Raw genomic sequence first — 72,089 nt, 5'->3', positions numbered from 1 at the left:
AGGTGGTCTCATGTGGGGCTCTCAATCTCTTCTGTTGAAGCTGTTTCACTTTGTATAAATGGGCCAGAGAGAGTGTGTCTCTATAGCCCAGTGGTTAGGATACACACCTGGGAGACACACGGTCCAGTTCTCCTATTCCTATGACTATTTATCCCAAATGGAATAGCTGGAACTGAAAAGATTTAGGGATACCCTAGTGGCTAGAACAGTCTCATGAGAGATGGGAGACCCCTGTTCAAATCCACTCTGCCTATCGGGCAAAGCAGAGAATTGAATCTGGGTCTCCCAACCTGAGAGTGCAATCTACCCCCTGGTCTACACGTTATAAGGCACCACCTCTTCCAGCTGGATTCTGAATGGGGCCTGATCCATGCCCCGCAGGCAAGATAGGTGATTTCCTGGCTATCTTCCCCTGGCTTGAAGATTGTACTGGGGCTTGTACTGAGAAACAGAAACTTAGGCATCTAGGGAACTTCTGCAGTGAAAATTTAGATGCTGAGTTAGTTTAGGCATCTACAGGTTTAGCTGGTAGCCAGCAGAGTTTTGTGGATCACAGTGGTGCCTAAAACTCAAGTACAGGCAACTAAATCCCATTGTGGATCCAGGCCTGAGTGCTAAATGTAGTCATTAAGATTTACACAGTTATCTGCAGTCTGTATAATAGATTACTGTTTGCATCCCTTAGATTTGTTCTGTCTTGAGAGAGAGAGTACACGCACTACAGGAAAGTTTTTCCAGAAGTTTGAGTCTTCCAATGTATTCTGAAAATAGGTTGTTCTTTCATCTAAAAGATCTTAACATGCCATGCAAATATTAATTGAACCACCCAGCACCACACTAGGTAGATGAGTTACAAGATTCCCATTTTACAGAGCTTACACCTGAGGCATAAAGATATAAGTGACTTTCCCCAATGTCTTGCAGTGAATCAGTGGCAGAGGCACTATTCCTGACTCCCTGTCCACTACTCTCTAAACTACTCAATACCCATTACAATTTATGTTATCAATTTTTATTATCATCATATGTATACAGTTCAGAAAACATTAAACCAAGTATTGCCTTCTTCAATATTTTCTTTATTCTATTGGTCGGCTTTTCCATGGGGCCAGCAGGAAAGGAAATAGCATAAGAGTTCAGAAAAGGTTTGTCAATTCAGTTTATTGATGATTGTGGTGTCAACTGGATAGAGTGCTATCTTTTACTTCCTCACCCAGAGAGTTGTGCAATTGCTGTGCAATTGTCAACAGCTGGTGTGTTCCATCTAACAGGTGGTTACTCTCCAGTGGGGGCTGAATTTTCGTAAGTAAAGTATTCTGATATAGCACCTTTCAATTTAAAGGATATGTTATTACATATAAGTGGTCCATGCAAATTTATTGTGTAAGGTGGTGGCATGGCAGACCAATGGCTGCTACTGATAAAATGCTTCCCTCAGTCATGGACCACAAATTGGTCACATGTTTAGTCCAGTCCTGCATTTACATGACAACAGTTGTCACTAATCCCATGTTAGTATTATCACTCTCTAATATTCACAAACACTCAAATTCTCTGAAAATAAAATAAAACAAAACATATCAATTTATCTTCCACGGCTAAAGTAATTTGAAGCATTTTAGTGAGCAGTTTCCCCAGTGACTGTTATTGCTTATAATAGTGACTATAATAGATTAAACCTAAATGGGAGTTTTGAGTAATTTTTTATAATCAATATCAATTACATAACTCTCAAAACATCTTGTACATTTAAATCTTAGACAGGTCAGAGAGAGTACGAGCTAACCAACAATTCCAATTCCTAGAAATATGCCAGCATAATATATGATCTGTTCTGTTGGATAGAATATGATAGAATAGTTTTTCCTAACACTTCTATTTCTGAGGGTATAACAATCAATGACAAACATGAAAAAAATGACAATGAAGGTGTATTTGACAGTGTCTCTTTAATTTGTGATGTACCAAACTATTAAGACACCCTAATACAGTCTATTTCCACAATATATCACTTGAGCTGTAAGTGCATCTAATCTCACAAGCTAAACAGGAACTGGTCTGGTCTTGACATGAAATAAAATACCTCAAAGAGAAACACAGGGTATTACAGGGAGTGAAGCTATTAGTTCCATAGATGATACTTTTCACCTTGAGATAATGATGATTGAGCATATTCAAGGGTATGATGTTTTTGAAGGATGATGTAATGGTCTCTACTCAGGGTCTGGTTAAGCATGGCCTAGTGGTCATGGCCACAACCTCAGACTGCCAAGTGGGTTGTGTGGCAGGGAGCCCGGGTCATCCCACTACACCGGGCTCCAATCCAGGGCCCTTTTAGCTACCAGTAACCCAGCAACCAAGATTACTTAAGGCTGTCCTCCCTGGGCCTCTTCCTCTTGTCTCCCGCCCTGGGGTCACCTCAGTCCAAGGCCTTCACCTGATGGGAAAATCCAAATCCTAAGGAAGCAAGAGGGAGTTGCCACTGTCCAGAGCCACAGGATACTTCTCTCTCTGCTTGCCTCTGTGGAGGTCCTCCCTTTCCTCATGGAGGGCCCCTTTGGGCAGCTGCATTAGAGCCTTTAGGTTTCACTCTACTCTGCTGGAGCTATGGGCTGCAGGTCTGCGCACCTTCAGCACTGCTCACCAACTGAGCTAATTCACTGCCTTTTAATTCCTCCAAAAGATGGAGCATTTGCTGCAGGTGTGGTGGGGCGGGGCTGACTGAGCCCAAAATGAGCCCTTAAGCCCTTGTTGCTCAGTGAGAACAGCTACAAAGAGCGATTTTATGGCTGGGTGTCCATAAAAGGAAGCTACCCCCCCCCTTTCATTTATCACAAGGCCAAATTCATTACTCTTTCCACATTTGCACCTCCACTGTCTTTAAATTAGGTCCTCCATGATACTTTTGCAACCCCAATGAATTTAGCAATGGGATTGTATAAGTGTCACCAATTGCAATTTGGTACACAATGCCTTGATGCACACTAAGGGCTGGTCCACACTAAGCCCCCAGTTCGAACTAAGATACGCAACTTCAGCTACGTGAATAACGTAGCTGAAGTCGAAGTATCTTAGTTCGAACTTAAAGGTACTTACCGCGGGTCCACACGCGGCAGGCAGGCTCCCCCGTCGACTCCACCTACTCCTCTCGCGGAGCAGGATTACCGGCATCGACGGCGAGCACTTCCGGGATCGATTGCTTGCCGCCGAACCAGCGGGTAAGTATAGACGTACCCTTAGAAACAGAATCTTATTCACTTCAGCGGAGCTGTTGGTTCTGCAGGATTAACTGGAGTAAAATAAGTTACATCTTTGCATCACTGAAATCAGCAATTATGCACAAGAAAACAGACCTGTTGAGTAAGAAGGTGCCATTTTCACATAGCCATTTTTCAGAGTCAAACTGTGTTTTAGCTTCTATTTCCAAACTTTTGAGTTTTATTATTTTTTTTGCCTTTACTGTCCATGTTACTTTACCTGCTTGCCCTGTAATTTCTCAGTTTTGTCAATAACTTCAATGCCTGTATTTTCCAAAGCTGAACCTTGATCTCATCTAGTATATCCAGTTCATCTTAAAACCCCCATCATCAAACATGATCATGTTCCTTTTGCAGAAGGGAACAGAATGTCTTTCATCATATATATAGTGGAAGCTTCAAAGACATCAAAAGAAAAACAAACAAACAAAAGCAATCATAAGCTTGAACAATTAACTACTCAATATGTAAAATGTTCTGTTGTGGGTAGCTATTGCTTGACTCTGTTTGACAACCTTTTGTTCTTCCTTCTTCAAATAGATGGCCAAATTCTCTGCAGCATAAGTCCATTGACTAATTTGGTCTATAATAGTTAACTTTTATTTTTAAAAAAACAAAACAAAAGAACAACAACAATTTTTTATATTTTTAGTCAGCTAGGCTAGACTGAAGGTCCACTGGGGAAAACAGTTTGTTCAGACCACTTTATCATCCTTTTTTTTTTAAATAAGTAAAGTGGTTACAACATTTGCTTCTCATAACTTCTATTGTTCTGAGAAAAAACATAAAAATAGTATGTTTGCTTCCATATGTTTCTGTAAGAAGACATTCTATAGCATAAGTTGCTATAGTAACTTTGTGGTATTATTTTTAACTAAGAAAATAAGATCATAAAACATCTAAAATATAAGCATATGCATTTTCCCAAAGGTGTTGTTTATATGATGTTTCTTAAAAATATTTTCTCTGGTTATCACATTATATTCAGGACAGTTACTTGTTTTATTGAGTGAACTTGTATTATTCTAGCCCCATAGACAATAGGTTCTTTAAAAGCATATGTAAGGTGGCAGAGGCATGTGCATTATAACCTATTGCACAATTCTAATTTGCAATAGAACATAAATGCTAATTGGTATATTCTGCAGCTGGCACAATAAGAGAAGCTTAATTTTTCATTAGTTCCAAATGGAAACAAACCAAATCCTTATATATCCAGAATCATTATACCAAGTTTTAGTTGAAGATGACTGATCTGTCTAAACTTGATTGTAGGTTATAATCAAGGGAATGGGCTAAAATGATCTGCATCTTCTATTTATTTTGCCAGATTGTGCCTTCAGCCCACAGCTCCAAATTGGGCATGATACACAAAGTACAGCCAGAGACCTCATGACTTCTCCTGAGGGGCAATGAACCCTAAAGGTTCAGAAAGGACATGAGGCCATAGCTCTGTTTATTGATTCAGCAGAGATGACTGGCTGTCAAGAGGAACACACCTTCTCTAGCATGCAGGAGGGACACTGCACACCCACCAACACTTTGCGATTCCTTCCAGTCAGCCACCTCTGCTGGCTAGTGTAGAATAAAAAATTATGTTGCCCCACCTTCTGCTTGTCCTCGGTGTTGTTGTTTGCTCCTCATGCAACATCATGGGGTCTGCAGCTGTGCCTAGCTCCTCCTTGCACTTTCCAAATAGAAGGGGAAACTTTTTGTGCCCCCTCCCAACTCCAGTTCACACTTGCCTTTGAGGTCAGGTAAAAGTCTTTCCTACTATGATGAAGGTCCATGATCTTACTCAATGGAGGAAGTGTTTTATTTTCTGTTGTATTTTGAATTGGTTTCTACCAGCACAATTGTAATTAAGTGCATCACAACAAATAATTTATACCACCTCTCTCCTGCTGGGGCCTTTTGTTCTATTAATGAGTGAGGTGATCAGGTATTCCTTTGAATAAATTGATCTACAGCCCATTGATGAGCCACTAAGAACATAAGAACGGCCATAGTGGGTCAGACCAAAGGTCCATCCAGCCCAGTATCCCGTCTACCAACAGTGGCCAATGCCAGGTGCCCCAGAGGGAGTGAACCTAACAGGTAATGATCAAGTGATCTCTCTTCTGGCATCCATCTCCACCCTCTGACAAACAGAGGCTAGGGACAACATTCCTTACCCATCCTGGCTAATCGCCATTAATGGACTTAATCTCCATGAATTTATCTAGTTCTCTTTTAAACCCTGTTATAGTCCTAGCCTTCACAATCTCCTCAGGCAAGGAGTTCCACAGGTTGACTGTGCGCTGTGTGAAGAAGAACTTCCTTCTGTTTGTTTTAAACCTGCTGCCCATTAATTTCATTTGGTGGCCCCTAGTTCTTATATTATGGGAACAAGTAAATAACTTTTCCTTATTCACTTTCTCCACACCACTCATGATTTTATATACCTCTATCATATCCCCCCCTTAGTCTCCTCTTTTCCAAGCTGAAAAAAGTCCTAGCCTCTTTAATCTCTCCTCATATGGGATCCATTCCAAACCCCTAATCATTTTAGTTGCCCTTCCCTGAACTTTTTCTAATGCCAGTATATTTTTTGAGATGAGGAGACCACATCTGTACACAATATTCAAGATGTGGGCATACCATGGATTTATATAAGGGCAATAAGATATTTTCCATCTTATTCTCTATCCCTTTTTTAATGATTCCTAACATCCTGTTTGCTTTTTTGACTGCTGCCGCACACTGCGTGGACATCTTCGGAGAACTATCCACAATGACTCCAAGATCTCTTTCCTGATTAGTTGTAGCTAAATTAGCCCCCATCATACTGTATGTATAGTTGGGGTTATTTTTTCCAATGTGCATTACTTTACATTTATCCACATTACATTTCATTTACCATTTTGTTGCCCAATCACTTAGTTTTGTGAGATCTTTTTGAAGTTCTTCACAGTCTGCTTTGGTCTTAACTATTTTGAGCAGTTTAGTATCGTCTGCAAACTTTGCCACCTCACTGTTTACCCCTTTCTCCAGATCATTTATGAATAAGTTGAATAGGATTGGTCCTAAGACTGACCCTTGGGGGAACACCACTAGTTACCCCTCTCCATTCTGAAGATTTACAATTTATTCTTACCCTTTGTTCCCTGTCTTTTAACCAGTTCTCAATCCATGAAAGGATCTTCCCTCTTATCCCATGACAACTTGACATGACACTAGTGCTGATCAACCTATTTATTGCAAATTCATTCCTTTTCTTGGTGCGCAAACAATTTGGAAGCTGTTCCCAGTTTGTGTGCCTGTATTAATGATTCAAACATCTGCCAAATATCATTAAGCTGAATAATTTTCAGCCATTTTGTTTGCAATTTCTTCTCTTTGAATCTCCAGTATTCATTGTTGGTTATTTGTGTTGTGCGATTGATCACCTAAGTCACAATGTACAGTTTCAACTTCCTGACTGGATTTCAATGTTTTAAATCAAGAGACAACATCAAGTGGTATACAAACTTCCATGATGAATTTTCAAACAAACCATTCATGCCAAAGTTTGAAACTTGGAATACATGAATGCAGCCACAAATAACCAATGAACACCTGAAGAGTTTCATAATTAACATGATCTCATGATTCATAATAAACCAAACCCTGTGTTTTCTCCCCCCACCCCAAAAAATACTTGTGAAAGTATTTAGCATTAAACCAGCTGTGCCAACTACATTCCCCTATTCTGCCTCTTGATCTCAGGGGAGTCAAGAAGATTCCTGACTTCAGTTGTCTATTTTTTGGGCTGGGATTTTTCAAACACGGTTGGGAATTGGGTGCCAGAATCCCATGGTAATTCAATGGAAATTGGGTGCCTGACTTCTTAAATTACTTAGAAAATCACAGGCTAGAACATGTAACATTTCTGAAATTTAAGGTACAACTTTTATTAATGAATTTTATATGCAGTAAGACATGAAACAAATATTATAATTTATTAGATTATAGATTATCATATTGTGACACACCATACCTCAAAGTAGCACCCTGTAACCCCCCCGTGTTCAGTCATATATGGTTATATTTCATACAAAGCATGCCATGTAAGATATAGGTAAGGTCATGATATTCTGAAACCCATTGTTCTGTCAAAATATGTATATCATTAGTGTATATGAAGTAATGAGATTTTGCTGTATGGTTATTGAAATACGTTGTAAATTTTGGAGTCATCCATTGCTAGTTCTCCAGTGACAACAAAGGAGGTGATCCACAGCCAGGCACGTGTTAAACCACCATTAATCAGCAGGAGAGTTGTAAATAAGGGATTTACAGTTCTGGAAGAGAAGCACCACACAATGGGGATTGCTCAACCCTGTGACTGAGAAAGGTCCACCAGGCATGCCTGGGCTAGTTTCTTTCCAGGGACGTGGACTAAGAGTATAAAATAAGGGACAGTGGCATCATAAGGACACTTTTCTCCTCCTCCACCTATGCTGGAAGCAACAAGAAGGCTGAGAGGACAAAGACTTGAACTGAGGAGACTTGTCCCAGACTTAAAGGGAAAGCCTGTGTATTAAGGACTGTATTCTACCTGCAACATCCAATTGGGTGAGAAACACTGCTTAATCCAAATACTGCTTAGTCTAAAAGGGTTCAAGATTTAAACTGCCTAGTTACCAAAGAAAATAAAAGGTAAGTATCTCTGACCTTTTGTGCCGATCACTTAAAATCTATCTTTCGGTAGTCAAACTTATTTTAGTGTTTTATCGTTACTAGTGAGTTTGTCTAAAGTGCTTGGTAAATCTGCTCAAGTTACCAAGGCTGGTGCATGTCCACTTTCCTTTGATGAAGTGGTGAGCTAATTAATAAACTTGCACTGCTCAAGAAAGGGTCTGGAGTGGTGCAAGACAGTATATTCCTGATATACAAGGCTGGGGGCTTGGAAGATTTGCTGATGCCTTTCTCTGTGTGATTTGGGAGTGGCTCAGGGAGCATTCATGCAATTTAACTGGGTGTGAGGCTCCACATGCGCTTGTGCTGAGTGATAACAGCACCCGGAGGGGCTTGGATGCTTGTCACCAGCAAAGCATTATGAGAGACCGCCAGCCTGGAGAGTTAAGTGGGCACAGCAGTATTCCAGTTCCAGGTTGTACCCCAGGGATAATACAGAGCTTGCACCTTGATTTAAAACATCTTAAAGCTTCAGGCTGTTGGGATCAGGGGTTTTGACTTAGCCCAATTCAGACACTTCCATTGTTGAGGGGTGTTCAGATTGGGGAGTTGGGTTTGGCACTGAGGGCAGGTCTTCACTACAGGGTAGGGTCGATTTAAGATACGCAAATTCAGCTACGCGAATAGCGTAGCTGAATTTGACGTATTGGAGCCGACTTACCCCCCTGTGAGGACGGCGGAAAAATTGACCTCCGCGGCTCCCAGTCGACGGCGCTTACTCCCACCTCCGCTGGTGGAGTAAGAGCGTCGATTCGGGGATCGATTGTCGCGTCCCGACGAGACGCGATAATTCGATCCCCGAGAGATCGATTTCTACCCGCCGATTCAGGCGGGTAGTGTAGACCTAGCCTCAGTCTCTCATGTACAGAGTGTGGGCTAAATTCATCTAGGAAAACAGAAGGGTAAAGACACTGTATCCAAACATGTCAGAATATATAAAAAACAAAACGCTTTGTTCTGAAAATTGGTTAAAGGTTTGGAGGAGGCTGACCACAAGGATGTTTCTAATTTTCTCCAAACTGGTTCATCCACCTCTACTTCTAAGTAGGTGGTTCTGAGACTTAAGTGCTAGCTACAATGGGATGTGAGAGGGTGCTCAACGCTTTCAGCATCAGGCCATTGTTACTTTATTCTCATGCCATGTTCTAAGACTCTGAGATCAAAGAGTAGAAACGATAAAAAATCAATCATTCCATTTATTTCTTGCTAATGTAGTTTTGAAGCAGCAAAATGATACTTCGTGAATCCTAGGCAAAACAATTCAATCCCTTGACTCCTCCACAGGTTGCATACCACACTGTTTTGATAATGTTTTCAATAATTAAGTTTCTCTAATAGCTGCAAGATTTTATAAAACATCTTGATTAGTTTAGTTGGGTGTGGAGATTTTTATGCAGCAACTTTTCTCAGAGTCAGTTACTTTTGTGGGTATTAATATGGATAGATTTATAGCGAATTAAGGTGTATTAGTTACAGCAAACTTGCAATTAGTTATGCCCAATTAGATTTATTTATATTGATGGAAGTAGGGAAAAATAAATGTAAACAAAATAAGTGGTTTTAGATAATTTTGATTTATTAAAAAAAGATTGACAAGACTCACCACTACCTCTCTCTTTTTCCACTGTTTCTAGCACCTTCTCCCACCTCTGAGAACTGGAATTCCTTTCCCCCTACTCCTTTCTAGGTCCCATCCACTCTGGTTCCACCTTCTCCACTCCACTGACACTATTTTCACTAAGGTGTCTGACAAATTTTTCCTGGTAAAAAACTCAGAGCCTGCACTGTCCTCATTCTCATGAGCTAAGAGCTGCTTCCAATCACGTGTCTTCCTGAATTATTGTCCTCTTTGATTTTCTTGACTAACTCCTAAACTGCTCTTTCATTGGGTTTTCCTCCTCCTAAATCCCACAGTCTGTGGCTCCATGTTGGGGCTATTCTTCTTCACCTTTTATATCCTCTCTCCTGTGGCTGATCTCATGCGTTCACACCTTTTCAGCTTCCATCTTCACATCAATGACTCATAAATTTACATTTCTTCTTCTGATATGCTTTGCTTCATCCAAACCTACATCTCCTTCTGGAAATTTTCTATCAACCTAAGGTTAACAAATCACATGATCTTCCCTCTGAAACCCCTAGCAACTCTATCTTTTCTCAGACCTGGTCTACACTAGGCGTTTATGTCAAATTTAGCGCCGTTAAATCGAATTAACCCTGCACCCGTCCACACCACGAGGCTATTTAGTTCGACATAGAGGGCTCTTAAATTCGACTTCTGTACTCCTCCCCAACGAGGGGAGTAGCGCTAAATTCGACATGGCCATATCGAATTAGGCTTGGTGTGGATGGAAATCGACGGTAATAGCTCCGGGAGCTATCCCACAGTGCACCACTCTGTTGACGCTCTGGACAGCAGTCCGAGCTCGGATGCTCTGACCAGCCACACAGGAAAAGCCCTGGGAAAATTTGAATTCCTTTTCCTGTCTGGGCAGTTTGAATCTCATTTCCTGTTTGGACATCGTGGCGAGCTCAGCAGCACTGGCAACGATGCAGAGCTCTCCAGCAGAGATGGCCGTGCAATCCCAGAATAGAAAGAGGGCCCCAGCATGGACTGATCGGGAAGTCTTGGATCTCATCGCTGTGTGGGGCGAGGAGTCCGTGCTTTCCGAGCTGCGCTCCAAAAGACGGAATGCAAAGATCTATGAGAAGATCTCTAAAGTCATGGCAGAGAGAGGATACAGCCGGGATGCAACGCAGTGCCGCGTGAAAATCAAGGAGCTGAGACAAGGCTACCAGAAGACCAAAGAGGCAAACGGACGCTCCGGATCCCAGCCCCACACATCCTGTTTCTACGAGGCACTGCATTCCATCCTTGGTGCGGCCGCCACCACTACCCCACCACTGACCGTGGATTCTGAGGATGGGATATTGTCCACGGCCGGTTCCTCGGACATGTTAGCGGACGGGGAAGATGAGGAAGGAGATGAGGAGGACGAGGCAGTCGACAGCGCTTACCAAGCTGATTTCCCCGACAGCCAGGAGCTCTTCATCACCCTTACAGAGATCCCCTACCAACCCTCCCCAGCATTAACCCGGACACAGATTCAGGGGAAGGATCAAGCGGTAAGTGCTTTAAACATATAAACCTTTATTTTTTACAAAACTTGAATATTAAGACTAAGAACAATCTGTGATTCATGATTTCTTCCCCCTGGGCGCTTAAGTAATCAGTAACAACTATTTAAAAAAAATCAAACAGTGTCCGGTTGTGCATGATTGTGCTGCCCAAGCTGCTCCACTCTTTAGTCCCTGCTACTGCAGCTATATGAAAATCCGGTCTATATGTCCGGGGATAGAGCAATAATCCTCCACGGACATCTCCACAAAGCTCTCCTGCAGGTAATGGGATAGCCTGTTCATCAGGTTCCTGGGGAGAGCGGCTTTACTTGGTCCTCCGAAGTACGAGACGTTCCCGCGCCAGGAGACAAGCAGGTACTCCGGTATCATTGCCTTGCATAGCATGGCGGCATAGGGCCCCGGTCTCTGCAGGCTTTCTCGAAGCCTCCGTTGGATCTCGGTGTCCGGGATCCTCAGGAGAGTAATGTCGCTCATGATGACCTGCTTTGAATTAGGTAGGGGACTGTTAGTATTGGGAATGCTTGCAACAAGTTCCTTTACAGAACTGTGACCGCTGGTTTACAGCCACGCGGTGGGGGTGGAAGAGGGGCAGCATACAGGGATCTTTCCCTGGCACATCCGCGAGGGGGTGGGACAGGGCCAGAGTTCCTGCTTGGCCGATTGCTGGCAGCACAGACTGGCAGTGCTTTCAATGTGAAACGAGGCCAGTGGTACTCCTAAAGTTTTAAGCAGCCACAAGTCTACGGCTTACCATCTTTGCCTGCTACAGAGAGTACCATGTCCTGCCCTGCTTCCCAGATCGGCAGTGCAAAAGCCCAGGCACTGAAGGCGAGGTTCGAAAATTCGACCTTGTCCTGAGTGCGCATGTGATAGGTGTGGTTCATGGTCTTGTTCACAGAGAAAGACTATGTTCTTGATTCACAACTACATTTATCTTTCGGAGGAATTCACTGCCTTTTCCTCATTCCCACAGCCACATCTGCAACTGTCTCCCAACCCAGCCTGGCTTCACACTCCCAGAGGCTAGCGCACATTAGGCGGAGGAAGAAGAAGACACGAGAGGACATGTTCTCAGAACTAATGGGCTGCTCCCGAGCCCAGGCAGCACAGCAGAACCAGTGGAGGGAGAATTTGTCCCAAATGCACCGGACACACATGGAACGTGAGGAGAGGTGGCGGCAGGAAGACCAGCAGGCGACTCAAACGCTGCTTGGACTTCTGAGGGAGCAAACGGACACGCTCCGGCGCCTTGTTGATGTTCTGCAGGAACGGAGGCAGGAGGACAGAGCCCCGCTGCAGTCTATCAGTAACCGCCCTCCCCCGCCACCAAGTCCCATACCCCCCTCGCCCAAAGTCCAAAGAAGGAGGGGCGGCAGAGTCCGTGAAAACTCTCACTCCACCCCTGCAGACTGCTCAAGCACCAGAAGGCTGTCATTCCCCAAAATTTGAAAAGTCCTTTCCTGCCCACCTCACCCAAGCCCCCGTCCAACTTTCACCCCCCAGTTTCCTGTCTGGTTGTTAATAAAAAATACGTTTCTGTTCATTACTGTTTCAGTCAGGCTCTTTTGAGGGAGAGTCTGTCTGAAGGGGGGGAAGGGGCTTGGTAATTGGACAGGACAGTCACCTTTAGCAGGCTACAGAGGCGGGGGCAGGTCCAGCAGCAGGGCACATACACAGTGCAGTGACTAGTTACCCTGGTCAGTCTGGGAGGTGGTTTTCATGTTCTGTGGGGGGCGGGGGGGGGTTGGTTGCTCTGTGACTTTGTGGCGGGGGAGGGCAGTTACAGATCTTATGCAGTGGTCCTTGTCCTGGATCACAGAGCCACGCAGCAGGGGATCTGTAACCCTCCTCCCCCTGCCATAAAGTCACATAGCCGCCACATACATGCAGTCCCACTCAGGAGGGCTGGCAGGCTCCGTTGAAACAACCAGTCCGCCACTGCGAATCCTGTCATTCCTGGAGTTTAGAAGGATCATTTGCATCAGTACACTACACCCGCTCCCCACCACAGTCTGCGTCCCAGGTTTCAAACATTCCCGCGAAAACAGTACTAAAGACAACGGTGTTCAATAACAAAATAAAACTGATTTTATTTTTTTGGAAGGGGGTGGAGGGGGTCTGTAACTGGAGAGGATAGTCATCCTTAACTGGGTAAAGAAACGGGGGCAGGTTCAGCTTCTCTGTACAGAAACTTAAAAGTCACTGGTTACCCTGCTCACTGTGGAACCTGGCTTTCAAAGCCTCCTGGATGCACAGCGCGTCCCGCTGGGCTCTTCTAATCGCCCGGCTGTCTGGCTGGGCATAATCAGATGCCAGGCTATTTGCCTCAACCTCCCACCCCGCCATAAAGGTCTCCCCCTTGCTCTCACACAGATTGTGGAGCACACAGCAAGCAGCTATAACAATGGGGATATTGGTTTCGCTGAGATCACAGTGAGTGAGTAAGCTTCTCCATCTCCCCTTGAGACGTCCAAAAGCACACTCCACCACCATTCTGCACTTGCTCAGCCGGTAGTTGAACAGTTCTTTTTCAGTGTCCAGGGCGCCAGTGTAGGGCTTCATGAGCCAGGGCATTAGCGGGTAGGCTGGGTCCCCAAGGATCACTGTAGGCATCTCCACATCCCCAAGAGTTATTTTGTGGTCCGGGAAGTAAATACCTTCCTGCAGCCGTCTAAACAGACCAGAGTTCCTGAAGACGCGAGCGTCATGAACCTTGCCTGGCCATCCGACGTTGATGTTGGTAAAACGTCCCCTGTGGTCCACCAGTGCTTGCAGCACCATTGAAAAGTAGCCCTTTCAGTTGATGTACTGGCTGGCCTGGTGGTCCGGTCCCAGGATAGGGATGTGAGTTCCATCTATAGCCCCACCGCAGTTTGGGAATCCCATCGCGGCGAAGCCATCTATGATGACCTCCACGTTTCCCAGGGTCACTACCTTTGAGAGCAGTACCTTGACGATTGCGTTGGCTACTTGCATCACAACAACCCCCACGGTAGATTTGCCCACGCCAAACTGGTTCGCGACAGACTGGTAGCTGTCCGGCGTTGCAAGCTTCCAGAGGGCTATGGCCACTCGCTTCTGGACAGTCAGGGCTGCTCGCATCCGGGTGTCATTGCGCTTCAGGGCAGGGGACAGCAACTCACAAAGTCCCATGAAAGTCCCCTTCCGCATGCGAAAGTTTCGCAGCCACTGGGATTCGTCCCAGACCTGCAGCACTATGCGGTCCCACCAGTCCGTGCTTGTTTCCCATGCCCAGAATCGCCGTTCCACAACATCCACATGACCCATTGTCACCGTGATGTCCTCGGAGCTGGGTCCCGTGCTTTCTGACAGGCCTGTGCTACTCTCAGACTTCAGGCCCTCACCGCGGTGCCGTAGCCTCCTCGCCTGGTTTATCTGCATCTGCCTCTGGGAAAGGTGGATGATAACCTGCGAGGCGTTGAGAACGGCCACAACTGCAGCGATGGTCGCAGCGGGATCCATGCTCGCAGTGCTGTGGCGTCCGCGCTGTCACTGACCCGAAAAGTGCGCAACTGATTTCCCGCCGGCGCTTTCAGGGAGGGAGGGAGGGCGGTAGTGACAGACGGATGACGACAATTACCCAAAAGCACCCTCGACCCTTTTTTTTTACCCAGAAGGCATTGGCGGCTCGACCCAGAATTCCAATGGGCAGCGGGGACTGCGGGAACTGTGGGATAGCTGCCCACAGTGCACCGCTTCCAATGTCGACGCTTTCCCCGTTAGTGTGGACTCACAAAGTCGAATTACTGTCCTTAGTGTGGACACACAAGTTCGACTTTGCAATATTGATTCCACATATTCGATTTAAGTGAAATCGAAATACCCTCGTAGTGTAGACATACCCTCAGTCATTGCTGGCACCCCCCACTCCTCCTTATCTGTCCCCATAATCTGGGGCAGGGACTTTGTCTTCTCTTATTCTGTTCATAAAGTATCTGCCGTAATGAGGCCTGGATCCTAAATGTATAAATAATAAATTAGTATAAAACAGTTCTCAGATATTTGAGTTAAACTAACCAGCCTATACTTCTTTTAGTACATTCAGGGCAATTTGTAGAAGGATTTCACAGATCTAATTATGTAAATTGATTATTTAAATGAGAAAGCAGTGGGGAAACCAGAACCATTTTACAAATAGTACCATGTACTACTTCTTGCAGTAAACAAGTATTATTTTTGTCCGTAAAAAGCATACAGATATCAGCTGCTATTAGTTTACGTACTTGGTTTCCCACAATCAACATTTGATAAAGAGAACAATATGTGAAATATTGAGGTTAGAAAACAAGGGTAATTACTAGCACCCTTAAGGTCTCATCAGTACAACACCCCTTTCCCCACCCACACACAGAGCTAATGTAACCCATGCCTGCTTTCTGTGGTGCTCTGTCCTCCTCTAGTTGCACCTAGACAGTCTAGCACTTCATGAGTCTGCTACAGCCTTGGCTACCAGCCATGTGGCTTTTAGCTGGTGCAGTAGAGGCTCATGCATTTAGCTCCCGAGGTTCCCAAGTTCAATCCTGTCCACTGACGACCATAGATTCATAGATTCTAGGACTGGAAGGGACCTCGAGAGGTCATCGAGTCCAGTCCCCTGCCCGCATGGCAGGACCAAATACTGTCTAGACCATCCCTGATAGACATTTATCTAACCTACTCTTAAATATCTCCAGAGATGGAGATTCCACAACCTCCCTAGGCAATTTATTCCAGTGTTTAACCACTCTGACAGTTAGGAACTTTTTCCTAATGTCCAACCTAGACCTCCCTTGCTGCAGTTTAAGCCCATTGCTTCTTGTTCTATCCTTAGAGGCTAAGGTGAACAAGTTTTCTCCCTCCTCCTTATGACACCCTTTTAGATACCTGAAAACTGCTATCATGTCCCCTCTCAGTCTTCTCTTTTCCAAACTAAACAACCCAATTCTTTCAGTCTTCCTTCATAGGTCATGTTCTCAAGACCTTTAATCATTCTTGTTGCTCTTCTCTGGACCCTTTCCAATTTCTCCACATCTTTCTTGAAATGCGGTGCCCAAAACTGGACACAATACTCCAGCTGAGGCCTAACCAGAGCAGAGTAGAGCGGAAGAATGACTTCTCGTGTCTTGCTCACAACACACCTGTTAATACATCCCAGAATCATGTTTGCTTTTTTTGCAACAGCATCACACTGTTGACTCATATTTAGCTTGTGGTCCACTATAACCCCTAGATCCCTTTCTGACGTACTCCTTCCTAGACAGTCTCTTCCCATTCTGTATGTGTGAAACTGATTTTTTCTTCCTAAGTGGAGCACTTTGCATTTGTCTTTGTTAAACTTCATCCTGTTTAACTCAGACCATTTCTCCAATTTGTCCAGATCATTTTGAATTATGACCCTGTCCTCCAAAGCAGTTGCAATCCCTCCCAGTTTGGTATCATCCGCAAACTTAATAAGCGTACTTTCTATGCCAATATCTAAGTCGTTAATGAAGATATTGAACAGAGCCGGTCCCAAAACAGACCCCTGCGGAACCCCACTCGTTATGCCTTTCCAGCAGGATTGGGAACCATTAATAACAACTCTCTGAGTACGGTTATCCAGCCAGTTATGCACCCACCTTATAGTAGCCCCATCTAAATTGTATTTGCCTAGTTTATCGATAAGAATATCATGCAAGACCGTATCAAATGCCTTACTAAAGTCTAGGTATACCACATCCACAGCTTCTCCCTTATCCACAAGACTCGTTATCCTATCGAAGAAAGCTATCAGATTGGTTTGACATGATTTGTTCTTTACAAATCCATGCTGGCTGTTCCCTATCACCTTACCACCTTCCAAGTGTTTGCAGATGATTTCCTTAATTACTTGCTCCATTATCTTCCCTGGCACAGAAGTTAAACTAACTGGTCTGCAGTTTCCTGGGTTGTTTTTATTTCCCTTTTTATAGATGGGCACTATATTTGCCCTTTTCCAGTCTTCTGGAATCTCTCCCGTCTCCCATGATTTTCCAAAGATAATAGCTAGAGGCTCAGATACCTCCTCTATTAGCTCCTTGAGTATTCTAGGATGCATTTCATCAGGCCCTGGTGACTTGCAGGCATCTAACTTTTCTAAGTGATTTTTAACTTGTTCTTTTTGTATTTTATCTGCTAAACCTACCCCCTTCCCATTAGCATTCACTATGTTAGGCATTCCTTCAGACTTCTCGGTGAAGACCGAAACAAAGAAGTCATTAAGCATCTCTGCCATTTCCAAGTTTCCTGTTACTGTTTCTCCCTCTTCACTAAGCAGTGGGCCTACCCTGTCTTTGGTCTTCCTCTTGCTTCTAATGTATTGATAAAAAGTCTTCTTGTTTCCCTTTATTCCCGTAGCTAGTTTGAGCTCATTTTGTGCCTTTGCCTTTCTAATCTTGCCCCTGCATTCCTGTGTTGTTTGCCTATATTCATCCTTTGTAATCTGTCCTAGTTTCCATTTTTTATATGACTCCTTTTTATTTTTTAGATCATGCAAGATCTCGTGGTTAAGCCAAGGTGGTCTTTTGCCACATTTTCTCTTTCCTAACCAGCGGAATAGCTTGCTTTTGGGCCCTTAATAGTGTCCCTTTGAAAAACTGCCAACTCTCCTCAGTTGTTTTTCCCCTCAGTCTTGATTCCCATGGGACCTTACCTATCAGCTCTCTGAGCTTACCAAAATCCGCCTTCCTGAAATCCATTGTCTCTATTTTGCTGTTCTCCCTTCTACCCTTCCTTAGAATAGCAAACTCTATGATTTCATGATCACTTTCACCCAAGCTGCCTTCTACTTTCAAATTCTCAACGAGTTCCTCCCTATTTGTTAAAATCAAGTCTAGAACAGCTTCCCCCCTAGTAGCTTTTTCAACCTTCTGAAATAAAAAGTTGTCTGCAATGCAGTCCAAGAATTTGTTGGATAGTCTGTGCCCCGCTGTGTTATTTTCCCAACATATATCCGGATAGTTGAAGTCCCCCATCACCACCAAATCCTGGGCTTTGGATGATTTTGTTAGTTGTTTAAAAAAAGCCTCATCCACCTCTTCCACCTGGTTAGGTGGCCTGTAGTAGACTCCTAGCATGACATCACCCTTGTTTTTTACCCCTTTTAGCCTAACCCAGAGACTCTCAACACTTCCATCTCCTATGTCCATCTCTACCTCAGTCCAAGTGTGTACATTTTTAATATATAAGGCAACACCTCCTCCCTTTTCCCCGTCTATCCTTCCTGAGCAAGCTGTACCCATCCACACCAACATTCCAATCATGTGTATTATCCCACCAAGTTTCAGTGATGCCAACAATGTCATAGTTGTATTTATTTATTAGCACTTCCAGTTCTTCCTGCTTATTACCCATACTTCTCGCATTTGTATATAGGCATCTAAGATACTGGTTTGATCTTTCCTCCCAGTTTTGTCCTGACCCTCCTTTCTCTCTGCCAATATAGCCCACACTCCCTCTCGTTTCCGACCCATCTCCCAGGTCTCCATGTTCCCCACTTACCTGCGGGCTTTGTTACCAGGATTTGTTGGCATTACAAATAGGGGGATCATGCAGGATACCAACCGGGAAATCTCTGAAGCTCAGGACGTGCTTCCTCAGCTACGGGAAGTATATAACCCATGCCTGCTTGGGTGCTCGGTCCTCCTCCAGTGGCACCTAGACTATATAGCGATTGAGGAGTCTGCTACAGCTTTGGCTACCAGCCATATGGCTGTTAGCTCATACACTAAGCTTCAGAAGTCCCAAGTTTGGTCCTGCTGATGGGGATCTGTTGGCATTAAATTAACATTACTACATAATTTGGATTACACTATAGTGTTTCATATATTTTTGCTTAGTCTGTCAAGTTATGCAAGAGAAGGAAGGGAGCAGACAGGGCAGAAAGCTGACTAACTTGGCTGGGATTTCAGTGCTGCACACAGAACTCACATCCCTGGGGCAGGGAGGGGAAAGGTGGCTTTAAACTACATTTTCCCCCTTCCAATTCCAAGGCCTTCACTGCAGGTGCTGCCTGAGTTACACAAACAGCTACCCTAAGCTGCAGCAGCATACACAGGCTCCCGCTGAGCAGTGGTGTTGCTGAGAATACCTGTAGTGCTACATGCTATGGTCCCATACCCAACTTTATGCCAAGGCTTGCAGAGTGCTGTGGGGCCTTGTACAGCAGCCATGGAATATTTTCTACAGTGTCTGCCCTGGGACATGTCTCCTCTGACCCAGCTCTGGGACTTTTGTATCCCTGGTACCTTACAGCAAAGTATGGGGGTTGTAGTAGGAGGGAGAATTCCTTCCCTTGATCACAGTGAAAAAGTATATTTTGCAGACATCAGACACCCAGGATACCATGGTTGGGGTGAATACAAGACTGTCTTTATTTCCTGGTTCCATGGGCACAGACCATTTTCCCTGGCCTTCATTCACAAAAATATATACTATACTGCTTATACCAGTTCAGAGAGCGCACCAAGTGTAAGATGGTGACAAGGAAAAAACATGGAGTTGGTTGTAGGAGAAATGAGCAGACCAGGGGTGAGGAAAATGGGCTAATTATGGTTTCCTTGGCCCATTTCTAAACAGTAGCAACAAATCTCTCCGTGTGAACCCTTTATTAGTTCAGGGAGGGCCTGTGATGCGTTAAAGGAAGTTTCAGGGAATTATCCCTACCAACTCTAATTGAGGACCAGCAAGTAATGCAATATTACTGTCTATGACCCAGATATGGAGATCCCTCTGTCTATCTGGAGCTCCACTGGCTTAAACAAGGCTTCACACATGCACTGCAATCCACCCTGAAGAATCTGATGCAGGATTGGTGTTCTAGTGACATGGGATTTATATTACTGACAGACATTTGGGGTTCTTGGTTTTTGTGCTCTCTTTCAAATCCATTTAGTAATTCTGATTAAAGTTAAACAAGTTTATTTTTGTTTACATACACAGTGGAAGATGTTCACTTTTACAGGGACGTCAGCACTGCCCTGTGGCGAATGCACTACATTATACAACTCTTCAGCATAGATTTTCAAAGGGATTGGGCACCTAACTGCCACTTTAAAACACTTAAGTCCCAAATATAGGTGCCACTGTGTGACGGGTTGGACCCCCCTCCTGGGGTGCCACCTGATGTGCTGGGGTCTCATTGAACCTGCCCTTTCCACCAGCCCGGGTTTCCTCACTCTGTTTTTGCTGTGTTAGGCTCTCAAGCCTTCTCCAGCGTGCACACAGGTAAGGCCACACCCATCTGAAATCAGTTCTGTGTGGGAAGACTTAGCTAGGAGAATGGCCAGCACTCATGTGCACACCTCCTTTGGGGCATAAACCCAAAATAACATTGTCTTGCGCAGTATAGAGATCTACACAGTGCAACTCATAAAAATTGCCTCCTCCCTCAAAGTGGAGAGAGATATGCACGGCTTTTTGCCCACCCGATATGAATTGCACGAACTGGGTTTTGAAATGAACAAGTTTATTAACTACAAAAGGTAAATCTTGCGTGATTATGAGGGATAGCAAACAGAACCAAGCAGATTACTGAGCAAATAAAAACAAAACACGCATATTAGGCTTAATACACCCAAGAAACAGGTTACAAAATGTAATTTCTCACCCTCAATGTTGCTTTAGGCAACTTGCAGAGTTTCTGTAGCTTAGCATTCCAGTTATTTCTCTTTACAGACTGGACCCCTGTCTCAGACTGGACCCCTGTCTCAGCCTGGACTCAACCCTCCCTTTCCCTCCAGGTGTTTTTAGCAGTCTTTCTTCCTGAGCAGGCAATGGAGGAGAGTCTTGATTGCCTTGCTTCCCAGCCTTAAATAGAATTTACATAAGACGGAAAGCCTTTGTTTCCAGTGGAAAAGTACCAGCAGTGTCCAAGGTGGTATTTGTACCAGATGACATTATCACATGACCTTGCAGTGTCAGTGCAACCATGAGACAAGGTTTATTTGCAAGGTCCTCAGGAAAGAAGTCCTGGGAAGATCCACCTCTTCGAAGTCTTATTGTCCTAATGGCCCATTAAGGCTGAATGCTTACTGTCTGGTGGGTGTTTCCCAAGCACATAGACAATAGTCCTAACTTTTGATACAGAAAGGATATATGTGTACAAATTGGACAATCACATTCTGCAAATCATAACCTTTCCAATGATATTTCACATGAACCATCTTGCGTAAAACAGTTATGTCACATTCATATCATAATATTTCTATGAAGATATGGGGTGTAACATCACACACTGATATTCACAAAACCCCCTCTCAGCTGCCACCAAAACCTGTAGATGTCTAAACTCACTCAAAGCCTAAGTTTTTTTCCCCAGTAAAAGTTCCCTAGGCACCCGTGTTTCTGCCTCTGAACATATGTACTGCAGCCTAACTTTAGACATCCAGATGCCTAATCCCAGTGCTATTCACAACCCAGTGGAAAATGGTGTCCCCCTGACTAAATTGCCGGTTTGCTTTGAGCCACAGCAAGCATGACAATGACTAGTCTGATAATTAGGGCACTCACCCATAATGTGGCAGACCCAAGATGCAGTGTCTCTGCTCCAGGGACTGACTATTGATCCAAAGTGCAACAGCTTCAACAAGAGAGATTGATGGAGATCCACATCAGATTATCCCATAGCCCAGTGGTTAGAGCACTCATCTGAGAGGTGGCAGATCCTTGTTCAGATCTCTTCTCCTCTTCAGAGGGAGGACTTGAACTGAGTGGTCTCCCCAGGTGAGTATCCTAACCAGTGGGCTAAAAATCATCGGCTTCCTTACCAGCTTCTTGCAAGAAATACCTTAGGCACCTAGCTAACAGAAGATTCATACGTGAGCATCCCAAGCAGAGATAGGTGCCAAACTCCCTGAGTGGGTGCGGCTTAGAATACACCACTCTCCTTGGCATCTTTCATTGGCTACTTTCGGTGAGCAGCTGCGTAGCAAGCTGGCTTTTGCGATTCCCGTTCTTTGGCACCTATCTCCCTCCACTCATTTTACTGGAAGCCTGAGTCCCTAACACAGGCTTTGTGAAACCCAGTGACTTCCAGGCACCTAAAAGTTAGGCACAGTGACACTCAGCATCACAACAGTGAAGTCTCTTTCTGAATGTAGCCATCATGTCATGTTACTAGGCTGAACAGAAATTTAGTTATAAAAATGTATTTATTAATGTGGGCGAGACTTTTAAAAACTTAGCCTCTTTTTTGCACCTGCAAAGTTACAGGTGTAAATTTGTAGCCACAGTTTTGCAAAAGCGGAGGTCTGATGAACACTGCGATGAAAATGTGATTCTTGATGTAAAGAACTTTGCAATGAATTTGCCCAAATACAGTAAATATGGGGAAAAGGTGCCTCCAATATACATATAACAGCAACAAATGGTACAGAAAACATATGCGTATGTGCTCTTTATTAAACTTTCTTTGGTGAGAGATACTAAACTTAGATAGGAGAATTTTGGTATATCATTTTATTTGATATGGAATGAGGATCTCATTGAATTCTGAGCTGCAGTAAAACACCCCTCCCCCACTACTGTGTTATGGCTCTGATGCTGCACAAATGAACACATTCACTTTATGCAGTATGAGTAGTGCCATTTACTTCAACAGGACAACTCACAGCAAAATTAAGCATGTACATGAGACTTCGCAGGATCACAGTCTGTGTGTTTGCTTTTTCCTAGAGAGAAGCTAACTTTATGACATAATGGAAGTTAGTTGAGTGGCATCCTTAGCTACAGCATTTGCTGCTGGAAATACTACACTAATAAGACCTAGATTTCCCACTCATCTAAAATATTGTTAACACCCAAGATATAAAAATAGCTTGTTTTAAGGTTACTTTCTGGGCTGGATACAGCTGTAAAATGCACTAAATGAGTTAATGGAGTACTAATCAATTAAATAATAAAAAATCCTCTTTGCACAAATATGGAGATTAATCATCTAGGTTGCTGTATAGTAACCAGAAATCAAAGTAAAATTAGTGATTTAAAAACAAAATCAAGTTTCCCTTTAATGCCTCCATTTAACTGGATGCAAATAAAGAGCTGTTAGAAGAAATTACTCCTTAGTAGTTCATTTCAGAAAATGTCAAACTTACACCGATATCTTTCCAACAAAACTTGCTAATCTCAGCTCATTAACAGTAAAAGCAGCATTAAATGAGCCTGTCTTTTGTCTAGACATTGGGATTTCACCTTGAGAGAAATGGATTCTTTGTGCTTGCAATATTTGTTGACTGACAGGAAGCAGAAAATACCAGAAATTCATGAAGTAGTTTAAAAAATTTCCTTTCCAGTTTTGCACATTCAAGAGTTGCAGATAGTTTTGACAAGTATCCCATAACTTGTGGGTGCTTACCTGAACCAAGCCCAGTTTTGTATAGCACAAGCTTTTACCTATTATGACCCAAATCCTAAAATTGGATCTGCACAGCCAGCCCACTGCACCTCCACCAAGCCCCAAAGACTTCAGTGGGAATCTGCACTGGCAAATGGAATCAGGCTGCAAGACTGGGGCCTAATATTTTAGTTAAAATAGTAATTAAAGATCTACTCTAGATGGATTTTGTCTTTGAATTCCAAGGCCTTGATCTACCCCAGTTTAGTTCAACCAGGTACAGGTATTTTAGAAGATCTCCTGCTAACAGATTTCTTAGACTTGTGGTCTTCCTCTTACTAGTGTTATCTATTAACATGTAATATACAACATACATTTATAACTGTGATAAAAGGGAGCTTCCCCCCCTTCATTTATGGACACCCAGCCAGCCAGTAGCTACAAAATCGTGAGTGGACACCTGGCCAAAAGAGCCAGTGGGAAGGCTAGAATTTTTTTAAATGGAGAAAAAGACTCTCCTTTTGTCCATCTGTTATTGTTATCATGGGGAGGAGGAGGACAGGGCAGCACTTATGATGTGAGAAACTTGGGGCCAGGTATGAAAAGTCATTAGTCACATACCTAGAAACTACTCATTTAAAACCCCAGATATGTAAGTAGATCAGAAAGTGTCTAGGAAGACGTGATTAGGTTTATCCCTTTTATTTCTTTATGGCTTGTGGATTCCCTTGTGCCAACCCCAGCTGCTTTTGTTTTACTTGCAACCTTTAAGCTGGACCTCAAGAAAGCTATTCTTGATGTTTAATCCTTGTAGTTGATCTTTGTATTGTATTTTCTCTCTTTTTTAAAATTAATAAAATTTACTTTTTTTGAGAACAGAATTGGATTTCAGAGTAGCAGCCGTGTTAATCTGTATCCGCAAAAAGAACAGGAGTACTTGTGGCACCTTAGAGACTAACTAATTTATTTGAGCATAAGCTTCCGATGAAGTAGAATTGGATTTGTGTCTTAAGAGGTTTGTGCAAATGTTTAATTACTGGTGGCAACACCTGATTTCCTGCCCCCCCTTTCTCAGCTCTTCCCCGGAGTTGGGGGGGGGGGGGGAAGAGGGCTTGAGGGTACCCCACAGGAAGGAATTCCCAAGTACGCCTTCCTGAGCTCTCAAAGGGATTCTGCACTTGGGTGGTGGCAGCATCTACCAATCCAAGGTCAGAGAAAAGCTGTAACCTTGGGCATTTAATAGAAGCCTGGAGTGGCCAGTATTAATTTTTAGAATCCTTGCAGGCCCCCACTTTCTGCACTCGAAGTGCCAGAGTGGGGAATTAGCCTTGACAACAACTCATAAGAAGAGAACAGGAGTACTTGTGGCACCTTAGAGACTAACAAATTTATTAGAGCATAAGCTTTCGTGGGCTACAACCCACTTCTTCGGATGCATATAGAGTGAAACATATATTGAGGAGATATATATACACACCCATACAGAGAGCATGAACAGGTGGGAGTTGTCTTACCAACTCTGAGAGGCCAATTAAGTAAGAGAAAAAAAACTTTTGAAGTGATAATCAAGATGGCTCAGTACAGACAGTTTGATAAGAAGCAAGTGTGAAAATACTTACAAGGGGAGATAGATTCAATGTTTGTAATGGCTCAGCCATTCCCAGTCTTTATTTAATCCTGTGTTGATTGTGTCTAGTTTGCATATCAATTCCAGCTCAGCAGTCTCTCGTTGGAGTCTGTTTTTGAAGTTTTTCTGTTTTAAGATAGCCACCCGCAGGTCTGTCATAGAATGGCCAGACAGGTTAAAGTGTTCTCCCACTGGTTTTTGAGTATTATGATTCCTGATGTCAGATTTGTGTCCATTAATTCTTTTGCGTAGAGACTGTCCGGTTTGGCCAATGTACATGGCAGAGGGGCATTGCTGGCACATGATAGCATATATCACATTGGTAGATGTGCAGGTGAACGAGCCCCTGATGGTATGGCTGATGTGATTAGGCCCTATGATGATGTCACTTGAATAGATGATGACATCTTCATCATCTGGACCCATGGAAAAGAAGCCCTTGAGGAATTCCACCATGATTTCAATAATTTCCATCCCACCATCAACCTCAGCCTAGATCAATCCACACAAGCGGTCCATTTCCTGGACACTACTGTGCTAATAAGCGATGGTCACATAAATACCACCCTATACCGGAAACCTACTGACCGCTACACTTACCTACATGCCTCTAGCTTCCATCCAGGACACACCACACAATCCATTGTTTACAGCCAAGCTCTAAGATATAACCGCATTTGCTCCAATCCCTCAGATAGAGACAAGCACCTACAAGATCTCTATCAAGCGTTCTTAAAACTACAATACCCACCTGCTGAAGTGAAAAAACAGATTGACAGAGCCAGACGAGTACCCAGAAGTCACCTCCTACAAGACAGGGCCAACAAAGAAAATAACAGAACACCACTAGCTGTCACCTTCAGCCCCCAACTAAAACCTCTCCAGCGCATCATCAGAGATCTACAACCTATCCTGAAAGATGATCCTTTACTCTCACAGATCTTGGGAGACAGACCTGTCCTCGCTTACAGACAACCCCCCAACCTAAAGCAAATACTCACCAGCAACCACACATCACTGAACAAAAACACTGACCCAGGAACCTATCCTTGTAACAAAGCCCGATGCCAACTCTGTCCACATATCTATTCAAGTGACATCATCATAGGGCCTAATCACATCAGCCATACCATCAGGGGCTCGTTCACCTGCACATCTACCAATGTGATATATGCCATCATGTGCCAGCAATGCCCCTCTGCCATGTACATTGGCCAAACCGGACAGTCTCTACGCAAAAGAATTAATGGACACAAATCTGACATCAGGAATCATAATACTCAAAAACCAGTGGGAGAACACTTTAACCTGTCTGGCCATTCTATGACAGACCTGCGGGTGGCTATCTTAAAACAGAAAAACTTCAAAAACAGACTCCAACGAGAGACTGCTGAGCTGGAATTGATATGCAAACTAGACACAATCAACACAGGATTAAATAAAGACTGGGAATGGCTGAGCCATTACAAACATTGAATCTATCTCCCCTTGTAAGTATTTTCACACTTGCTTCTTATCAAACTGTCTGTACTGAGCCATCTTGATTATCACTTCAAAAGTTTTTTTTCTCTTACTTAATTGGCCTCTCAGAGTTGGTAAGACAACTCCCACCTGTTCATGCTCTCTGTATGGGTGTGTATATATATCTCCTCAATATATGTTTCACTCTATATGCATCCGAAGAAGTGGGTTGTAGCCCACGAAAGCTTATGCTCTAATAAATTTGTTAGTCTCTAAGGTGCCACAAGTACTCCTGTTCTTTTTGCGGATACAGACTAACACGGCTGCTACTCTGAAACCTGTCATAAGAAGAGATGGCCTCTACCTAAAGGGTGCATAATCTGACTCAGGCAAATGTGATACAGGATATAAAAGGTAAAATGTAATGTGATGCATCGATCATATACGCACCCTGTACAGTTTGACAAAGTGTTCTCATCAACAAATATACATGGAAAAGTATTTCAGTCACTTTTTTTGGCACACTACTGCAAAGGGTTCAGAAATGCCAAAAATTTCATGAACAAAGTGGAAAAAGCTTGGGGGAAAAAATCTCCTTAGTTTTGGGTGCAAACAATTTCACACAGTTCTATTTTCAGGATTGGGTGCTAGCACATATATGTTATATTACAATCCAGACTGAAAACATAGGCACATATACTCTGTTCCTTTAGAGAGATGTAGAGGAGCAGCATAAACTGCAGTTAATCCCAGCAAGGGGCAATCCGCAGTGAGCAAAGTGCTAACAGTCACCATGACCACAAGAACTGTTCAGAAAACAGAATTTCAGTTCCATGGGAAATTCCATGGAAACAGCATTTGTTTTCATACCAAAAATGGCACAAAAGTTAACACCTCAAACTTTTTCCAATCAAAAAGCTTAAAAACCAACATGCTACAATGACATTTTTGATCCAAACAAAAAAAGTGTTTCATATAGAAAAGTTGACACTTCCGACATTTTAATAGAAATGTAGGGATGGGAATTACCGTGAGAGGTCATCCAGTCTATCCCCTGTGCTGAGGCAGGACCAAGTAAAACTTAAGGATACCTGACTGGTGTTTGTCCAAACTGTTCTTAAACATCCCATGATAGGGAGTACACAGCTTCTCTGGGAAGCCTCTGCCAGAGCTTATAGTTAGAAAGTTTTTCCAAATAGCTAACCTAAGTCTCCTTGGCTGCACATTAAGCCCATTACTTCTTGTCCTGCCTTCAGCAGACATAGAGAACAGTTGATCGCTGTCCTCTGTATAACAGCCCTTAAGTGTCTTTAAATATGTTATCAGGTCCTCCCTCAGTCTTCTTTCCTCAAGAAGAAATATACCCAGGTTTTCTAATAGGTCAGGTTTTCTAAACCTTCTATCATTTTTTGTTGCTCTCCTCTGCACTCGCTCCAATTTGTTCACCTCTTTCTTAAAGTGTGGCACCCAGAACCGGATACACTAATCCATCTGAGGCCTCACCAGTGCCAAGTAGAGTGGGACAATTATCTCCAGTGGTTTACACTTGACACTACTGTTAATACACCCCAGAATTATATTAGCCTTTTTTGCATCTCCATCACACTAGTGACTCATTCAATCTGTGATTCACTATAACCCCCAGATCTTTTTCTGTAGTACGACCATCTAGCCCAGAGGTGGGCAAACTATGGCCTGCAGGCCACATCCGGCCCACGGGACCCTCCTGCCTGGCCCCTGAGCCCCAGCCCTGCCCCTGCTGTTCCCCCTCCCCCGGAGCCTCAGCTTGCTCTACTGCTGGCGCAATGCTCTGGCGGCAGGGCTGCAAGTTCCTGGGGCAGCGCAGCTGCAGAACCGGGCCCTGACCCGGTGCTCTGTGCTGCGCAGTGGTGTGGATGGCTCCAGCTGGGTGGCACAGCTGCCTGTCCTGGTGGTCTGGGCAGCGCGGCTGTAGCGCCACCAGTGCTCCAGGCAGCGCGATAAGGGGGCATGGAGCGGGGGGGGGGGGGGGGTTGGATAGAGGGCAGGGGAGTTCGGGGTGGTGGTGTGGATAGGGGTCGGGGCAGTCAGAGGGCAGGGAACAGGGGGGTTGAATGGGGGCAGGGATCCCCAGGGGGCAGTCAGGGGCAGGGAGAATGGGTGGTTGGATGGGGCAGGAGTCCCTGGGGGGCAGTCAGGAATGAGAGGAGGGGTTGGATGGGGTGGTGGTGGGTAGTCAGGGTCAGGGGTTCAGGGGGTTGGATGGGGCAGGAATCCCAGGGGGGCCGTCAGGGGGCGAGAAGCAGGAGGGGTCAGATAGGGGGCAGGGCAGGGCAGGGCCACGCCTGGCTGTTTGGGGAGGCATAGCCTCCGCTAACTGGCCCTCCATACAATTTTGGGAACCCGATGTGGCCCTCAGGCCAAAAAGTTTGCCCACCCCTGATCTAGCCAGTTATTCCCCATTTTGTAATTGTGCATTTGATTTTGCCTTCCTAAGGAAAGTACTTTGCACTTGTCTTTATTGAATTTCAGCTGTTGACTTCTGACCAATTCTCTAATTTGCCAAGGTGGTTTTGAATTATAATCTTGTCCTCCAAAGTGCTTGTAACCCCTTCCCAACTTGGTGCCATCCACAAATTTTCTAAGCATACTTTCTACTAAGTCATTAATGAAAACATTGACTAGTACCAGACCCAGGACTGACCCCTACAGGACAGCGGTAGATATGCCCTCCCAGTTTGACAGCAAGCCAACGAGAACTACTCTGAGGATGGTCTTTCAACCAGTTGTGCAACCCCTTACAGTAACTTGATCTAGACCACATTTCTTTAGTTTGCTTACTAGAATGTCAAGTGGGACTGTGTCAAAAGCCTTACTAAAAGCAAGATTATCACGTCTACTGCTTCCCCTCATGCAGTAGGCCAGTAATCCTGTCAAAGAAGGATGTTAGGTTGGTTTGGCATGGTTTATTCTTGACAAATCCTTGCTGGCTATTCCCTATAGCCCTAGATATTTAAAAATTGATTGTTTAATAATTTGTTCCAATATCTTTCCAGGTATCCAGATGTCAATTTGAATTAAAAAAATGATCCAAAACTAAATATTTAAAACTTCCCCATTAAAAAAAAAAAAAAAATAGATATTTTCCACACAAAAAGTGCCAATTTTGATGAAACCCCATACTTTTTCAGGAAAACTTTTCCATTTAAAAGTTTCAACCAACTGTAACCATCACGTAATTGAAGACTGAATCATAACAGACACATTGGGGTAATGAATTGCACCTTCAACCTTAATTTTGGCATTTCCCAACTTTTGAGTGATTGACTTTGCAACTTTAGTGTCCTTTTAATGTAGGTGTTTTTTTCCCCCCTCAATGTAGAGATATACAAGGCCAAGCCTCTGGCTCCAAGGAAGAGTGGTAAGAAATGCTAGGTCAACATTCACTCACTGCTCCCATACGCCAGGTTGAATGGAAGAGAAGAATTTGGTTTGGAGCTACATTGAAGACAGAAGAAAAGTTAATTTGAGAGTGAACAGACACTGAAAATGTCTTAGAGAAAACAGATGGATAGTTATAAATGGGCAATTTTTTAAAATCAAATAAAAGCAAATATAACAAGGGAGACTGGTTTAAATCATTTATAGAAAATCATATGCTAAAACAATGCACCACACCATGCATATGATACCATGATAATACAGTTTGATTATATTTCAGGAGACCACAGGGATGCGATTCTTCAGAATGAGGTGGCTTGGTCAGTGTGAACACAGTATGTGTATGCAGATTAGGGAATAACCTTTTTAATATGACTTTTTACCAGGTTTCTAAATGAATTTGATGGTAAAAATGATATTTGGGACCTTGTGATTTTAAGATTAGTTTTGCGCATATTGTTAGTGTGTTAACAGACTGTAACTTGACAAAATATCAAGTTATACTAGTCCAGACTTTCAGATAAATTATGGTAGGAAGACATTTTGGGGGGTTTTAAGTGCTAACATACCGTAAGTGATAAATATTGTATTTTGAAATTTAGAAAATTCTAATAAGCAGGGGAAAGTCCTTGACATTTAAAATTTTTTCCATATTTTCCTACAGCCATTTTTGCTTTGCTAGCTATGGACCCTGCTTTCTGTAGTTCTTTCCCAACATCAACTAATCTCCATTGGAAAGTCCTGTTTACTGTCTCTAAGAATGCTGCTCTTCCAGCAGTTACTCAATGGCAAATGATATTTGTCCTACCTGTGAAGACAGCTGCTGTGACAGGAGATTGGTAGATGAATATTTGACTATTACTTCGATTGTTATTTTAAGATTCTCTCTATAGGAGTTAATGTCTACATTCATACCACATTACAAAATGTTGTTGTACTACGTTCCAAACTTTTGAAGTCCAAGAGTTTTTAGAAGGAGAGACAGGAGAGGCCTATTTAATTTTGAAAACAAGGTGACAAGCACTGCTCATGCCTAGTGCCATTTAATGAGGTAAAAATACACACATCTTACTAGGAAGAGGAGGAAAGGAATGGGAGAGAAAAGCAGAAATAGAAAAACATTGCAGGACTAAATGACATGCTGTAGGTTCCTCTCACAGCCACACAGTGTATTATTGCCTTTGACCCTTGTTAGGGATAATGGCAGTAGTGAAGATTCAAAAAGTTATGTTATGCTTTTAAACCTAATAGTTAAGCTTTCAAATCCTATTTTTCCATCCTCCATGGGCCCTTTTTCTCCCCAGCGTTTTTCACCACAGCATCATGATGGTATTTTTCCCCAAATGACTCCTAGGTTTAGATGATGCTTAAATTGTCTAGCACGAGGAATGGCCTAGGGGAGGGTAGCTGTTTCAGGAAGATGCACTCAGAATAGGCTGAGAATTTGGTAAATGTCTTCCAATGTCTCCCACTGTTGAACTCTGAGGTTCAAGAAAAACCAATAACCACTTGGAGATAGGCGCATTACCATGGCTCCCACTGTGCTTGACTTGAAGGCATAACACCTAATTTAAGTGGGAAATGATAATTTATGCTTTGTCTTCTGACTACATCAACCACCTATTATCCTTTCATAGGGCCTGATTCTCCACTGGCTTCACCTTGTATAATCATTCACACTTGTATAAAGTGGGTGTAAATTGCTACCATTCTGATTTAACACCTCCTTGCACTCACTTTGTACAGGTGGAAAGAACTACACAAAGGTGCAAAATAGTGGAGAACGGTGCCTAGAATAGTTAGCCAAAAAAGTTAATGCAATGGGGCTGGGAACAGGAAAGGTATAGACTGTATAGGCAGTGTGTGTATGTGTGAACTAGTGATGGTAGAATTTGATAGTGTATTCATCAGGTTCAGATAAATAGCAGAAACCTTGGATATCTGCCTAACGTTTAACTAAATTATTCACTTTTCTGATGCCTCACTGCAGGAGAGAAGCATCTGGTGTTCCAGAGATATCCCTTCCCTATAGGTTCTGCTCTTTGAGAATACTTCTCCCTTTTATCACTCTAATACTATTGATGTTCTTCAGGCCCTCTATTCCCCTGTCCGCCTGCTTTGAGGCACTATCCATTCACTTCCAAGCAGCAACTCATCTTCAGAAAAGACTGGACAACCACGAGTCCCTCCCCTATCACAACCACTTCCATTCTAACAGTAGCTCCCCTTTGATACGTAGCCACCATGTCCCTCTTCTACATGAGGACCCCCACAGGGTTGGATAAGGCTGCCAGAAGCACTGGGCTATGTGTTTGTCCAGCCCCACTTTGATTTTCTGCTTTCCCTCCAGATGGGTCACTACAATTCCATACACAATAGGGAAGGAGGGAGGGGCCTGTTTGGAAGGTTGGGTGAAGGAAAGGCGCTACAGCCAAGTTGGGCACCCCTAATGTCAGAAAAGGAACTTGTCAGCCAAATATTTTCAGACTTTACAATTTTAGGGAGGATGGGTATAATAGGTTTGAAAACCTAGTAGTCTGACACCTCCCCCCAACCAAAAAAAAATGGTATGAGTCACTTACCAGCAAGAATAGAAAATAATAGACACCAGCACCTGCCATCTGGGGAGTTCGGAGTTATTTACAACCAATGAATTAAGCTTCACAATACCCTTGGGACGTAGGTGCTATAAAAGTGTTTTTATTCCCATTTTGAAGATGGGAAACTGAGGCACAGAAAGGTTCAGTGACTTCCCTAAAGTTACAGAGCAAGTCAGTAGCAGAGACAGAACCCATACCCTCTGACTCCAAATCCACTATTAGAACTACAAGATCATGTTCCTTTAAGAATGTTGAACCAGTGTATTAAAGTCAGAAATCGCTTGGTGTGAGAGAGTCCAGATCTGTTAACATTTTGGACACACTGCAGAGTCCAGTACTTGTCTAGTATTTGGGGAGGTGGGGGTTTGACGGTTGAGGACTTGTGATGACTGCAGTGAAAGGGATTTTTATTTTACTTCTTGGTGTCTATAAGAGGTTAAAGTTCATCATGTGATACTCATATTATGGACATTTATGCAAATTTGCCCAGAACTTGGAATAGTTACTTCAGTGTTTTTAAACTGAATGTTCAAATAAGTGTAGATTTGAATGTCAGTCCCCTCTGTATACTCCCTGTGTCACAAATCTTATCGTTCTACTAGCAGGATGAGGCTCAGAAATGCTAATTGCAATTACAAGGTCTATTTTCCAAACACAATTCACGATGAGACTTAACCACTCTGAATTTTCAGCTTGCTGAGCTGTGTGACAGAGGTGCAGATTTCCTTTAGGAAGAGGAAAAGGGTTGTTAAATCTGTAATTTGAGCCATCCAAAGATCACTCAGTAAAAAACACATCATGCAGGGAGCACAGTGACTACTTCCACAACCACTGGCATCCCGTTAAAAATCCTCATTCCCTTTCATGCAAGATTATCCTCTTCTTTTCGCTACAGTAATTTGTAAAGGGTGGAAGCCTGTGGAGGATGTCAGCCTCAGCTCAAAACAGAGTAGAATTCAAGTTCCAAGGGATAAAGACAAAGATCTTACATTTTCATAGTACCTTTCATACAGATGGGCTTTCAGAACACTTCGCTAACTCATTGACAACACCTCCAGCAAAGACTACAATAATGCTCCTTCTTATGGGTATTAAAAAAAAAATGTATATTATAGTGGGGCCCAAAGGCCCCAATCAGGACGGAGGTCTCATTGTCCTAGGTGATGCATAAAGACAATAACCCTGGTCCTCAAAGGATTACACTCTATAGAATAACCATCTCTCTACCACCATTCTCTCCAGAACACCATGGCTAGAAGTCAACTTCCTCTTTTGTCCTCTCATACCAGTCTCCCTCCTGCACTAATTGAATTTCTTCATTGGGCTCTATCTCTTATTGCAAACTTGAGCTCCTCATCTTCACTTTCAAGGAGCTGCATCATTGTATCTCCATCGTCATCTGTGCTCATTTCTGCTTATTCCCGATGCTCTCCTCAGTCCTTTTATTGCTAATTCCACTTTTCCTTCATGCTCCTTTCCATCAAGTCTTGGATTTCCTCTCTCTCAAGCAGGACTGGCATGGCATGCTCAAGTTGACCTAGCACTATTTCTTATGCAATTCTCAGCAATATTTTGTATCGGTTCACTTCCTCTTCCTTTGGCTTTGCATACTGTTGGTAGAGAGAATAGAGGGTGCTAGGGAACCTTGGAGAACAATGGTTTAGCCTGGGCCTGATGCGAAGCATCTTTCTCTGTTGTCTAGTCCTTTTTGAACACTCACATTTTCCAATATTTCTTCTTGCCTTGACACACATCTCCATGCTCTCCCTTAGCTAATTAACAACACCACTGGTCTAGGATGAATTTGATTGTAAAAGCAGAGCAGTGTAGGTTCATAAAGAATCATGTAAAATCATTTGGCCTGTCAACACTGGTTCTCCACTTATGAAGTAACTCCCTTCTCTTCATGTGTCAGTATAATACCTGCATCTGTAATTTTCACTCCATGCATCTGAAGAAGTGGGTTTTTTACCCACAAAAGCTTATGCCCAAATAAATCTGTTAGTCTTTAAGGTGCCACAGGACTCCTTGTTGTTTTTGTGGATACAGACTAACACAGCTACCCCCTAATACCTTTGCTATATATAGCAAGTGATGAGGAATACTTGACCTTAGTAAATGGACTGAGGTACTAAATGAAAAGCCTTCCCTTGTTGGGACACAGTCTTGTCCTTGCAAGACAGACAGACTTGGTGATATTGTTGTCAGGAGTACCAAGATGGCACAGTTACACAGTGGCACGTTCTTAGAGTGTGAGAAAGATTAGTTTTGGAAGAAATGCTTGTATGGTTGTTGGTTATGCAGAATTCTAGGTACAAGAATCTATTACATGCAGAAAAAAAAAAAAAGTTCTCTCCCTGCTAAAATCAGTTCATGATGCAGAGTTGTTTCCTGGGATCTGGACATTGGTATGTGAGCTGAGATGTCTGGAGAAGCGGGAGTGTGTGCATGCTGTTTGTGTCTGCCTCAATTCCAGGAATGGCATTTATGAGTATATCCAGACTCCATGTCATTCATTTCTCCTCCACTGGGAAGCTGACCTGTCAGGCCACAGAATTCTACCACCATTCAGCAGAGGATCAACACTGGTGTTGGAAGAAGGGGCAATTATTCATTTTTGAAATACATCTCTATGCAATAGGATCCTAATCAGTAAAATATTTTTTCCTTTATGGTACCTTGTATATTTTGTTAGCCTGCATATTACATTTGTATCTGAAAATGAATGCAAAATAGAGACAGGAAAGCTGTCCATGCAACTCTTACTAATCCTTAATTTAGCTAGCCAGTTGTGCCACTCTGTCAATGGGACACAAAAATCAAAGAAAAAAAAAAAACAAAAACAAAAACACAAACAAAAAACACCTATGTAAACAACATGTGCTTCAAACCGAGAAACCACTGGTATAAAAAGGACAAATTATAGGAACAACTAATGACTATAATGTTTCTCAAGCTTTAAAAAACACAGATCCAGATTTTGCAATTCTCATAGAAAAGCACTTACGATATTATAGACATAATTGGAAAGACAAAAACAAAACCTTTAATCAAGCTGAAACATGTTTAAAAACACCCACGAGAGGTTCAAACACACTGGATTGTTCAGTGAATGGATAATACGTTAACATGGGCTATACTCCATTTACTTATATGGATGTAAATTGGGAGTAACTAGATTGAACGGATTTACACTGAAGATAGAGGGACAAATTCTGCCACGCTTGTTTTGCATAGTACCCATACCAATGGAGTAACTTGCACATTGAGGGAATACTCCCCATAAGTAAGGGTGGCATTACTGGGCCCAGCATTTGACCTTTCACCTCTACACCATAGCTTCAGATTGAAACCTGGTCAGTATTGACAGATAGACCACTGAAGAGCTGAAAGTTGTTTCCATGTGAAATGAGCTTGAGGGGGGCCTCAGCACAGTTTTGGATTTCGCCCTGTGGACTACACGAAAGCTGGATCCTGTGACTTTGGTATATGAATTTGTGATGTACACCTAAAAGCAGATTCTCAGTATGACAACACTATAGCATTTTAAACATTGTAACCCCATTATCTTCTTGGTCCTGAATCACATCACCTTGACTAAGAACTTGGAGTATCCTAATAGTTAGGAACCATGCTGCTGAGGTTTTTCCCACTACATCATTGCCAATATAGTCAAATGACTTATTTCCATAGAGAGATCCCAATACTCACAGTATTTGGTCATTTTCCTAACACACCAGTCACCTGGCAGACAGTTATGAGCAGGGTGCCCCTGGCAACTCCTGCATACATGACTCTTCTTCTTAAGGAAGCACCAAGTTGTTGTTTGACATTTGTGTGGCAACAGCTTTAGCTTCTTTTTCTTCTCCTTCCATCCTCCAGGGTGAAGCAGCAGGTGCCATATTAAAGTCTTTTGTAAAAGAGTAATAGACAGAATCCACCCAGGACTTCAGGCTGGCTGCTGTTTTGACAAGTTTGGTAAAAGCTCTGATAAATCATATGTACATTCCTTCTGGAATCACTTCTTCCTATTAGCTCCAGGAGCTGCATTATGAATGATCTCATCTGGAAATCAGTGTCTCTCTTTATAACTGTACATTATAATTGTGCCACTGTTCCTCACCTCTTGGACTGGGACAATCAAGAGTAGGGATGCTTGTTTGATTTACTGAGCTAAAAAATAAAAAAAAGTTACAGCACCACAAGCATTCAACATACAAAATGAACAGTTCATTACTTTGCATGTAAGTTACCCTTTCCCTGGAGACAATCTAATCACTGCAAATGATTGTATTAGGATCAGTTGTATCCCACACATTCTGCTCAATAAACTGACTCAAGCAACCTCCTAAGGAATGATGTTTTGCCGTTATACATGCTCTCCAAAACTTCTGTAAGATGGAAAGCTGCATTAAATCACAATATACAAATGTACTTTGTACATTTAAAATAAAGATACATCAAGACTGTGCATTAGCACTTCAGCACCAATCTAGCAAAGCACTTATGCGAGTGTGTAAATTAAAGCACACAAGTAGCCCTGGGGTTGTCCATGCTGATATTATTGGACTTATTATTTGCCTTCAGAACCATGGATCATGCAGTGGTGTTGATGCAATCTCTAGCAGAAGTGGATGAATATGCTCTTCAGGGCTTCAGTCTTTTCTTGCAGAGAGATACATAGGGCAGTTCAGGATAATTGTTCTTGCACCTAGAGGTCTATGGGGCAATATCCACTCCTGTTAAGTGTGTATATGAGAAGATATGGGTAAAAGATTTCATGCTGTTGACACCCAGCTTTGTTTCTCTGTATCATGAAATCAAGTCTCTTTACCAGTCTCTGGGTGAGAATGAGGCATAAGTGAAAGCAAGTTGGTTGAGAGCCTGAAACTGAAAAGAAAAAAAAAGAGGTGAGTATGGGGAGATGAGGGATACAACCCGAGGCTTTGCTTGTGATTATATGACAACCCCTGTATAAGGGGTGCTCAACCATTAATGCTTCAGGTCTGAATAGATTCCCAGACTTGCTTCTGGATGATCAAGTAGCGACAGTGACCCTGGCTATTCCCCCCCCCCCCCCCCCATCAGTATATAACAAGGAGGTCATATATTTTTCCTCTTAAATGTAGAGGACACTTATCAGCTCTAGACTGGACTATTGCAATGTGCTGTACATGGGGCTACATCTTAAATCTACCTGGCAGCTGACGTTGAACTGCTGCATTCTACACTAGCTCATTTGTTGAGCAGAGTATCCCGTTGGGAGCACATGATGCTAGTTCTCCATGGTCTCCACTGGTTGGCCATTGACTTATGGCATCCTAAATGTCTTGGGAGCATCCCACCTCACTCCCCATGCTATACTGTCAAACTTGAGATCAGCTGGGGAGCCCCAGCTGAAGCCCCCTAGACACAAGAGTGAGAACTGCTGACATGGCCCTTGACTTCAGAATTCATTCACCACCAAGGTCTGTAACAGCCAGAATTTGTGAGGGGGGGGGGGGCTGATGGGCTTTTCTGCAGGAGTTAGAGAAAAGAGACTGATTTAGTTTGCATTGTGGCTTAGCCATTTTGAGAATATCTGTATCAGGAGGTGTAGAATATGCTGTTGATGTTACATTTAAAATATATTGCACAATGAAGTTAATGTATGTATTGAGATTTAAATAATTCAAAAGTCATCAATAAAGATTAAATCTCATAGTTCTCTTCTCCAAAGAGCATACAGGGACAGATCTGCAGTTGGTGTATATCTGTGTAACCTCATTAAAGTCATTGGAGTGATGTTGGTTTACATTTACACCAGTGGTTCCTATGAAATCCCACTTTAGTAACTAACAATTGTGGAAAAAGTTTTCATTATTTTCCCACTAGAAAGTAATTCTAATCTCTCACCTACCCTGCTATATTCTCCAATTCTGCTACCCAATTCCCCTAAACCGACTACTAACAGTTCTTCCTTCTCTAAAATGTTTTTCTTTTTAAAAAGAGCTTCAGATTATCTTTTTGCAAGGTACAGTATCAAAAACTTTAATGAAATCCAGCTAAGTTATATCCACTGCTTTACCTTTATGAACTATTTCAGTAACACTTATACGCCATGTACTTGCGAGACAATTGTTTTTTTAATGACTTCATAAGAAAGGACTTATTAAATTATGCATTTAAAAATGCTGTGTAATTTTGTTCCAAATTAAAGTTGCTGGTTGGTTATTCCCCCGGGGTTTAGCGGAGATGGCATTCAAGTCCATGATTTCCTGAATCATTCTGTGGTCTTTTCTTAAGTATGTTTGCAGTGTTGAAGTCATGTGGGTCCCAGGATATATAAGAGACAAGGTGGGTGAGGTAATATCTTTTATTGGACCATCTTCTGTTGGTGGAGGGGACAAACTTTCAAACTTCATAGAGCTTTTCCTCAGGTCTTCCCCTCCACCTACAGAATGTGGTCCATTAAAAAGGTATTACCTCACCCACCTGGACTTTTTCTTAAATAGGTCATTCAGATGGTGCACTGCCTCTGACTCCACCCTTGAAAAGTAGAAAGGAATAGATGACCAGGAGATGCTCAAGAATGCCTGTGGCCATCAGCCATTAAAGGCAATTTGGGGCTGGTTAGATGTGTAGGTAATATTTCCATCATGTGCTGAGAAAAAAAAAATGGCAGGGCCCATCTCATGACCAGGGAGCCCTAATTGTCCACGAAACAAACGTGAAAATAAATGGTCTTTTAGCTTGTTTACAGTTGAGGAAACAGGAAAAAGAAGCTCTCTCTCTCTAGGAAGGGGGAAGAGATAGATGGAGCTGTACTTGGAAGAAGAAAGAGAATAACCACACTTTTCATTTGTTTTCTCTTGACTGTACCCACATCTCCCCCAAATAGCTCTTCACAGCACAGTTGCCAGCTTTCACACGGTAAATAAGCACCCCGATTTTCACAATAAGCCAAAAACCAAGCTAATTTCATTTCAAAACAAGGCCAAAACAAGGCAATCCCTAAGAACCCCACCACTCTAGGTGAATAGATCCCCCTGGCATGCAGTCTGGGACTGTGATGGGCTTGCTGTGCACCCCTGACTCTCTCCTCCACTTGCCCCCCCCTTGTCCCTGCTTGCCCCCCTTGCTGGGAGACAATCAGAAAAAAAGAAGCATCAAGCTACAAGCCAAAAACTAGCTAACAAGCAACTCACAAGCCAATTAAGCCAAAAACAAGCCCAATATCTGCGTTTTTTCCCCACAGGTTTGGCATGTCTGCTTCACAGTCAGGTTGTTGAATGGAAGTGGGAAACTAATCCAGGGATCACATTCCAGAGAAGGAAGCCAGTGAGAACAATTCTGGCTTGATCCAAAGCACACTGAAGTCAATGGGAATCCTCTCCCTTATTGCTGAAGTAATGCAAACGCTCCTTCACCCCTGGGGAGGCTTAACGCCTTACCCTTAAAATTTACAGGTGCCGTGAGGATGAGCCTACTTGCTACTCTCCTCAAATCCTGGAGCCAGGGCCGGTGCAAGGAAGTTTCGTGCCCTAGGCAAAACTTCCACCTTGCGCCCACCCCCCAGCCCTGAGGCAGCTCCCTGCCCCCCCCTCCGCCCTGAGGCGCCCCCCCCGCGGCAGCTCCCACCCCCACCCCCCGGGGAGCCGTGCGGCAGTTCCCCACCCCAGCTCACCTCTGCTCCTCCTCCTCCCCGAGCATGCCGCCCCCGCTCTAATTCTCCTCCCCTCCCAGGCTTGCAGTGCCAAACAGCTGATTGACGCCGCAAGCCTGTGAGGTGGGAGAAATGGAGCGGTGACTGCACGCTTGGGGAGAGGGGCGTAGCAGAGATGAGCTGGGGTGGGGAGCTGCCGCACAGCTCCCCAGGCCGGGGGGGTGGGGAGCTGCTGCAGCGGGGGGGGATGTCTCAGGGTGAGGGGGGTGCTGCAGGGCTCCCCACCCCAGCTAACCTCTGCTACGCCCCCTCCCCGAGCACACCGCCCCCGCCGGCAATGACAATAATTGCATGGAGTGGCCGCTGCGCTGGGAGTGGGAGTCTGAGCCGCAAGTGTCAGAGTGCCGCCAGCAGCCCAGCCCAAGAACGCTGTAAAAAAAAAAAAAAAAAAAAAAATTGGGGGCACCGCCTTTTGGCACCCCCAAATCTTGGCACCCTAGGCAACCGCCTAGTTTGCCTTAATGGTAGCACCGGCCCTGCCTGGAGCCCCACACAACATGTACTAACCATAACCCCAGGAGTCCCATGCATGTACTAACCCCTGAGCAAATGGGCCAGCCTACATATTACTTTTTAATCAATGTTTATTGGTCTCTTGTGCCTTTAATAATACCAATGAGCAATAGGAGAGCACGTAAATGTATATTGTACATTACTTGGTTATATTAGCTTTTCCTTTTATAGGCCACGGTTGACCTTTTGTACTATAGCAGCATCAACACTTTCACATACAATGCTGAAAGCTAGTGACCAAACCAAATTTAGATTCTATAATAGTAACCTTGCTGAGCTAAAACAAAAGGTCTCCGCTAATGCTTTGAAGGAGCACTTCCCTGTGTCCATGAGAAAGTAAACTGAATCATTAGTAACAGTGATGAGACAAAAGGGAACACTGAAATAACATATAATCTAACCAGATTACAAAAAGTAAATTTGTATATTCAACTAAGTAGAATGCACTTTTTTGGTTGCACAGAAAGTTGAGAGAAAAGGAAAGTTGAAAATAATAGAATGAAAAGGGAAAAGGTCAGGGATAAAACCAGAACAAAAATAATATATATCCCAGACCAAAGAAAAGGAGAAGGTGGTGATTTAATTGCAGAGTAGATACATGCTATGTTGCACTAAGATATGATCTCAGCTACAATGACAGATGGCAGTGGGGGTACACTGGTGTAAATGGTAACAAAAGTTAGTCCCTTTCATGCTCATTCAACACATTTCATTGAAGTCAGTGGAAGTCTTTCTATTGACTGCAATGGGAGCTGGGTTAGACCCTTATTTCGGAAAGAAAAATATTTTTTGAAGATTTTTTTTTACTTGTAGGAAATAGAAAAGAGCAAGAAAAAATGTTTCCCTAAGGAAACAGTAAAAACTCAGGGGTAAAATAGGGTAGTAAAATAAAGGGAAACAATGTAATTTCTCTTCAGTAAGATAAAAAAGTGACAATTTTGTCTTGAGGAATGTAAGGGATGAAGGAAAAGAGGACATGAAAACATACATGGGCAAAGTATTGAGGGAAATTTTTAGCCTATGAGAAAAATTCTTAAATTTATTTTGCCCATTTCTCTTTCAATCATATAGTGCTTTACAAAGGAAGAGAATTCCCATTTTACAGCTGGGGAAATTGAGTCACTGAGCAGCAAAGTGACTTGCAAATGGTCACACAGAGCCAGTCTCAACATGTAGTCTAGTTTCCCGTGCACTGTACTACACTGCTTTTGAAGGGAAAAGGAGAGAACAAGTTTTAGTAGCTAAGACTTTCCAGAACGTTTACCTGGAACCAGGAAATATTTCCCAAGAACATTACTGTTATTCAGCACTGGATTATTTTAATTCTTTGTACCTATTAATATATTTAAAACAGGAAAGAACTGAGGAATCCTACATCCCAGGGTCATGCTCTAGATTTGCTCCTACAACACCCAGAGAATTTCAGGATGGTTTTTGCATATACTGGAGAGTAATCATTTTTCTAACATATTTTAAAGACAAAATGGATGATAAAGCTGTCAGTTGCTAACTGAAACAAAACTACATGGAAAGGACACTTTTTGTGTGAGAAGAGATTTAGAGATCACTGGAAATTTGGGGTTATTAGAAAGACAGTTGAACACATTTATGTATGTGGAAATACAATGACAGATTTTTCTTAAACAGGGGGAGAAAAAATGTGCTGTTCATGAGGGAACAGGATGCACTGTCAGTCTTTTCTAGAAGTCCAAACATATCTTGAAAAAATACATTTTGTATATAAATTCCTTAGTTAAAACACACACACACACACACACACACACACACAGAACACAGTGTAGTCCCAGTAGTAAAGATGGTCAAAAATGGGGGGAGGGGGGAAGTGTTTCTATGGAAATTATTTTTATTTCACAAAGGTTCAAAACTGACCTCTTTTGGTTATTTCAAAAATCTTTATTAAAAATGTATAAAGAACATTTTTCAAAATCAATTGACATTTTTCAGGTTTCAATAATCAATTTGGAAATGTTTTCAGTTGACCTCTTTTTGGCCAAATAAATAAATAAATAAAAATAAAAAATTTACAATTTGTGAAAAAATTTTGGTTTAAGGGAAAAAAAGAATTTTTGACAATAAAATTTCTAATTTGAAAAGTTTTTACTGAGTCAGGTTAGTAGGGATGAAATCAGTCACAATTGAAGTCAATAGGAGTTTGGCTATTGTCTTCAGTGGGGTCAGGATTATACCATATGTATCCCTGTCAAGTCTTTTATTTACCACTTCTATTTTATTCAGTTGCTTTCTCAAGTTTATTTTCTTCTGAATTTTTAATGTCTCTCTTTATGGCAGAGTGACGACCCCACTAATCTGGAAATAAGATCTAAAAAGGGAAAAAATCCTATTGTTACTGCTATTCCAGTGGGTCTGATTCAAAGCCCATTGAGGTCAATGGGAGTACTTCTATTAACTTTAATGGCTGTTTGGATCAGACTCCATACTCATCCCTGCTTTCTAAATGAAAGCACCAGCTCAGTATGGCCCTCTCCTTTGCCCAGCTGCAGTTTATAATGGAGCTATCAGCCCAAAAAGTCAACCTACTTGAGCTACTTGAGCAACCTTTATTCCCTAGCTGGCTGGCTGTCAGAGGCAAAGAAAAAACCACACACACACCATATGCACACCCCTGGGCCTAAGTACATATCATCTTTCATTTTGTAGTCTGGTGTCAATATGGGATGCAAATTGCTCAAGTCACTGATCCAGGTGCTTTACCCTGATGGCTATGTAAATATAATTTAAGAAGGGGATTGACAAGATGCTAATAGATAGATAAAAGCTTTACTAAAATCTAAAATGAACAAACAGCTCAATGTAATACCACAGTGGATAGATACAAATGAGAACTCAGTCTTATCATACTCTCAATATCCTGAAAATGGTGGAAAACAAAGACAGAAGAAAGCAGCCAGTGGAATACATTAAGTGGGATATCATGATCCACTTTACACCAACTCTAGACCCCAGTGTAGTCCAACAACAGGTAGGATAACCACACCTTTTTCTTACCTTTTTCCATTTTACTCTCACATTGCTCAGACCGTATTTGATAAGGTTCCAATCCCTGGCCCATGTGTGATAGTCTGGCTAACCATGATTCAACTTCCCAACCATTAACACTCCCTTTGCGTCAATGAATTTGCTAATTAGTTTTGTTATGTTAATGCAGTTAGCTCCATCGTTACCTTATTGGAAAAAAGTACTCAAATATCTACTCTTTTAAACTTATTTATGCAACTATGTTGTGTTATTTGTTTATTCCAAAGCACACACTGCTAGATTTCTCAGCTTCAGGTTAAGTGTGTACGCTCTCTTATGCTGACAGCTAGGCCTTATGCTAACTCTTAAATCATAATACCTATAGCAAAGCCTAATATACTTAAATTTGGGGTTCTTCTGCTTGCAATACATTTTCATTTAAAATTCCTATAAGCATTGAGTGCTCCAAGCATATGAATTATACCCAAGTCAGATATATATCCCCTTAATACAATGCACAAACCAATTCATAACTGCCTACTGCTAGATCTCAATAGGCCTCAAGCATATTATGAAGCCTGTCATATCAATATATTTTATATTCACCTACTTGCTAAAATGCTTGAGCACTATGATGCAGTCTCATGAAATATTATTAATATAACCATTCATGAACAAAGGTTGCCAAGATCAGGTCAGGGAGCAAAGGTCAACAATTTTCATTCAGGTTTATTCATATGACAATCAGGCTGGGCAAAATCTGAGACTGTAGCCTCGTGGGTAGAGCACTAGACTGGGATTCAGGAGACCTGGCTTCTAGTCGAAGCTTGGCCATTGGCCTGCTGGGTGACCTTGGGCAAGTCACTTTGCTTCCCAAAGCCTTAGTATCGTCATTTCTAAAATGTGGGTTGTGATATTTGCTTCCTTTGTTAAGCATTTAGAGATCTACTGAGGAAAAGTGCAGTATAAGGAGTTATTATTGAAATCCACAGAAAACCCCCATTTACTTCAGTGGGGTCAGGATTTCATCTGGAGTCTTCACTCCTGAAAAGCTTGATTGGGCTTCTATCCATATCCATCACCAAGAAGTCTGAGTGCCATTAAAGCCATAATTAGACAGCTGCTACCAATTTCTCTTGTTCAGTAGGGATCAGCCTCAGTTTTAATAGAGTTCAACCTCCTACACACCAGGCCTTACCATCCTCTATTTCTAGAACTAGAAATTTCAAATCCGTGTCTGTAAAGCTAATAATGGGCCTGAGAAAAATACACCCCAAATAACTCAGATGTTATAAAAAGAGTCTGCCTACTATAATACCAGTAATCTGAGCATATATTTAGGATGCCGCTTGATACTGTGGCATTGTTATTTTTGGAAGAGCCTTACTATACTGAGATGTATTAATTCACACTTTCCTAGCTATAGTTAAAATGTTTGTTTTTAGAAGATGACAGAAAGCGTAGGTGAGGATGCCTAAAGCAAACAAATTAACTCATGCAGAGCCCTGTTTTACCACCCTTAATACATGGATTTCAAAATTAGATACTAAGATATTGCTTAAGCAGGCATATAATTGTGCTGTTTGCACATGGTAGATCCTGGCATTACTCTATATCAGGGGCGGGCAAACTTTTTGGCCTGAGAGCTGCATCGGGTTTCCAAAATTGTATAGAGGGCCAGTTAGCGGAGGCTGTGCCTCCCCAAACAGCCAGGCGTGGCCCGGCCCCGACCCCTATCTGACCCCTCCTGCTTCCCACCCCCTGACGTCCCCCCCGGGGCTCCTGCCCCATCCAACCCTCCCTGTTCCCTGTCCCCTGACAGCTCCCAGAACCCCCACCCCTGACTACCCCCCACCACCCCATCCAACCCCTCCTCTCATTCCTGACTGCCCCCCCTAAACCCCTACCCCGTCCAACCACCCCTTCTCCCTGTCCCTTGACCACCCCCAGGACTCCTGCCTCTGACTGCCCCCTGGCACCCCATCCACCCCCCCTCCTTCCTGACTGCCCCCCCGGGACCCCTGCACCCATTCAACCCCCCTGTTCCCCGCCCTCTGACTGCCCTGACCCCTATCCACACCCCCACCCCCCATCCTGAACTCCCCTGCCCTCTATCCAGCCCCCCATGCTCCCTGCCCCCTTACCGTGCTGCCTGGAGCACCGGTGGCTGGCAGCACTACAGCTGTGCCACCCAGACCATCAGGACAGGCAGCCGTGCCGCCCGGCTGGAGCCAACCACGCCACTGTGCAGCACAGAGCACTGGGTCAGGCCGTGGCTCTGCAGCCGCGCTGCCCCACTCCAGGAGCTCGCAGCCCCACTGCCCAGAGCATTGCGCTGGTGGTGGAGTGAGCTGAGGCTGCCGGGGAGGGGGAACAGCAGGGGAGGGGTCAGGGGCTAGCCTACCGGGGCAGGAGCTCAGGGGCCGGGCAGGAGGGTCCCACAGGCCCTAGTTTACCCACCTCTCACACACACACACACACACACACACTTAAATTTGAGTTTTGAGGTATGGGATTAGTAACCATGACTTGCACTGAAAAACTCATGAATTGATTTGCAGAGGACAACTCTTATGAAATATAGTAGCATGCCCTATGACTATGCTTCTATTGTAACGTTAGTCATACTAAAGATACATGGTGGAATTTTCAAAAGCCTCTGTTTTAGGAGCACAGATCCCATTTAAAGTAAGTGGGACTTGCATTCATAAGTCATTTGGGCACTTCTGATAAAGCCCATGCTTTTTCATAAGGGTAGTTATTGATGCTATTATTCACGATGCTGTAAATATAGGCTTTATCAGTGTTTCATATAAATGTAATATATTTACTCTCATGAAACATGTATGAACTGAATAAAGCAAATCTCCCAAGCACTGATGGGTCTATTCACCTCAACATTCCAATCTTTTGAAGTAAGCAAATATTTACTTAGATCGAGATAAAAAATTCTAATAATCTTTCATGATACCTGGATGGAGACAATACACCTGTATCAGAGTCAGTTACAATTTCTAATCATCATCAACAGACTATAGGATATGGAAAAACTTTACTCCATGTTCTAATAGTTTTTCAAATGTTCATACATTACATTTGTTAATTATATCTAATTTCAATATTACCTGTTGAATTGTTGTGTGGTTGGGTATACTTATAAACAATTTAAAGATATGAATTTTTTAAAGCACAAAATACTCAGATCTGAAGGCCAGGGAAGACCATTATGATAATCTATGCCAGTGCTTCTCAGTCTTTTCAGGTTGTTGACTCCTTATTCAAAGTCAAAAATTCTCACAATCCCCTTACAATTACTATAGAAGAGTAAACAAAACCCAATAAGCAGCCTGTGAAATTAGTGTGCGTGTTTAGAGAGGTTCAGAGACTACTTGACCTTGAAGAGTAAGGGTGTTTGGGAAGTGGTGGTTTGGTTGTTGTGGATTTCTTCTTTTGCTTTAGATTTATAATAAAGTTTTCACTGCCTCACAACCTCCTTCATTGCCTTTTCTGACTCCCCCGACACCCAGGAGGTCATGACCCACTGGTAGAGAAACACCAGTCTAGTCTGACCTCCTGTAAAACAGTCAAATATCCTTACACAGTAAAATAATGCAATAGCCTGGAACCATAAAAGGAGAAGCATAGTAGTGTTACTACACATTATGCATAGAAGCCTAAATCCAAAGCCCATTGAATTCAATGGGGATCCTTTCATGGATTTAAACTGGCTGTGAACTAGACCCCCTACTGTATGAATCCTGATCATATAGGGAGATACAACAAAATATTACTGCTAACAGACATCCAGAACAAAAATCCCATTCCCTATTGGTCTTATGCTAACAACCAAACACTTAGTTTTCCCTTTCCTTCCCTCCCTTTTCAACAGAAAGACTATTGAGAAGAAAAAAGTGCTTTTGTTGTAAAGTTGACAAAAATAATGGAAATACGGCATGGAGCAGATGGATGAAAACATATGATTAGTTTCACAGTAACTGTTTTGTGGCTCACTAGGTACTAATTTTACAGTTGGTCAAACTTGGGAAAAACCTGTGGTGTCACATATTTAAGATACTCAGAGAAGAAACATGAAAGTTTTACTCAGCAATACCAGCATAAGAAAAAGCTTGATGTTTAGAAGTGGAGTTCAAAGTGAGCTTTGAAAAGAGAATTAAGGGGGGGGGGGGGAAGAGGGAGAATCTAGTTTTCCAACTAAATCTTGCCTAGAACTTGATTCGCAGCATTTGTGTGTTTTATGTCCAGATTTCAGTCAGTGAAGAAACCTAACCATGGCACTGAAACAGTGTAAAGAAAGGTTTTATAAACATCCTCTTCCTGACTAAGGGCCCTATCCTGCTAAGCCTTTGTATGCATAAGAGAGTGGATAGCGCTGAAACTTTTTTTTGTTTTGCTGACAAATGCAGATTCAGGTTGACCAAAACATTTCACTGTGGATAAATACTCCAATAGTCATTGGACATGAGAGAAAAAGACCACGCATGAGTAATGGAAGTGATTCTGAAGTCCAGTGGTTAGTGTGCCCACCCGGAAGGTGGGAGACCCTGGGTTTAGTCCCCCTGCTCCAACCACTCATTTATCCACAGTGGAACAGTTTCAACAGGACAGATTGAGGGAGCGCCCCACATCAGAATGTCCCATATCTCAGTAGTTAGAGCATTCTCCTTCTCTGGCAGGGGTGGGAAATTGAACCTGAGTCTCCCACTTCTCAGGAAAATGCTCTAATCACTGGCTAAAAGTTATCAAGTGGGTAGCACCACCTCCAGCTCCTCCTCCACTCTGATTTTGAATGGGACTGGATCCAATAGGCCCCCACTCTCAGCACTCCTACAGGGGCCCAATCCAGTACGTGACTTAGGCAGCTGAATACCTATCTTCCCCTGGTTGGTGGGTCACTCCGGGGCTTAGATGTCTGAACACATACAGGGAGGTAGCAGTGTGCATACCCAGAGGCAGGAACATAGGCACCTAGGGAACTTTTACTGCAAAAATTAGATGTTGAGTTAGGCACTTACAGGGTTCAGTGGGAGTTCTGGGGACCACAGTGGAGTGGAAATTGAGTTATTTTGTGGATCCTTCCCTATATCCCTTGACAATCTAGGGCTAGGTTCACAAAGGTATTGATTTCAGTGGGAGTTAGGCACCTACAAGGATTTTCAAGAGTGCCTAACTTTTAGGCTAGGTGCCTATTTTTTAAAATCTGACTCAAAGTCCTTTAAAATACCTCTGCCACACATGGTTGCAGTGTCTTAGGCCCTTTATTCCTCATCCAGGCAAAATGCCCCAGTTGGCATCCACGGGAGATTTGCCTAAACAAGGACAGCAGAATTGCTGTGGAACTCAACAAGGATAATGTTGCATATTTTTAAATCCTCTCTCCCTTTTCGTCAGAGTGAACATATTGTGTCAGTATGCAGTAATTAGAATCAAAAAGCACATTTTCCAAAAAAGCAAGCATTTTCACCAGCACACAATAGGCACTTTCAGGTTTCAATTGTACAGTGTGTCCTCAGCAGAAACAATATTCATAGCATTGATTTACATATCATGTGCACTGATGTCTAGGGGGTTGAGATAGCATAAGACAGCCATTATAATGTACAATGCTCTATCACAGAAAATTGTTTGTTGGCCAATTGTAAAGGAGAAATGAGCTACAGTAAAAGGAAAATAAGAGGCAGGCATGGGGCCACAAATTACAGGGACTGAAGAAGAGACATGGGCTCCTGCCCTTTCCATATTGCTAAATGGGAGAAAGGTCCCAGCCTATACAAAGGGGAGCGGTGGTGTGGGAAAGAATGAGAAATACTGTACTTAAAAAAAAGTGACATTAAAGTTTGTCCCATAGAAATCAGCTGAAACTTAAATAATTTTTTAAAAATTAGAAGTGCCTCTTGGCTACAGTTCAAGTTTACCCTTCTAGCCTTGGGTATTTTTTTTTACTTTACCTTAGTTACTTTTACCACATAAAGTTAATTCCTACTTTGAAACTCCAGGAGTAAATACGTGGTAAATGTTGACTTCTGAATGTTACCACATTACTTCTCCTCTAACCCTAGAATTCTGTGGATAATTCCCCCTCCCCCCCATAATTAGATGAACTAAAATGTGAAAAGTTTTTTTCAGGTCAAATGAAATGTTCAATTCAATTGAAGGAAATTTTGAAATGAAGAGTAATTTCAATCAAAATGTTTCATTTTGAAAATGTCAAAGTGGGAAGTTTTGAGTTGTTGGGTTGGCTTCCTCCCCATCTCTGACCTAAACAATTTGGCAAAATCAACACAAATTGTGAGACGACACAAAAATGCCTTTTTAGGGGGGCAAAAAAGAGTTTCTGCTGAAAAATGTCACCCAGTTCTACCCACTCTTGTACTTAGATTATGAAATAACTGCAGCAGCTTACTTACCATGGTGTGATAACTGTTAGAAAATGCAGAGTTTTTAATGGCAACTATTGTACCATAGGGTTCTTTTTAGCCTGCTTACTAAAACAGCTTTGCAGAAGCAAGGCACACTGATTACTTGTTAAGGTTTTCAAAGCACCATGTAAACACATTCTAACTGGGAGTGGCATGACACCAAGGGTAGTTCCAAGTATGGGGATGCATTTGAGAGCTGATTGTGGAGAGTTTGTAAAAATTCCAGTGTCTCTCTCTAGAGAGCGCTATCGAGAACAAGTGTTTAACCTACCTATTGACTTGTCACATCAGGATTCACACTGAGCCTGCTGGTGTTCACATTCAAAAGCCACTCACTCTTCCATTGACAAAGAACACTGCCTACATTTCAATATCTTTTACAGGCTGCATAGAGTGTTTAACAACACATGACAGCTATTTGAATAAAAGAAGTCATTATAGTTCTTCCTGACCGTGACTGGTTTGTATCATAACACTACTAGCCATTCCACCGAAAGGTCAACGAACCCCCCTCATGGGCATACATTTTTAATACTACTTTGTGGTGGAAGCCAAAATCTGAAACAGTATATTTTATTCATAGGTTATCTAAAGTTTATGCGTTTAAATATTTATGGAGCTCAAAACCCCAGATGGTCTTTACCTGTGGAGCCTGATGCAAACATTTAATGAGAGAAAATGTACATATTTGTATAAGAACAATAGCCATCAACCTCTTGCTACAGAGTTTAATTGCCCAAATTCAGTGTAAACCCACAATGATTACACTGAATTTGCTTTCCTTTGCTCAGCTTCTCTAGTGCTGTTTCTGTTTAGTCATTTCTGAGGTTCTGCTGGCTCACAATTATAGAAGTAGGATTCTAGCGGGGAGAGGAAATATAATTGCCTTCCTTGGATTTTAGTAGGGATTAGGTGTACAGAATGAGGCAAGACTGCTCTTCACTCCAAGAAACTGGTCTTTAAACACCATCACCACAGCTTTTCATTCATCCCCCAATGCATCCTAGTCTATATTTTAAAATTCCTTGGACTCCTCCAACTCAACCTCTTGAATTCATCTCTCATTAAACTTGGTGCAGAGGAGAACTGGAGAACCACTCTGGGGAGTGGAATGGAAGAAGAGGGTTAGGGGGTCAGATTGATAAATTAGGAAGATGATTTTTGTGCTTGCATTTTGTATCACACTGAGAGGAATGATGTGGGTGTCAGAAAGGAGAATATTACAATAATCAAACAGGAGATGAGAGCCTGGGGGAGAGTTTTAGCTGTGAGGACGGAGACAGAACAATTCAATGGTCTGACTTTATGTAGGAAAAAAAATATGTAGGATTTGGACATGTCATTGAGGTGCGTGGGGAGGGAGCAGCTGGAGTCAAAGAGGACCCCAGTTACAGGCCTGAATGATGGGCGACAACAGCACCATATTAATATTGACAGGAAAAATAAAGAATTCCATTTTGGACGTATTAATCAGCTGAAAATGAGTTTTCAGGAGGAGATATCCTAGACATAGGCTGAGATAGATAGGGATTGGATGGAGACAGGGCAGAGTGGAAAGGTAAATTTGAGACTCAACAGCATAGAGATAATTGTATGAGTGGGTGATATAACCCAGAGAAACGGTATGGGGAAAGACATTAGGAGGCAGTGACAGATCTCTTGAGGCGTGGGAGAGGGCAGAAGCAGGACCTGCCAGAAAAGACAGCAGATATAGGTATCTGCACAAAAATTGAGATACAGAGCAATTAATATGAACAAAACTGCATTGATATCAGAACCAATGTCTCATTTGTTTGCTTCTTCTTCATTCACTTCTTCTTTTCTCTCCACAGTCCCATGTAGGGCATTCCCTCTCAATGTCAGTCCATCCCTTTTTCCCCTTAAGGAGGATTTAACACCTCACCTTTTCGTAATCGCAGAGAAAAAAAAAAGTCAATCCTAATAATTATAAAAATATTTCAAACCTCCTAGTTATTCTTCTCTGGGCATCACAGTGTGTCCTTCCCTATATACTCTCTCTTGCTTAGACTAAATAACTGGTGGCTCTGGACCCTATAGACATCTAACTCCCATTGATTTCAATGAAAGTTAGGAACCTAATTACCTTGGAGGATCTGGGCCAAAGCTTTTTTGGTGCAGGGACTCAATCTTTGCACTGTGTGCCTTGTAGAAAATTGAGCATGTTACCAGCTCAGAACTGATTAATCAAGGAGTTACAAATAATAAATACCTCATGACTGACTAATGGATGAACATTGTTGTGTGCAGTGTGGTAGCTGTGTCTGTCCAAGGATATTAGAGCAGTGGTTCCCAAACTTGTTCTGCCGCTTGTGCAGGGAAAGCTCCTGGGAGGCCAGGCCGGTTTGTTTACCTGCCGCATCCGCAGGTTCGGCCGATCGTGGCTCCCACTGGCTGTGGTTCGCCGCTCCAGGCCAATGGGAGCTGCTGGAAGCGGCAGCCAGTACGTCCCTTGGCCCGCGCTGCTTCCAGCAGCTCCCATTGGCCTGGAGCAGTGAACCGCGGCCACTGGGAGCCGCAATTGGCCAAACCTGTGGACGCGGCAGGTAAACAAACCAGCCCGGCCCACCAGGGACTTTCCCTACACAAGCGGTGGAACAAGTTTGGGAACCACTGTATTAGAGAAACAAGGTGGGTGAGGTATCTCTTTTACTGGACCACCTTCTGTTTCCTGAAGACCTGAAGAAGAGCTCTGTAAACTCAGAAGCTTGCCTCTCTCACCAACTGAAGTTGGTCCAATAAAAGATATTATCCATTAGAGAGATAAGGTGGGTGAGGTAAACACTCATACAAACAATTTTTTAAAAGAAAAAAAAATCTCTTTTGGTATACAGAAAAATGTGGAGGTAACTGTAAAACATTCAAGCTCTTGGTTACGTTCGTGGTATTTAATGGCAGGGCTCGTAGTGTGAGCTGGAGGATAGAATACTAAAGTAATAGAGAAAAAAGGGTATTGAGATACTTTTTGACCTGCATTGCATCCATATATTTTGCTCTTTTCAGGAGATATAATCTAGATACAAGACAGTAACTACCAAAAGAATACATTTTTTAAAAATAGTTTCAAAGTATTAAGTTTCGCAGCATCACTGGGATTAACTTTTGATCCAAACACTTTCTTCTCTCCACTCAACTCTCTGCTGTTAAATACTTGATACTTCTCAGTTGCAACATTATGCCTTGCTTAAATATTTCATCCAAAACACACACACACAGTAACGAGCTCAGTCAAGAAACACAAAAGGAATCTGCAAACAGTAGCCACAAAAAAGGAATAGTCAAATGGTAGCCAAACTTTACATTTCTTGAATTCTTAATACGTCTCTTGATTTACAATAAAGCTGCAATACAAAACCCCGGCTACCCCTCTACTTGAAAAACTACAGGCAGGAAGGGACCAAAGGTGCAATATTTGTGCTTTGAACTTGACCTGCCAAAACCAATGCAGTTGACATTCCTCAGACTCCTCTGTAATGTAATCCATGGAGGGACCTATTCAGGGTCTGTGGACTGAGCATTTTTCCTCTGATCCAACTGATTCACCAAAAGTCTCTTTCCCCAATTTTATTTGTCATAATGAGGCTGGTTCAAGAAAACTGTGTTGGTGTTATTCCAGAGATTGTGCCAATAATCTGACTGGTTCTAAAGTGAAATTCTATAGCAGTAGCTTTTGCCCAGTTGTGGGGGAGCAAAGCAAAGCAAAACAAACCAAAACACTCATGAATATTTAGATCTAAGCTACCTCAGGTATGTCTACACATGGTAGCGTCACATTTCCTTCTGAGGTGTGACATATGCTACTCTACAATTAGTCCTTTTTATTACAAGCCAGATTCAGATAACCTTACTCATTAACTAGTACCTTATGGTGCAAGTAGTCCCACTGAAGTCATAGGATTACTTGTAGTGTAAAGTGCTACTCAGTACAAGTAGGGGTATCAAAACCTAACCTTTTGTTACCAATGTTAGTATGAGAAGTGGCATTTAAAGAGGACAACAGCCAGATTCTGCCACCGTCACTCTGTGTTTAGTCTTGTTGAGATTAATGGGACTAGCTGCATAGTAAGATGCTTCTCCATATGAGCAAGGGAGCCAGAATCTGGCTCTAAGTAGATAGACTGCAGACACGTCTCTCTTTAGTGAGCTAATCACCTTATAGATAAGTGTGAATGTTCTGACTAAGGAGGATTACTGGACTTAGATCATTTAGATACACTCTCTATTTTTACACGCCACCATTTCCAATATGGAATTACAGTTTCCCCTTAGTATAGATCTTTTTTTTTTAAAAAACCTCTAGGACACTTTCCATATTACTCCATGACCTCAGTGAAGATACAACTAGTGTAAGACAGCAGGGTATCAAACCTAAGGTGACAAACTTTTCCCTCATGCAAGTTTATTCAAACACACAATTTCTCTCTCTTTCTCTTCCCCCGCCCCCCGCAGATAAACTGTAGTTGGTCCATAGTTATTAAGAAACCCTCTAGGAGTGGAACTTACCAGCAGGCGCACTTCTTGTGGCTGGGCATTGGAGAGCGGGCTCTCGGTCTTTGGCCCCCTCTGTTGACAGCTGCTGTGAGCCTGTAATAGTCAGCTTCTTCTTGCAACTTGATCCTCCAGCTAGGTGACACATAGTCCCACCCCTTCCAGAGTAATTTATTAGTCCAACAAATAATAATCCATTGACTTCCCTTTGGGCCAACTCCAGACTCCCTAGTCCTTACCCCGGATATTTGGGGGTGGGGAGAAGGGTGAGTTCCAGTAGTCCTTACTCCTAGTCACAGTGGTTCTGCTCCAGCAGCCTAGTAGGGGAACCCAGACACGCCCCCTCCACTGGGTTCCAGCTCAGGGATCCTTTAATAAACACTCAAGGCTTGTCTACAAAGACCCCTTGTTGCCTCCCTGGACCACTTTGTACCTTGCCTTGTATTGGGCCTTTCTTAAAGACTCTTCCCCAGACTCACTGTGTATTAGCATCACTCTCTCTAGACCTCTTGTACAGGTCCATAGCAAAGCTCCTTAGCACTTTTGGCCACCCATCTGGTTCTGCAGCAGGAGAGGTTTTTTCCAATCCCCTCACAGGGCAGTTCCACACCTTACAGGAATCTCCCTGCAGGCTTTTCTGCCAGCACAGAAAGCCCTGAGCAGACTCCTTCCCTAGCTTTCCTTCACAGCTGTCTTAGGTTCCCTATTACAGGTCTTACCTTCACTGAGCGAGGCTCTGTCTGCCAGACATCCAACTCAGCTGACGCTTATTGAGTGAGAGCTAGTCATCTACTTTCCTTCCCGGACAACCCCCACCTGACCCACGTTCAGCCCTTTTACCTCCTCCCTCCAGGCTTGACAACTTCTGCAGGCATAGCAGGGTGAGGCTGTTTGAGTCCACAAAATCTCATTAACCCCTTCTGGCCCAGTTTATTGCAGTCCTGACCTCCTATATGTCACAGGCCACCAACACCATCAGCGCCCTCATGCAATTTAATTTAGATCAAGGTATTACATCTCTCAGGAGACTAAAATATTATGTGCCACAGGTGGAGAACTTGAGGGACCAAGGTGCATCAATAGCCCAGGCCCCTGCAATGGCAGGGAATTTGATTAAGTGAGATATACCCAGATGATCCTGGCAAGTGACTCCCACCCCATGGTGCAGAGGAAGATGGAAAAATCCCCAAGGTCCCTGCCAATCTGACCTGGTGGAAAAGTGTTTCCCAACTCCACATATGGCAAACAGGTAGACCCTCAGCATCGAAGCCAGAACCAGCCAGCCAAGTACCTGATGTTTGTGCATCCCATCATAAACCCTCTGTAGTGTTTTATAAAAACAAAGGGGGTGCACAGAGAAGAGAGAATAAGGCAAATTATTGACAAGGGATGAAGTGCAGTCCTGGTTTACAATGCAAGTGTTTTAAAGGCAAAATCTTTCTCTACGTTTCTCTTCCTCGGGGAAGTTTGTTTTAATTATGATTTGCTGTTATTCTGTAGGTAAACCTACACTCATTTATTGTTATTCTCCTTCATAATCAGTTAAGACTGTGGCACTAATTAAGCCAATTTGCACACAGAAGATAGTCTTCATAGCATGGTATTAAGGCAGATTTCAATATATGGCTCCTAATTAACTGTCACTCTGGTGTATTGTACTGCAACTTCTTCTTGCTAAGTCTGGCAGTGTGATACGTTGCTCCTCTCTTGCTGGAGTCTTTAAAAAAAATAGAAAAAAGGAAAATAAAAATCCAGTAGCAGAATCCTCACCCAGCATTGCATCACTACTGTGAAGGATAAATACAAAAGACTTGATTCTTTCTTCTTCCCTCCAAAATTCCAGGGGGTTGGAATTGGGATTTGATTGTCTTTAGTGTTTTCAATTATTCTATCATTCCCTTTTGGAAATAAATAGGGATTTCTGTATTTTGTGAATTGGGTCACAGTTCTTCACTGCCTTACAACTTGTGTCATCACTGAGGGGATGGCCTTCACAAAGGGACTTAGCCCTGGTCTACACTGGAGGGGGGGGGCGACCTAAGATACGCAACTTCAGCTATGCAAATAGTATCTTAGGTCAATTTACCTGGCTGTGAGGACAGCGGCGAGTCGACCGCTGCCGCTTCCCTGTCGACTCCACTTCCGCCTCTCGACGCGGTGGAGTTCCGGAGTCGACGGCAGAGCGATCGGGGATCGATTTTATCGCATCTACACTAGACGCGATAAATCGATCCCCGATATATCAATCACTACCCGCTGATCCGGAGGGTAGTGTAAACGTACCCTTAGACATTGTAACAGTGAGAATCGCAACGCATAACTTTTAGGCATCTAGAAAATCACAGGGATTACACCGTGATCCCCAAAGCTGAGTTAGGTGCCTAGGCTCCTGATACAATGAATGGGGAGAGACTGGCACCTAAGTATGTCATCCTCAAAAGCCAGCACACTAGGTGGCTCCCTGTCTAAACTAGGCAATGGGAGATGGCAAGGAGAGGGGTGTGTGCTTAGCCTTGCACCTCTCTCAGAGATAGATACCTAAGTCCAGGCTTCAGGGAGGCACCTGTGTCAGCTTAGCAATCCATGAATGAGAATGTGCCTCCTGGAGTCATGCAGTTTAGGTGCTTAAGCCATTTTTTGAGGGAATGAGTTAGACGCCTGCCTAACTCCACACAAAATGGCCAGAGGAGGTGGTTGTGCTGCTCACCTTATAACTTTGAGCCTAGAGGTTTGAGCACTCAGCTGGGATGTGGAAAAAACAGGTACAATTCCTTCCTCTCTGCCAGAAGGGAGAAAGGATTTGAAGAGGAGTCTCTGACCTGTCAGGAGAGTGCTCTAACCAGTGGAAAATGGAATATTCTGATGTGGGGCTCCTTCAGGCTCTCCTGTTAAAGCTGTTGACCTCTGGATAGAGAAAGAAAGAGTGATTCAAGCAGGGGAACTAGACTTAAGGTGGTGAGGGCCCTAACCACTGGACTAGAGAGTCATTCACATTCTCTTTCTCTCTCTCTCATGTACCCAATGATTGTTTAAGTATTTATCCACACTGGAATAGTCAGTGGGCCAGGGAAAGACCTGTGCAAAGTGGGTATAAAATACTTCTACCTGCTAAAAATGGGCATGTGTATATTTGCATGCACTTTGACACTCATACAAGTGGAGGTCTGGTACACACCCTGCTGAAAATTTGGCCCATGAAACATTGGTGGCATTCATCATATTTGCTTCAATGTGAAGCACAACTGCGCACAGCAAACACAGTTACACTGTGTACCTTACTGGACTCAGTCAGTAGCTCTTTAATTGGGCTTCATCTGCGTCAGATATTTGTGAATGTAAGTAAGAAGGTTAAATGGCTGAAAGATTTTTAAGCATTGTACTACATGTGCTAATTATCATCAAAATGTTGCTTCTTTCTCTGAAATGACAATAGTAACAATGCAGCTGGGTCTAATACATTTATGTTGTGTATGTGGTTAATTGGGGGAGCATAATAAAAACCCTGCTTTTAGTACACCTGCTGGCAGCATCAGAGTTTAATTTTGGAATCATGAATAAGTGCATAAAGTACACATGGGATGTGAGAACACTAGTTGCCTTGGAGAAAATGCTTTACATAAAGCGCGTCAGTGGGAAATAGATTTGTGGCATAAAAGTGACACTTTACAATTGTGGACTAGAAAATGGATGGATTTCTTGAATAGCATGGTCTGCGTTATTTGTTTTAATTCCATCCAAAATGGTTAAAAACATTCTAGATGGAGCTGTAGTGATAGCTATGCTTAAATTTGTTTTATTTATAATTTGAAATTATTGATCATGGAAACTGAAGTATTTACATTTTTAATACACGATTCTTGAGGGATCATAGAGCAGAGAAGGCACTTTTGCCCGCCTCCCTCCCAAATCTTCCAGATGTCAAACATCTGACAGCGGTGCATTTGTCAATTATTGAGTATTAATTTGAAATGACTTTTCCATTGTTAAATCAAGATATTTGTAAATGTCATTAATTAAATGCTTATGTTATATTAAGGAAAAGTTTATAACGAGTTTATAAAAGGTTAATAAATAAAGAATAAAAGCTAGGAGCATTTTATTCAAACATAGATATCTGGGTTTGTGATGATCGGGAGAACTGTATGGTGACTTGCCTGCTTTGTGCAAAGGTTGCGGATCTCTCGAGGCATCTAGATAGACTTATGTGTAGTGCTGGGGAGGAGCCGGTGGTCGTGGTACATGTAGGTACCAATGACATAGGGAAGGGTAGAAGAGACATCCTGGAGGCCAAATTTAGGCTGCTAGGAAAGAGACTGAAATCCAGGACCTCTATGGTAGCATTCTCAGAAATGCTCCCAGTTCCACGCGCAGGGCCAGGTAGGCAGGCAGAGCTTCAGAGTCTCAATGCGTGGATGAGATGATGGTGTAGAGAGGAGGGGTTTAGATTTATTAGGAACTGGGGAAACTTTTGGGGTAGGGGAAGCCTATAAAGGAAGGATGGGCTCCACCTAAACCAAAGTGGATCCAGACTGCTGGCACTTAACATTAAAAAGGTTGCAGAGCAGTTTTTAAACTAAGAGATGGGGGAAAGCCGATTGCTGCAGCGGAGCACGTGGATTGGTCAGAGACTTCTCTTAGAGGAGAATCTATTGATAGAGATTCTCTAGGTTCTAGCCAGGAGGAGAGGATGGAAGAGGATAAAGTAGGGGCCAGATCAGACGAGAAACATTCACATAAAGAATCTGATACATCAGAAAAGGGCAGACAAATAAACAGTGACAAGTTTTTAAAGTGCTTGTACACAAATGCTAGAAGTCTAAATAATAAGATGGGTGAACTAGAGTGCCTCGTGTTAAAGGAGGATATTGATATAATAGGCATCACAGAAACCTGGTGGAGTGGAGACAATCAATGGGACACAATCATTCCAGGATACAAAATATATCGGAAGGCAAGAAGAGGTTGGGGGGGGAGGGGTGTGTGGCACTATATGTGAAAGAAAATGTAGAATCAAATGAAGTAAAAATCTTAAATGAATCCACATGTTCCATAGAATCTCTATGGATAGTAATTCCATGCTCTAATAAGAATATAACAGTAGGGATCTATTATCGACCACCTGACCAGGACAGTGTTAGTGACAATGAAATGCTAAGGGAGATTAGAGAGGTTATCAAAATAAAGAACTCAATAATAGTGGGGGATTTCAATTATCCCCATATTGACTGGGTACATGTGTAAGCAGAGTCAGGATGAGCTCTACCCTGACATCTGGTGGTGAACTTCAGGGGCTGATCTTGTTTGCATAGGCACACCCATTCTGCCTAGCATGAACCCACAGCAGCCCAAATGGTCACTTTGGCTGCTGTGGGATCCCCAGTTTCTCTGTTATTGGGGCAGGAAGAACAACGTGTTGTTACCCCAGGGGTCGGCAACGTTCGGCACGCGGCTCGCCAGGGTAAGCACCCTGGCGGGTCGGGCCAGTTTTATTTACCTGCTGACGCGGCAGGTTTGGCCGATCGCGGCCCCCACTGGCCGCGGTTCGCCGTCCCGGGCCAATGGGGGCGGCGAGAAGCAGCGCAGGCGAGCGATGTGCTGGCCGTGGCTTCTCGCCGCCCCCATTGGCCCGGGACGGCGAACCGCGGCCAGTGGGGGCCGCAATCGGCCGAACCTGCCGCGTCAGCAGGTAAATAAAACTGGCCCGGCCCGCCAGGGTGCTTACCCTGGCGAGCCGCGTGCCGAACGTTGCCGACCCCTGTGTTACCCTGATTATGTGAATCAAGGACAGTGGAACTGTTTTATGACAGAGGTACTCGCCATCAACTAAGTAGCACTCGCTAGACAAGGGACATGGGTTCCAAAACCCAGTGAATTGAGAGAGGCTGGGGACAGGCATTTGTACCTGATGCTATGGACCCCTTTGGAGGGCCTGAAACACCAATTGTACCTCCTTCTCTCTCCCCTGTGGAATATCAGAGCTAATTTTGATTCTATTAAGAGTCTAGTTACAGGCTGCTGAGCTGAATTCACTTTGGGCCAATGATGCACCAACATTGGGGCTCCCCCTACTACAAGCTGAAATCACTAAAGAGCTTAAAATTACTAAGAGCTGAAATAACTGAGTGCTGGGGGGGGGGTCCTGAAGATATGTTGCTGAGTGGCTGGCAGAGCAGTTTGTGGGACGGCTGGTGGAGCAGCTGGTGGAGCGGAGCAGTTCACGGGATGGCTGGTGGAGTGGAGCGGCTGGTGGAGCACAGCAGTTTGTGGGATGGCTGGAGCGGCTCACGGGATGGCTGGTGGAGCGGAGTGGCTGGCGGTGAAGGCTGCAGCAGAACCCCATGGAGAGGCAGGGCAGTTGGCCTCGGACCACGTAAGGTGCCCCTTAACACCCCTGCATACCCCCCCCCCCCTCCCCGGCTAGGAGGTAAAACTCTGCGATAAACTTTTGAACTCTGGGTCTGCACTGACCAGGGATAAAGACTTTTGGGTTGTTGGACTTTTGGGACTTCGGGTGATTTTTTGGGTTGCTGGACTTAAGACCCTGAGGGGAAAAGGACACTGCCAAACTTACTTGGGGGTGAGTCTTTTGCTCATGGTTTGTGTTATGAATCCTGTTTGTGGTGTTTCCCCAACATAATGCCGCATTGTTTCCCTCCTTTATTAAAAGGATTTTGCTACACTCGGACTCTGTGCTTGCAAGAAGGGAAGTATTGCCTCTTAGAGGTGCCCGGGGGGGGGGTGGTATGTAATTGTCCCAGGTCACGGGGAGGGGGGCTCAAGCTGGTTTTGCATTATGTTATTGAAACGGAACCCCTAGATACTGAACCCAGTCCTTGTTGCCCAGACGGGAAGAAGGGTTACACATGTCACCTCTTATTACCTCTTTATAAACTCTTCATAGGTGTACCTTTAATATAAAGTGTAACAAATAAGGAAAAACTTGTGCAGAAGGAAAAAGAAAAAAGGTCTGTTCAGATTTCTCATATGAATGCATTAACACTGAGTGAGGAAGATATGGTCTGCAAAGAGAGGTAAAAGTATTCTCCAGTACTGAAGGAAGGTTCATCTGGTGAAAGTAAAGTATAGTGGGATCAGAAAAAAGAGGAATGAAGGGGTCTGATTGAAAAGTGATGAAAATTGTGAGGTAAGTAATGTTACATTTACATAGATGTAAGTTACTTGTAAAAGTGGTGTCCTTGTAAGGGAAACAGTAGAATAACTGGCACCAGTGCAGCATTCACTAGGTCTGCAAAAGGAGTGTAGGTTACAGTGATTTGGTATTTTTATAGAGACCACTCCTAGAGACCTGTCATCAAATCTTGATGGGCAGCTGGCTGTAAGCAGTGGCTGTTGAGCAGGTTGGCCACCCCAAGTCCTATCCTTTCCTTCAGAAGCCAAGTTAATGACTTTGCCTAACTGTGACACATGTCAGTAGATGTACAGGGAAGAGGCATTCTTAAGGCAGAGCTGTTAGGTGGGACTGGAGGCCCACGGAGGCTGTAAAGAACCCAGGAGTAAGGATCTGTAGTGAGTCGGTGTGGCTCCCCTCCTGCCCAGAAGAGGGAGCACCCTTGCAGGCACCCGAGTGGGCGGAGCCACCTCCGCCTGTTCCCGCCCCCCGGAAGTCAAGGGGCGGGACAGGAAGTATAAAGGCCGGCCGCCGGAGCTGTGTCAGACCCCGGCCACCGCAGGGAGCAGACGTGCGGCCGGGAGCTCCCAGCCGGGATACCTCTGAGGCCCGAGGCCATTGCCCTAGCTGGCCGGAGCTGCCCCGAGCCCACTACGAGGAGGAGCCGCCGGATCCCGTCCGCTCCCATCGTTGGGAGGAGCCCTTGGAACTCCCCCACACCAACCCCGAAGGCGAGGCCGCACCAGAACCCCTCCGCCCCTGCTGTTACCCGGAGGAGCCGCCCGAGTGCAATTGGCCGGATTTCCCCACGGAGCTGCCGGACCTGCCACCAAGCCCCGGCCGAGAGGAGCACATGCTGGCGGACTGGACCGGGCCCGGTGCCACGGACGAGGTAGGCCCTGAGGGGGATCCTGGAAGTAGCCCGGGGGTAGCCGACCCCGGTCAGGCTGCAGACGCATGTGAGCCAATGTCAGTGTGTTTCGGTCAGGATACCCCACTGACCGGCAGCGGCAGTAACTGCTGCTAGGGCCCCGGGCTGGAACGCAGTGGAGTGGGTGGGCCTGCGTTCCCCCCTGCCACCCCCGTTCACGGGTGGCAGGCTTCCCCCTCACCCAACGCTCTGGTGTTGGAGCCAGGGCTTACCCCAACTGAGTGTTGCTCAGCCCCCGCACAAGGGGGCCTGAGCTCCCTAACTGTGTATTGCTCAGCCCCTGCACCGGAGGGCCTGAGCTACCTTACCTGAGCTGTGACTGTTTGTGCCCCGCCCTGATCCAGGGCCTGGGCCTTCCTTACCTGGTTGTTCCTTGGCCCCGGCACCAGAGGGCCTGGGCCCCTTAACTGCTTGTCTGCCCAGCCCCTGCATCAGAGGGCCTGGGCCCCTTAACTGCTTGTGTGCCCAGCCCCTGCACCAGAGGGCCTGGGCTCCTGGACTGCTTGTTTGCTCAGCCCCTGCACCAGAGGGCCTGGGATCCTCAACTGCTTGTTTGCTCAGCCCCGGCACCAGAGGGCCTGAGCCCTGAACTAACTGTTGGTTGCTGAGCCCCGGCACCAGAGGGCCTGAGCCCTGAACTAACTGTTGGTTGCTCAGCCCCTGCACCAGAGGACCTGAGCCCTGAACTATCTGTTGTTTGCTCAGCCCCTGCACCAGAGGACCTGAGCCCTGAACTAACTGGTTGTTTGTTCCACCAGTAGTGAGTCGCTGTGGCTCCCCTCCTGCCCAGGAGGGTCGAGCCCCAGCACGAACCTTTTACACGTGGTACCAGAAGTGGGGACAACGAGTCCCTGCCCCTGTGAGAAGGGGCTAGAAGGGGAGTGGCCGTTGCCCCCCCCTCCCCGTTTCAGTGAGGAATGGATATGGAGCGTTTGTTCCAGCTACTTACGGAGAGTCAGGAGCGGCAGCAGACGGCCCAATGGCAGCAGCAGCAGCAACAGCAGGCCGCTCAACTCGCGCAGCAGCGAGATGCCGCCCATCTCCAGCTACAACAGGAGCAGCACACGGCCCAGCTTGAGCAACAGCAGCAGTTGGTGCAGCAGTTGGGGAACCAGCTGCAGCAGCTGCTGGTTACGCTCCCTCGCCCCGCGGCGGTGCCAGCGGGGGAGACTGCGGGGATGCCGCGTCTAGCTGCTCCCCTTCGTCTGACCAAGATGGGCCCGGACGATGACCCCGAGGCCTTTCTGGTCACCTTCGAGCGGGTAGCCATCATCGCCGGGTGGACCAGGGACCAGTGGGCTACCCTCTTAGCCCCCTATCTGACCGGGGCGGCCCAGGTGGCCTACCGCGGATTGGCGGCAGAGGAAGCCCGGGACTATGACCGAGTGAAGGCCGCGATACTGGACGCTCTCGACGTCAGTCCCGAGACCTTCCGACAACGGTTCCGGAGCCAGAATTACCCTCCCGGGGCCCGACCTCGGTTGGTGGCCCAGACCCTAAAAGAGGCCTGCTGGCGGTGGTTGCAACCCGACACCCGGACGGCGGAGGAAGTGACCAAACAGGTTATCCTAGAACAGTTCATTCACACTCTACCCTCCCGAGGGCGGGCCTGGGTGCTCCGCCACCGGCCGGCGACGCTGGCCATGGCGGTGTCGCTGATGGAGGATTTCCTCGCCGCCGAAAATGCAGTGGGTCCCACCTTCCGACGCCCCAACGCCGGGTCCGAACCAGCCCGCGGCGAAAGGAAGGGGAACCCCCCGAGCGAGCCACGGCACCCCGAACCCAGACCCGACTCCCGCCGCGAGCTCCGGGTCCGGCACACGGAATCGGCCCCTTGGACAGGGCCAACGGCCCCGGGCCAGGGGCCCCCAAGGGCTCGGAGTAGCCCCCCCCGGAGCCCGAGCCGAGTGGGCCCCCGGAGCAGGCGGCCTGAACTCGGTCCCTGTTTCGGCTGTGGGAAGATGGGGCACCTCCAGCGAGACTGTCCAGAGATGGATTGTAGTTATGGACAAGTGTGGGCGGGCCACAATCGAGCCCGGCCAGCCCTGAATCCCGAGCTGACAGTCCCGGCGGCCGTTGGGGGGCGGACTACCCAGGCTTTGATCGACTCTGGCTGTGGCCAGACGTTGGTCCGTAAGGAGCTGGTACCGCAGAGCGATACCCGCCTGGGGTGGATCCATTTACAGTGTATTCACGGGGACGTCCGACCCTACCCCAGTGCCCGGGTTTCCCTGACGATCGCGGGTGTCACCCGGAATCTGGTGGTCGGTGTAGCTCCCCACCTCGCGTACCCCGTGATCCTGGGTCGGGACTGGCCAGCCTTCGAGGAAGTCCTCCATCCCACGCCGGCCCTGGAGGCCGACCAGCTAGGGTCCTCACCCGAGACAACCGAGCAGGTCACGGCGACCGAGGTAGACGGCATGAACGAGGCGGGGCAGCAGCCGGAGCCCGCCCTTCAACCCCGCTTCGACACCGACTTCTGTCGGGACCAGCGAGCAGACCCGACCCTCAGCCGCTTCTATGAGCAGCTCGCAGCAGTGGACGGGAGTATCACGGACCCCCAGCAAGCCACCCAATGGCCCCACTTCGAGCTGCGCCGAGACCGGCTCTACCGCGTGGACCGCAACCCCCGCACCCGGGAACCACAGACCCAACTGTTGGTGCCCCTGTGCCACCGGCGGGCAGTAATGAAACTAGCCCATGATGTGCCGGCCGCCGGGCACCTGGGGCAGGAGAAGACCCTCGCCCAGATCCTGGTGCGCTTCTTCTGGCCGGGAGTCTACCAGGAGGTGAAGAAGTATTGCGCCTCCTGCCCAGACTGTCAGTTGGTCGCTCCGCCCGGGATACCCAAGGCGCCCCTGGTCCCCATGCCTTTGATGGAGACGCCCTTCGAACGGGTCGCCATGGACCTTGTGGGCCCGCTCCCGAAAAGCGCTGCGGGTTTTCAATACATTTTGGTTCTGGTGGACTATGCCTTCCGATTTCCGGAGGCCATCCCTCTGCGGAGTATTACCGCCCGGACTATCGCGGGGGAGCTGGTGAAGATCTTCGCACGGGTAGGGCTGCCTAGGGAGATCCTAACCGACCAGGGGACGAACTTTACTTCCCGACTGTTACGGCAGGTCTGTGCCCTCTTAGGCGTCAAACAACTCCGCACTTCAGTTTACCACCCGCAGACGGACGGGTTAGTGGAGCGGTTCAACCGCACTCTGAAGGGAATGTTGCGGAAATTCCCAGCAGAGGACCTCCGCCACTGGGACCAGTTCCTTCCGCCCTTGCTGTTAGCCGTCCGAGAGGTTCCGCAAACCTCGACGAAATTTTCCCCGTTCGAACTGCTATATGGGTGCAGACCGCGGGGCCTCTTGGATCTGATGCGAGAAACCTGGGAACAGTCGGCCTCCCCCACCCAGGGCCTCTTAAAATACGTCCTCCAGTTGCAGGAGTACCTTACCCAGGCCGGGGCCCTGGCACGCGAGAATTTGAGAATGGCGCAGGAGCGACAGGAGCGGACTTATAACCAGGGGGCCCAAGTCCGGGAGTTTCAACCCGGGGACCGAGTCCTACTCCTCCTACCGTCCAGTGAATCAAAACTGTTAGCCCGCTGGCAGGGGCCTTACGACGTAGTGCGCAAGGTGGGTCCTGTCACCTACGAGGTACGGCAACCGGATAAACGCAAGGGGACCCAACGATACCATGTGAACCTGCTGAAATGGTGGCATGACCGGGAGGGCCTCTTAATTAACCCGTACCCGCCCGAGCCGGAACTGGGACCCCGTGTACCCTCGGCAGACGACACCCCGGCACCCCTGCTAGGCAAATCGCTTACCGAGGAACAATATAAACAGGCCAACTTTTCTCCTGCAGGCCTTCAAAAAGACCTTCACGGCAGTACCGGGCTACACGAGCCTGGTCAAGCACTCGATCCAGACCGAGCCCGGGAAAGTGATCCGAGAGACAACCCGGCCCCTGCCGTATCGGATGCGCGACGAGGTCGAGGAGGAGGTAAGGGCCATGCTGGCTCTGGGCGTCATTGAGCCGTCCCAGAGCGAGTGGCGCAGCCCGGTGGTCCTGGTGCCCAAGCCAGATGGCACCCGCCGCTTCTGCATCGATTTCTGGAGGGTAAACGCCATCTCCCGCTTTGACGCCTACCCGATGCCCCGCGTGGACGAGTTACTGGGCCGCCTGGGGGAGGCCCAGTTTATTACCACCCTCGACCTCAGCAAGGGCTATTGGCAGATTCCCCTCGAAGAGACCTCGAAGGAGAAAACTGCCTTTGCCACCCCAACTGGGCTATACCAGTTCACTCGGATGCCGTTCGGTCTCCATGGGGCCCCTGCCACCTTCCAGCGACTGATGGATCACCTCCTACAGTCCCATCATGACTATGCGGCCGCCTACCTTGACGACATGGTCATCTATAGCCGCCGCTGGGAAGACCATCTGCCCCGGGTCGCGGCGGTCCTGAGGTCCCTGCGACAGGCGGGTCTGACCGCCAACCCCAAAAAGTGCCGTATTGCCTGGCAAGAAACCACCTATCTCGGCTATATGGTTGGGGGCGGGCGTGTCAAACCCCTCATGGGAAAGGTCCAGGCTCTTCTGGACTGTCGCACCCCGACGACCAAACGACACATTCGGCAGTTCCTGGGCCGCGTTGGATATTATCGACGGTTCGTCCCCCAGTTCGCGTCCATAGCCGCGCCCCTAACTGGGCTCCTGACTAAAGACCGCCCCCGGCAGGTACAATGGTCCCCAGAGTGTGAGGCCGCCTTCCGGACACTTCAGAAGTGCCTCTGCCAGGAGCCGGTTCTATATAGCCCGGACTTTAATCGCCAATTCATCCTTCAGACCGACGCCTCCGAGGTGGGGTTGGGGGCGGTCTTGTCCCAAGAAGTGAATGGAAAAGACCACCCCGTGCTGTACCTCAGCCGGAAGCTATTCCCCCGAGAGAGGAATTACGCAGTCGTGGAAAAAGAGGCCCTTGCCGTGAAGTGGGCCTGTGATGCCCTCCGCTTCTACCTCCTCGGGGCACCGTTCACCCTGGTCACGGATCACGCCCCCCTCCGGTGGCTGATGCATATGAAGGACAATAACGCCCGCATCATGCGTTGGTACCTGGCCTTGAAGCCCAATGCGTTTACTGTTCAGCATCGGGCTGGCAAGGACCATGCAAACGCGGACTTCCTATCCCGCATAGGGGAAATGGAAGGACCTGGCCCCGGTACGCGGGAGCCAGTCTTGAGGGGGTGTGTGTGTAGTGAGTCGGTGTGGCTCCCCTCCTGCCCAGAAGAGGGAGCACCCTTGCAGGCACCCGAGTGGGCGGAGCCACCACCGCCTATTCCCGCCCCCCGGAAGTCAAGGGGCGGGACAGGAAGTATAAAGGCCGGCCGCCGGAGCTGTGTCAGACCCCGGCCACCGCAGGGAGCAGACGTGCGGCCGGGAGCTCCCGGCCGGGATACCTCTGAGGCCCGAGGCCGTTGCCCTAGCTGGCCGGAGCTGCCCCGAGCCCACTACGAGGAGGAGCCGCCGGATCCCGTCCGCTCCCATCGTTGGGAGGAGCCCTTGGAACTCCCCCACACCAACCCCGAAGGCGAGGCCGCACCAGAACCCCTCCGCCCCTGCTGTTACCCGGAGGAGCCGCCCGAGTGCAATTGGCCGGATTTCCCCATGGAGCTGCCGGACCTGCCACCAAGCCCCGGCCGAGAGGAGCCCATGCTGGCGGACTGGACCGGGCCCGGTGCCACGGACGAGGTAGGCCCTGAGGGGGATCCTGGAAGTAGCCCGGGGGTAGCCGACCCCGGTCAGGCTGCAGACGCATGTGAGCCAATGTCAGTGTGTTTCGGTCAGGATACCCCACTGACCGGCAGCGGCAGTAACTGCTGCTAGGGCCCCGGGCTGGAACGCAGTGGAGTGGGTGGGCCTGCATTCCCCCCTGCCACCCCCGCTCTAGGGTGGCAGGCTTCCCCCTCACCCAACGCTCTGGTGTCGGAGCCAGGGCTTACCCCAACTGAGTGTTGCTCAGCCCCCGCACAAGGGGGCCTGAGCTCCCTAACTGTGTATTGCTCAGCCCCTGCACCGGAGGGCCTGAGCTACCTTACCTGAGCTGTGACTGTTTGTGCCCCGCCCTGATCCAGGGCCTGGGCCTTCCTTACCTGGTTGTTCCTCGGCCCCGGCACCAAAGGGCCTGGGCCCCTTAACTGCTTGTCTGCTCAGCCCCTGCACCAGAGGGCCTGGGATCCTCAACTGCTTGTTTGCTCAGCCCCTGCACCAGAGGGCCTGGGATCCTCAACTGCTTGTTTGCTCAGCCCCTGCACCAGAGGGCCTGAGCCCTGAACTATCTGTTGGTTGCTCAGCCCCGGCACCAGAGGGCCTGAGCCCTGAACTATCTGTTGGTTGCTCAGCCCCGGCACCAGAGGGCCTGAGCCCTGAACTAACTGTTGGTTGCTCAGCCCCTGCACCAGAGGACCTGAGCCCTGAACTATCTGTTGTTTGCTCAGCCCCTGCACCAGAGGGCCTGAGTCCTGAACTAACTGGTTGTTTGTTCCACCAGTAGTGAGTCGGTGTGGCTCCCCTCCTGCCCAGGAGGGTCGAGCCCTGGCACGAACCTTTTACACTATCCTATATGCATCTCAGGGTTTGGTCCTTCATACTGAATAATACCCATCTAAAGTACATTTCGCTATATTGATTCAGTTGCAGGCTGCTGCTGATTTCTAGCTGAATACAAATATTTACAGTGATGTTATTGTTTCACTGCATACATTAAATTCCCATTTTTAAACTTGTTCTGCCCCATTGATTTTTTTTGTTTTGTTTTGATAAATCAATGACAGGCTACATTACATTTTCATCTGCCTGAAAAACTAGCTGATTTTCAGAAAGTCTGCTTTCCTTTCCATCCCCCCTGCTATAGGGCCTATTCTGTTACAAATTACCCTCCTGCTTGCAGTTGCAGTGGATGCTCCATATTCATACAACAATATACCTCCTGCTTTTAGTGGATGTAGAAAACTAAATTAGAATTTGTATGGCTCACAAAGACAACAGTCTTCCCAGGGGTAGAGGCAGGCTAAGACCAGTTGCCACCTATGGCTTTTGGTATAATGGAAATGATGTCAGGAGACAATCAGCTCATGCCGCTTGTGATACTGTGTAAAAAGGAAGGTGGCCATCTACACCAATGTTGTCACCAATGTGGCACAATAGTGATAAATCTTATACAAAGTGCGCCTTGTAAGGTATCATTGGAAAAGTTGTAATCTGTTGAACAATGCTATCTTGTTTAAATGTGTGTATCACCGTTGTATATGAACTTATGAAATTTTACTTTTACAAAATGTGCTGTGTTCCTGGGTAACACCCACAAGACAGATTTACATCAGGACTAGCCAGCCATGTGTTGATGGGTCATTAGAGAATCAGCTCCTTCAGTGGGCCCCTCTTGAAGATGTCTCAGAGAACACGTAGGCAATAGATGCCCCATGACTCAGCAAGGCACACAGAACATGTGATACATGACTCCATGTTTGATCCAGTATTTTTCCATGCACATGGATTGGGGGTACAAATTGGAGACTGTGATATCACCTTGTTGCCTCATTCCAGCCCAGAATTATATTTGCCCTTTTTGAAATTGCATCACATTGTTGGCTCATATTCAATTTGTAATCCACTATGCCCACAAATACTTTTATGCCGTCTTACTACCTAGCCACTTATTCCCCATTTCCTACTTGTGCATTTGATTTTTTTCCTTCATAAGTGTCGTACTTTGTACTTGTCTTTAGTGAATTTCATCTTGTTGATTTTAGACCAATTCTGAATTCATCAAGGTCATTTTGATTTCTAATCCTGTCTTCTATAGTGTTTGTAACCCCTCCCACTTTGCTGTTATCAGCAAATTTTATAAGCATTCTTTCCACTCTATTATCTGTGTCATTAATGAAAATATTGACTACTATTGGACACAACACAGACCCCTGTGGGAACCAACTACATTAAAATCTGTTTTATCCAGCATATTGGAGGAATGGGGGGGTGCTGGTAAGTGAAAATGCTGGTTAACTAAGAGGGAGGGAGTTTGGGTGCGGGAGAGGGTGCATGGCTGGGGGTTGGGGTGCAGGAGGAGGTGCAGGGCGTGGGCTCTGGGAGGGAGTTTGGGTGCAGGAAGGGTACGGGGATGGGGGTGGGGGCACAGGCTCTAGGAGAGAGTTTGAGTGAGTTTGAGCCCCACTGCTCCCATTGGCCACAGTTCCCAGCTAATGGCAGCTGCAGAGGCACTCAGGTCGGGGCAGGGTGGGGGCAGCTTTCATAATATAAGGACAGAATTGTGGAAGATGATAACTATCCTGTGGCTGAAAGAAATCAGGTTAGGCTTGGTTTACCTTGAAGGGACTTCCACTGACTCAGTATGGCACAGGACAAGAAGCCATTGCAACACTGATTCTCTGATACTGTGTACTGAGGAGATGGCAGATATTTAGTGAAAATAAGAGAGTACAGTAACTCCTCACTTAACGTTGTCCCGGTTAACTTTGTTTCGTTGTTATGTTGCTGACCTATTAGGAAACAAGCTCGTTTAAAGTTGCGCAATGCTCCCTTATATCGTTGTTTGGCAGCTGCCCGCTTTGTCCACATTTTGTAGGATTCTCTGTAAGAGCAGCCCGTCCTTGTGGGGATTAGAACTGGGGCGTGGGGGGGCTGACAGTCCCCACATCAGCTCCCCTAAATTCCCTGTAAGCTATGTGGCTCAGCAGCTGCCCAGCAGCAGTTCAGCTGTCCCTCCCCCCACTGCCGTGCTGCTCCTGCCCTGCCCTCTGCCTTGGAGCTGCTCCCGGGAGCTTCTTGCTTGCTGGGGGAAGTGGGGAGAGGGGTGCTGATATCAGGATGTCTCCTGCACACACACACACACACACCCCGCTGGGTACCACCTCTCCACAAAGCTGAGGAGAGGGACAGAAAGGAGGGAGCTTGCTGGAAACTGTAGCTTCCTGTCTGAACTGGCTGATCTGCTTAAAAGGGCAATGTACTTGTAGTGGGGTCAGCCTACTTAAAGGGGCAATGAACATCTCTCTCTCTCACTCATGCATGCACCCCTCAGCACTTTGGAAAGTCAGCACCTGTGCAGCCGTGCATGTGCTGTCAGGAGGAGGGAGTGGTGTGCTCCAGCTGGATAGCGTGGGCTCATCATCATGTTCAGTTTCTGCAGGGAAGTGGTTATAGCTACTGCCCTGCATCTATTGTGTTTCCTCCCTCCTGCCTCAGTCCATGCTGCCTTGTAGAGCAGTGGTTCTCAAAGCC

This window comes from Emys orbicularis, chromosome 1 (genome assembly GCF_028017835.1).
Source record: "Emys orbicularis isolate rEmyOrb1 chromosome 1, rEmyOrb1.hap1, whole genome shotgun sequence".
In the NCBI taxonomy this organism is placed as follows: domain Eukaryota; kingdom Metazoa; phylum Chordata; order Testudines; family Emydidae; genus Emys; species Emys orbicularis.
Note: the sequence above shows the minus strand (reverse complement) of the source record.